The sequence below is a fragment of the Eretmochelys imbricata genome, chromosome 3, assembly GCF_965152235.1.
Source record: "Eretmochelys imbricata isolate rEreImb1 chromosome 3, rEreImb1.hap1, whole genome shotgun sequence".
NCBI lineage: Eukaryota > Metazoa > Chordata > Testudines > Cheloniidae > Eretmochelys > Eretmochelys imbricata.
Window position 1 is genome coordinate 148,589,945 of NC_135574.1, and position 69,514 is coordinate 148,659,458.

Consider the following 69,514-nt stretch of genomic DNA (forward strand, 5'->3'; position numbering starts at 1 on the left):
GAGCTGGGAGCTGGACCTCAGGCACCACTGGGGGTGGGAGGCTCTGCCCAGCCTTAATTATGACCCTTTCCCCCTGGTTAGTGTGCTGACAGGGCTGTAGGAAGGCCAGGCAGGCCTGGGGCCACACATGTTCCAGGCCCCCAAACCATCCTCCTCTCTGCCTCCAGGATAGACTCGGGCTCGCCCACCCAGAACCCAGCCTGGGCTCCTGGTTGCCACACCCTGAGTCCTGCCCACCCTGTCTGAGCTGCTGCCTGCTGCTGCACTCAAGCCCACTCCACCGGTTAGCTCCCACAGGGCCTTTTGCCCGAGAGAAGACAGGTGTGGGGTGGCATTTGCCCCTCCTCCCCCCCGGTGGCAGAGGCTGGAAGCAGTCCTTGTAAGGTTCAGCAGCCCCAAGGTGGGGCCTGAAGCGAGAGCCCCTTGGCGGCCACGTGTGGAAGGGGGTCCTCGCTTTCTGCCTGAGCAGTGGGTTTAGGGGGGGCTTGCTGGTGGGGTAACAGTCCAATAACCAGTGGTGTGGGGGCACTTCCCAGCCTCAGCTCCTAGGCCTCCCCTGCTATCTACGGGCTGGCTCCAATATCTCACCCTTTCTTGTAGGGAGACAGAAGGGAACTGAGGCCTCTGGGGAATGTGGTGTGCATGGCTGGTGTCTGTGTTACCCACTCTGTGTGTGTGCTCTCAGCAGCCCAGTGTCCCCTCTCTGGCTATAGAGAAAGGGTGGCTATTGTTGCTTTTCTGTGCTCCCTCAGCCCCCTGCCCAGTACCGGTGCTGCCCCTTAGGCTTGACAGCACCTGGCCCAGCTTCTGCATGCACATGCCAGGTGTCTGGCAAGGGGGAGTGGGTCTTCTTGCAACCCACCACACAGTCCCACCTGGCAGGCAGGGCCCAGCTGAAGCTTCCTTATCTCTAGGAATATTTGAATCATACACCAACCCCCACCCATCCCCTCCGCTCTTCAGTTTCACCTCGCTGAATCCCCTGACACTTCCCCTCCCTGCGTTGCCCAAAGGACCCCCAGGCCCACGGCTGCATGCTCCCACTGGCAACTCTTGGCACTTCCAGACCACATCACCAGTTCAAAGTGCTGCCAATGCCTGGGGAGCAGCCCCTCATGGCTAAAGCGGTTGGGAGCCTGAGGTGCTGCAGCAAAGCAATAGTGTGTTCAGCAGAGAAATCAGCTGGTGTGGGGGTCCCACTGTGTCTGGGTGAGCTGTAGTTCCCTCTCTGTGCCCGGGACAGATTATCGCTCTTTTACAGCAGCGGGTCCCAGCCTCTGCTTTGTACAGAGCTGTCAGGTCACTTGGGGGCTAGCACCTCCTTGTCTCCAGCTGGTTCTACCGATCTCCAGACTCTTCATTGCAAAGGAAACCATGTCAAAGCAGATGGAAAGAACAAGGAGCCAGTCTGGCTGCCTCTTCAGGGCCTGCTGCTACCCAGGAAAGAGGTGCCCCTCCCAGGGACCAGAGCCACCAGGAGGAGAGCACTGAGAGCACTCAGGGGAGAAGAGGGTGATGCAGCTGGGCTGCATGGCGTGGAGAAGAGGAGTCTGGCGGGGCAGCCCTTTCAGGTGAGTAGGAGAGAAGGGAGCCAAGCCCCAGGGAGGCACATGCCAGGGAGAGGGGGGCCAGCACAGATGTAGGGGAGGAAATGAAGAGCAAAGAGAAGCAGGGTAAGGTTTGTTTTCAGAACCCCGATTGCATGATAGACCATTAAAGAGCAGCAGCCCCTTCTTGATGGCACATATCCCAGGGAGCTTAGTGACTCCAGGGATGCAATGCAGAGGTTGGAAGTGAGCTGCATCCTGGGTGATGGTGACTGGCAGGGCATGAGCACAAATGGGGTGGAGGGGCCCACAAAACATTTTTCTATCGACATATGGCCCATGCTGTGAATACGCTTGGGCAGCCCTGGACTCCTGGGGCAGGGACAGTCACACATGGGGCACGAGCCAAGGCTCCTTGGCAGGCCCTGAGGAGGGCTGGGTTCAGCAATGCCAGCTCCTGGCAGCAGAGGGTGCTCACGGAGCAATCACGGGGTGGCTTGCTCTAGCTATGTCAATGGCAGATGGAAGGGTCCTGGCCCCCCTTTGCTGGGGGCTGCCTGGCTGCTTTGCTCCAGCCAAGCAGCCTGGGCAGGACTCAGCCACTCCTGGCAAATGTCCCTCCAGGGCAGGAGGGATCCAGGCCCTGCTCTGGGTGTGGCGCCAGCCAGGCGTAGCTGAGGCCTGACTCACACAGAGGGCTTTGGCTCTGGAGAAAAAGCAGCTGAGTGTCACTAGAATAAGAGGAGGAGAGGGCTGGGCTCTTAAAGGCTCTTAAAGGAACAGGGGCCATTCTGTCTCTGCTTGGGTCATGAGGCACCGTTCTGCCAGGGCAGGCCCGCTCACCAGCTGCACCTCTCCACTGAGGTGCTGGGCCCATTCCTGCTCCTCTAGAATTAGTGCCCAGACTGTCATTGACTTCAGCAGGAGCCGGAGCAGCTCCTCTGGGAAGGAGGGTTTGTGGCCCAGGGGGATACCCAAGGCAGGGAGCTCAAAGCAAAGTCCCTAGTAGCTGTAGATTAACAGGGGAAACACTAGCCCCAGAAAGGAGTTGACAGGGCAGCCCCAGAGGGGCAGGGAGACTGGGGGCAAGGGGTGTAGATTTCTCCAGCATCCCCTGTAAGTCACTGACTATACCCCCTACTCACTGCTTGTTCCCACTTGAAATGGTCCCCTTGTGTCCCCCATTGGAGCCCTTGTTGCTCCCACCTCCTGGTCTGAGATGAGGCAGGGCCTAGAGCTAATGGACAATTCAGCAAACCCTGAAACTTGGGAAGCGCTTTTCCATACTGGAAACAGAATGAATGAGCCCATCGCCCAGCTCCTGGGGTGCCTTTGAGCTCTTCACCATGCCTGGGGCCTTGATGGGCTCACTGAGCAGCTCCACCCACCCAGAGGCTACCCGACACATGCAATAAATGCACAGTTCTCGAAGGCTGCCTTTGCGTCTCTTCTCAGGGTCAGAGGTCCCAACACCCCTGCCTCCCTCCTACAAGGGCTCAGTAACTCATCTCGTGCCATCTGGGCCGTGCCCGCTGTCTCTGCAGCTGAGCTACTCCATGTCTGTCCCCTGGCTAGTAAAAAGGGCTGAAAGGGTAGGCCACTAGCTCTTTCCCTCAGCCAGGGTGGCTCTTCCCTCGGACCTGGCAGCACTGCCTCCAGCAGAACCGGGAGTGGTTCTGCGGATCCATTCAGCTTGCCTTGTTCTTTCCTAGCTTTGTCTGTTTGACCCAGTCCACGGGGCAAAGGCCCTTGTTCTCTGGTTCCTAGCTTCTTGTGAATCCCACAAAAGGCTGCTGGGTATTTTGGAGCTAGTCCTGGACCAGTGGGTGACACCTAGAACAGAAGGGGTCCCAGCAGGGTGTTCTATTAATGCAGCCATCTGGCTGGGGATTCTTAGGGGCTGTGACCCCAATCCTGCTCCCTTGGAGCTAATCGCAAAATCTCCCACTGACTTCAGTGGAAGTAGGCTGAGGCTGGAAGGGGTGAAAGCAAAGATCCTCAGCCAAACCTAACCTGCTCTAAGTATGCAATGTCACTGGGGTTGGGACTCCTTTACAGCAGGGCTGTATCCTCCTGTTCTTAACTCTCTCTCACACATAGCCCCTGGGGCATTTTCCTTCCTGCAGCTAGTTCTAATTAGTACCTGGCCACCACTGCCTGCTTTAGCCTGTCAGCCACAGGATTATGCTCTGGTCAAACCACCAAGGCAAACCTGTCCTCCAGGGGAAACCTGCTCCCTCTCTCCCATCCCCACCCTCACTGGCTCCTGCCTCTCCTGTGCCTTGGAAAAATAAACAAACAGGAGGCTCAGGCGGCTCAGGTGAGCTTAAAGCAGACACTGAGCCAGAGCTTTTTTTGCCAGGACTCACCCAGCCATGTTCGCTGCACAGCACCCAGTGCAGCGCGCACAACACCCCCTTGTTGTGCAATGCCCTTCCCAGTGCTCCAGGGAGGGGATGCTGGCTGGATCACTGCCCTTCATGCAGCAGGTCCGGGGCAGGGGCAGGTGCCCTTCCACCCCCCACCCCTCCAGTCCATAAATTTGCCCTGCGCAGACAGTGCCATGCAGTGTCCTACACGCTCCCTCAGCACTTTTGCCCTGCATGTGTAAAGGCCTCCCCCTCCCCCTCCGTGCTTGTGTGCCTGCTCATGGCACAAGACGGACGTGCAGTCCCTTGCACTCACCTGTATACCCACATGTTCCTGTAAAGCTATACATACAGCATACACCTGTATAGCCAAACTCATTGTACAGACCCCCACGTGTGCAATGACACACACACCTCCAGGCCCCTCCCACAGGCTGTATTACCAGGGGTGAGGGGAACGACACCACCGTGCCTTGTCCATCCTTTCAGAGGTGTCTTGAGGGAGAGGCTGTTGTCAGACACCGCCGGTGTAGTGCTCCGCTCTATCCAATGTTGATAACAGTCGGCTGCGTGCGTGTTCCCTCTGTGCGCTGCCCTGGCTCTGCGCAGATAGCGGACACAGGAGACCCCGAGAGAACTCCCAATGACCACAGACTCCGATAAGGTACGAAGGCACCCGGCCAGGTTTATTGTCAAATGAAACAGTCTCTAGCTCCCCGGATCAGATGTCTACAGTTCTGCTAGTACATATGTGCTCCCTGACAATGGACACAGCTCAGTCAGCGGTGGGACACTCCACTGCCCCTAGGCCGGACAGAGAGACCGCCCCAGGGATGCATTCTTATACACAGGTACAAACAAGTTACACATCACTCCTGACGTATTGAGGTGCAACCCCTCTACGTAACAAGGTACAACCCCTTTAGGTAGCCAGGTGCCGCCTCTCTCCTTGTACATGTTGGTTTGAACAAAACAACTCTATCCATCATATTACTCTTTTGACCATCTTTGGGATGCGTCAGCCTGTTGCTTGTTATGCGTGTGGAATGTGCAAGTATCGGAGTGTTCTGATAGCTAGTGGTCCAGTACCTTTTAGATATATATATATATATATATTTTTTTTTTTTTGCAACGTCAGTCCTTTCCTTGCCAGCTTCTGTGAGCAGGGCCTGCCTCTTGCTCACAGCTTCACTTTGTTTTATGTTAGCAAAGTCTTGACCGTTACTTTAGTTCAGGCTTTAGGCCTCATACCGGGCCTCTGATATAAGGATTTATGTTTCAGGGCCTCATCTTACTACAAAGGCTATCAGGTATTTCATTTCAGTGCATTAACTCCTAGTCTGCCCTGCAGGGGATCTGGTCCCTTTGAGGGGCATTAAGCGCTGTGGGTGGGCTGCTATCTGAGGTGGGGGATCCTCTGACCCTGGAGACATGGGCAATGCCCTTCCCAGTGCTCCCAGTGATCACTGCCCTTCATGCAGCAGGTCCAGGGCAGTTCTCAGAAAAGTGCCTGGAGCTGCTGGAGTTGTCCTGTGAACAGCTGGGAAGGATCCAGTTGGCTCTTGGTGTTGGGGAAGCAAGGTCCAGCCCCGGGACGTCCCAGGCTGTGTGAGAGGAGTGGCCTGCCATTGGAGAATGAGCAAAACACACAGCCTGGCTGTAAGAGGCATAAGTGATGGTGGTGAGAGAGACCTCCTCATCGGGAAGGAAAAGGGCAGCAAATTCCAGTGGCCTGCACATGTGAGTGGGAGCCAGGAAGGCTAGGCTTATATTTCTGATGCTACTATGGATGTTTGTCACCTGCCTCAGTTTCCCCATCTGGAACATGGGAGGATGATCCTGAGCGCTCTAATGTGGGGAGGGTATGAGGTTAATTAATGTCTGCAAAGTGCGTGTGGTTGGCATGCAGGCTAGGAAAGCTGGGCAGTGTTTTGTATGCCCTCTTCTAGATGGAATCAGAACTACTCAAGTGTGTGTCATAGACTCTATACTATTAATGGAGGTTCTCCTTCACTCAGGGGTTAGATCCTCTGCGTTTGGATCCAGGACTGTCGGAGCCTCTGCTTCAGCCCGTGGTGGGAGCCAGGCTCAGAGTCTTCTGCTGACCCCAGGGCCAGCCCCTCTGGATCCATCACTGGTGCAGGCGCCTTGCTTTTGGAGTGAGGATCCCTTTGGCAGGCGTCTCAGAGAGCTGAGGCTTTTCGTTCAGTCTCCTCACCCCTTGTAACGTGCCCTGACGCAGCCGAAGGGCGGTGCAGGATCTGCAGCCTGGCACACAGGGCTGGGCAAACACCAGTCGGGGGGGAAATCCTGAAGTGGGGCGGGGAAGGGGAGGCCTGGGCTTCTCCAGGGAGCAGCTCCAGGGCAGGGAGTCAGACAGCAGCTGCTGTGCCTTTAATTTCTCTGCCCGTACCGCCCGCCCCCCCCCCACTCAATCTAAGCTGCATGCTCCGCACATCCTGCCACCAGGCCAAACCCCACCTATCCTCTGTGCAGAGCCAGCAGCCGAGCTAGCGCCTCTGCTGCAGCGAGCCGGGGCGAGGGAGGCTCCCAGCACCCGCGCGGGGCCAGGGCAGGAGAAGAGAGGGAAGGGCCCCCCCGGGAGCAGCCCACACAGTAAGTCTCTCTGCTCTTCTCAGCCCCTCCGGCCATGCTGGGAGCCGATTAACAGCTCAGCTCTAGAGGCTGCTAATTTCAGGGCCTGCCTGGGAGGGAGGGGCTGGTGGCAGGGACCCTCCCTGGCTTGGGCACTCGCTCCTCTTGGCTGTGGCAGCTGCTTCAGGGAAATGATCAGGTGAGTCAGGGCGGTGGCACCGGCCTATGGCACAGGTCTCTCCCCCTAGAGCTCTGAAGATGGGGAGGGGCTCGCAGGGTTCTGGCTAGAAGTCTGTGCTCCAGGCCTGGGGGTCCCCTCCCTCAGCACGAGTGGGGGGAAGGGGACCCCCCCCTTTTGCACCTGGGAGGGCAGCAGTGGCATTTTCTCTTTGCCCCCCGCCCTGCAAGTGTCTATGGTATGTGCAAGGGGAAGCTGCTCTGGGCTGAAGCCAGCTGCTGTGTTGCACCCAGTGGCTGTGAGCCAGGCAGGGACTGCAGAGGATATGGGTGTTCAGCCTCAGACCTGCCTTGGGTCCTGGGCTGGGGGTGGCTTGTTAACCGGATCGTTGTTCCAGCTCTGGAGTTTCCCCCTCCTCCGCCCCCCAGCCTTTCCCCAGTGCTGCACAGCGATGCCCTGGGAGCGCCCGCCCTGTGCATTGCAGGGCTGCCCTGCTGGGAGTGCCAGCCTAGGGGAAATCCTAGGCGGGTCTTTCTTCCACCCCTCACCCACGCTTCCTAACTGGCAGTACTGCAGTTCCCCAATGCACCCTGTCTGGAGAGGAGCCTCTCGGTGGGGGCGGGACAGGCCGACCTGGGGAGGATCCTGCCATTCTGAAGGGAGAGGTTGCTGAGAAATGAGCTCCCTGGCTCTGGCAGCAGATGTGTTGCAGCAGTGGGGGCCCTGTGAGTGCCTCAATAGAGGAGACTGCAGCCCATGGTCCCTGTGGAGCTTGGGGTCTACAGTTGATCGGGGTGGGGGCTATGTGAGAGCTGGGGGAGGCTATGCGTGAGGGAGGCTATTGCGGTCTGTTTGCTTCTTGGCTCCCATTCCCAGCTGTTTGCAGGAAATAGCTTTCCTGCTCCAAGCCTCTGTACTGGGCCCAGCACCCTTTTGGAACAATCTCCTGCAGCTCAAGCACCTCTCAAGACAGCGTCTTTCCATTTGCTCAGCTGAGGTGTAAGACTGGCCCTGGCGGCTTTGTGGTTACTAAAGATCCCAGGGCGTGTTTCCATGGAACTGATGTGAACTCCCTTGGCCTGGCCAGATCCCAGCCTGGGTAACTGCACTGTGCCTTCCATTAGTCCTGTTGTTTCATGTGGGTGCCTGCCTTGAGCTCTTGTGTGTAGTGTTGCTGTCTGGTGTGTTCCACCCCAGAAGTGGCTGCACTTTGGTGCTGGGTGACCAAGTGTGTATTATATGTAGTTTGGGATTGGGGTGTGGCATTCCTTGGACTGGTTGGAGAGAACGTGCCATGAAAGCCTTGGTAACTCTTTTTATGTTTTGCTGGATGTGGTGGCCAGGTGCGTCCAGGCCTGGTTTGAATTAGACACAGTTCCTGGGCTCTTCTGTGCTGTCTGAGCAGCCATCCCTGGGTGCTGGATTCCTCATGGAGTGAGGAGAGCTCGGCCACACACAGCAGTAAATCCAGCCCTGGGACTGCTTGTCCTGTTTCCTTTAACTTTCTAGTCCCTGGAGTTACCCCCTTCTCCATTGGATGTCATTACTGCAGAGACTTGGTGCCCTCCCAGCTCAGGCAGGGATGGTAAGCAGGGTGCTTGTTGTGTTGCAGCAGGCCCTTGATGCAAATCTCTCGGGTTGACACGGAGGCAGGCCTGTCCTAGATACTTAGTACATGCTCTACTGCATCAAGTGCTAACCACCTCCAGCCAGCCGTGGGAGGCTGTTGCAGGAAATGAGGCCTGCATCCACTCCACACCTGGTGGGCAGCACCCTCCAAGCCCAACGGCTTCAGTTCTGGCTGACCTGGTCAGCTCCGCAAGGAGCCTCCCTCAAATGCCTGGGGACCAGCAGTGGTGGGAACAGCTGGACTCTCAACTGTGTGTATAGGCAAAAAGAAAAGGAGTACTTGTGGCACCTTAGCGACTAACCAATTTATTTGAGCATGAGCTACAGCTCACCTCATCGGATGTAGCTCACAAAAGCTCATGCTCAAATAAATTGGTTAGTCTCTAAGGTGCCACAAGTACTCCTTTTCTTTTTGTGGATACAGACTAACACGGCTGCTACTCTGTAACCTGTGTGTATAGGGGCGCCCCTGTGATCACAGGCCAAAAACAAAGGGACCTGGACTTCCCCCCGGAACAGTCACCTGGGTTCTGTACAGAGCTGAACTCCTCCTGTGCACTTGAATAAGGGTCTGCCTGCTGGGTCACCCTGCTGTTGGGTGTCAGCGTCACACTGGGGATCCCAGTGCACTGTTCTGCAACGCTTTGAGTTCTGTTCCCACCTGAGGGGATTGGCACATCTGAAAGAGCTGTCCCCAGAGTGGTGGCTGGGATGGTGGCAACCTGACTGGTAGGAACTGTTGGTGATCCAAGGTCTAGCTGGGGGCCAGTCTCCCCTGGTGCAGGGAGACTGGAGAAGCCAAGTCCCAACACAAAGGTGGAGGGGGAATTGGTGAGACAAACCCTACTGTGCAGCCGGGGAAACCCAATCGCCTGCCTGTGGGTGCACAGTGAGTCAGTGGCAGAGCTGGGATTTGAACCCAGGAGTCCAGTGCTCCTTCCCTGATCAATAATGGTTGCAGCCACCAGCTAGTAGGGCTCAGTCTGGGCATGACGTCGCTGGAGGCTGAGTGAAGACAGAACTGATGTACAGGAACGGATATGGGTTGGGGGGGGGCAAGTTGGGGCCCCTCCCTACTCCACGCCTTCCGCCTGCAGTCACCCCGCGCTCCTGCCAGGGAAATGAGGCTGTGGCCTGGGGGCTTGCCCTGCTCTGCCCACCCAGTGCTCCAGCAAGCCCTTGTGCCCTGATCCCGCTCCCCAGCAGGAGCACTGGGAGCACCCTTTTTTCCAAGGCCCTTGGGCACAGGCCCCATTGGCCCAATGGCTAATCCTCCACTCCTGGTGTAGGGTTTGTTTAGCTGCTGGAGGGAGGCCTTTGGGGACTGGAAGGGCCAGTTGGTTTGTGTCGGAAGGAACAGGGAAGGCGTCTTCCAAACCAAACAAACAGGGCAGTTGTGCTTCCCCTCGAAAACCTCACTGTGCTGCCAGCGTATGCTGGAACAAGCCGAGGTCGCCGGTTCTGAGGGGGGTAGCAAGCTGTCCTAGTCATGCGTTGCTCCGGAGCTCCCGACTGCTCGGATGGTTGGCACCGTGCAGGGCTTGGGGAAGGGAGTGACGCCAGGGGAGGACTTTGAAAGGGAGCTCAGGGATTCCCAGGGTGAGAGTCAGCCCTGGCGTCACTGACTTGTTACACTGAGGAGAAGGCACTGCATGGAGGGATGGGGAAACCTATTGCTATAGCTGGGCTGGGGAGCAAGCTGTGTGGCTGAAGCAGTATTTCAGGTAGCAGTGTGTTTCTGGGGGCCTATTTTCCAGGAGTCTGTGGAGCCAGAATTGCCCCGTGGCATCAAAAAGATGGATGCTGCTGGAGGGGGCCTGCCAGGTACAGAGATGGCTTTGGGCACTCCCTGGACAACGGTTGGCTTGTGCCTCTCTGAAGCATCATCCAGAAATGTGCACCCTATATACCCACCCAGGGGACGCATTGGCTCCATCAGCACCAGCCTGCAGGGAGACCTCTGTCTGCTCCTGCTCAGCTGGCATCCAGACTGGTTCCCCATGTGTCTGAAATGCTCTTCACTCCCTCTGCACTCAGGAGGACTCCAGCATCAGCTTCTGGTTACCTCCTTTGTGAGCACAGCAGCCATCAGGGCCTTCCAAAATACACTGAATAACAAGGCTAATAATAACCTATGCTGTGGCTGTGCCTTCTGGGCAAGGCTCAGCTTATCCACAGGGGGCTGCTGCAGAGCTGGGAGGAGCTATAAATGTTTGAAGAGGAAGCAGGGGTGCAGGAACTCTACAAAAGAGGCTGCTAGTTTTAGGCCCCTGGGGATGAAGAAAAGCATGTAAACGTTCCCAGAGTGTCACTAGTGCAGGGAAGTCTGCCTGAGTCTGCAGACAGCCTGAAACCATCGCTCTGTGAGGGTGACTGCCCCCTGGGGGTGAGGAGGGGCTGTTCACTCAGCTGATGATGGAAATGTCAGCATTAACCACTTTACTGCTGATCACCACATGGTTGGAGAGGGAGGGTTGGTCTATAAAGATCTATGCAGCGTGACTGGGAATGGCAGCTCATTTTGGGGTCACAAGTGGGTGGCACTTAAGAGATGACCCCCAATTATTTTTTCCCATCTGGTTCCTGGAGCCAATCAGCCAGAAGGGAGGATCAGAGAGCTCCACCCACGGGGAGCTAAACCCCAGGAGCAGAGTGGGGCTTTTCACACAATGCTTAGCCTGGCACCATTGTTTTGCAGGGCAACAGTCAGTCGGGGTCTGAGTCACTTGGGCAAGCCGTTGCTGGCATGAGGATGTGCAGTAGGGAGGGGGCATGTAGCGCTGTCAGTGCAGCAGGTGAGGGGCTGGTGCTGCCGCTGGGGAATGCTCTTTCCCTGGAGTGGCACTGCCATGGCTAGAGCATGCTCACACCCATATCAGCGCTGCACAGGCCTGCCGGGGAGGTAGGAAAGGGCCAGGCACAGCATGAGGAGGCTCGAGGCAGGGGAAACCACAAGCCAGGAAACAAAGGCAGCACGGATGACTGTGCCTAGTGGTGTTCCTTGCCCTGCCCTGCCCTGCCAGTCAGAGACAGGAGGAGCTAGCCCAGGGGCTTCCTGGATGGGAAGGTACTTGACTGGTACACCGAGATGGTGTCGCTGTGAGGTTCTTGGGCACACAGAGGTGCTAGTGCTGTGGACCCTGGGGTGGGGAGTTGGCACTGGGAACTGCGTGGGAGTGGCACCAGGTGCAAGGACGAAAAAGGGGATTCATATCGTGGCAAGGAGGGGCACAGGGGTGGGGAGAGGAGCAGAATTGGTACTGCCTGGGGAAAGGGGTACTGGACACGCAGGCGGGAGTTCATAATGTCAGAGGAGCAGGCACCAGGGGCATGAAGGGTGGTTGGGGCTGCGGGGGGAGGGTGTATTCTCTCCCTCCCCACCTCAATGGGCATTGGAACAGATACAGCCAGTGCCGCCATAGGGCAGCTCTGTGGGGCAAGAGCCACATGCACCTTGTGTTCAATGCCCAGTCTCTTGCCCATCCCAAGGAAGCCAGCAGAAGTATAGCATGGGATCTGCCAAGAGCTGTCCCAGCCAATGCCATCCATTCCCCCCTGGTAACAGCAGGAACCCCCAGGATCGAGGGAGACCTCCTCGTGGCCCGGCTCCGTCCACGCTGTCTTGTGCTGAGGGTTGTGGGGTGTCTCTCAGCACTGGGCTGGTAGGTGCCTGGTCCCCTGCCATTCTGGGGGGCTCTGGCAGGGGTGGAATGGAGAGGATCGTGGCTGGCAGCAGGGAGGCTGTGGGGAAAGTGTTAAGGGGCCCCAGGGCAGGATTTCTGGCAGCAGAAAATGGAGCCCAGCTTGGCCGTTGCCGTGAGATGTCCTGGGGGTAGCTTGGGGTGATTGTCTGAGCTGGGGAAGAGTGGGGGTGGGAAGGGTCTGCTCTGCTGCTGTGTGCAAGGAGACTTCTTGTGTGTTTCCAGCGCTAGTCCTCCCAAGTGTCGCTCCCTGTAAGATGAGGACAGGCCAGCATTTCTGAGGGGGATTCCAGCAGGTCCTCGGGGTGATGTTTTACCTGCGGCCTCCCCTTCCGCGGGCCCTAGTGCCAGTCCTCAAAGCGAGGCCTCGGGTGTGCCAGCCAGTGCCCACCGCCTCATGCTCAGTAGTGCTCCTCTGTGCTGCCACGGACCTTGCGCTGGCTGCACTCCCAGCGCAGGCTCTGGAGCAGCGGCGAGGTGGGTCAGAGCTGACCTTGCTGGATGGGGTGGCACAGCGCACTGGGGCCTGGTGCTCAGGGGAGCCCAAACCCACAGGCCCCAGGTGCTGATTAAATCCTTCGGAGGCAGGGACTTTGCAGGCCTTTACCTGGTTTGTGGTGGGCTCCCCACCTCCGCCCATCCGTCATTCACCCAAGAGGGGGATGGGTCGCAGTCCCAGCAAGGGAGGTTGGGGTTTGGCCCAGGTGATGCTGGCTGTGGGGCCCACCCCCATATTTTGGGACGGGAAGCTGGTGACTGGTGGGGGGAGGGCCAGCCGTGTCCCTGGCACTAGTGGGAGTTGGGTAGTTGCACACACCCCGACCAGGACAGAGCTGTGGTCCTGCTGGTCTGGCATCCAGTCTCCAGCAGGGACTGATGGCTGAGCACTCTGGAGTCCCCCTGCACCCGTATACCCCTCTTCCTCCTGAACACCATTGTGGATGGAAATGTGGCCTGTCAGGCTGGAAGCCACGGCCCAGTTCTGCACAGAAACGACAGTGTCTGTGGTATGGATTGGGGTGTGGGAATGGCCCCTGACTGTGGGAGGCCGCCCCAGGGGTCCTTTCTGCACTGCCAACTGGCCCCGGCTTGGTCACTTGGTTTCTGAGTAGCACCCCGTAGAGGGAGGCAAAAAAAACCGAGGAGTCCTTGTGGCACCTTAGAGACTAACAAATTTATTTGGGCATAAGCTTTCGTGGGCTAGAACCCACTTCATCAGATGTATGAAGTAAAAGATACAGGAGCAGGTATAAATACATGAAAGGACGTGGGTTGCTTTGCCACGTGTTAAGTCAGTCTAACAAGATAAATCAATTAAGAGCAAGATATCAAGGGTGGAGAAGTAACTTTTGAAGTGGTAAGAGAGTGGGCCATTACAGACAAAAAAAACCGAGGAGTACTTGTGGCACCTTAGAGATGCCCAAATAAATTTGTTAGTCTCTAAGGTGCCACAAGTACTCCTCTGTTTTTTTTGCTGATACAGACTAACATGGCTACCACTCTGAAACCTGTCACCATTACAAACAGTTGACAAGAAGGTGTGAGTAACAGTAGGGAGGGGCTCTCCTGGAGCCAATGGTACTTTCCCAGCAGAGGCAATGCATGGGAGGGCATGCAGGGTCACATGCCCCCTGAGATTGCTCGGTCACATGGTGCGGCCAGGCCCCCTCTGTGCAAGGTGGGTCAGCCGGTGAGCTGCACAAGGCAAGGAGAGGCAGAGGCAGGAGGAATAGCTGGGAGCTGCAGGGAGGGGCCACTGCTTTCCAGGAAGGGGCGGGCATTGCTTTTTTGGGGGAAGGGGCTGCGTGGGGGGGCAGGACTCAAGCTGTTCTGGGGTTGTGCCACCCCCCACCCCACCCCACCATCATCAGGCATGGGTCATCTCTGTTTCTCGGAATCATGCATCCTGTCGGCTCTGAGCTTGGTTTGAGTCACACTCTCCTGCTGGAGGAGGGCTGCCCCAGATCCTCCCTCTTTTCCACCTTTCCAGACTCCTGTAACTCCTCCAGGAGTTTGAAGTCCAAGTCCCACTGCCCAGGGCTGAAGCATATAATTTAGCTTCACAAGGTCCCCTGTGGTGTGGGGCCCTGGGCAATTGCCCTGCTTGCCACCCCTTAATGCCCACCCTGAACTTGCTACCTCCTTAAACCTGTTCTGCAACCCCCCTGGGGGTCGGTTAAGAGAGAACCACTGCTCCAGCCCACTGAGCATTGCTGGCTCTGGCCTGCAGCCTTGCAGAGATGTCACCACTTGCTAATGGGCCCTCCAAATGTGTTGACTCAATGCACGCTCGGCCAAGGGCATCTCCAGAAGGAAGGGACTAGTGCAGGCAAAATCTACAATGCTGCAGGGCCCATCCCTGGGAGGGGGAGCCTGAGGAGCAGCCACTTCCAAACCCCCCTCCCTTCCCCCCTGAGGAGTTCCCACCTTCCCACTGTGGCCAGTCTCTTTCCCCTCCACCTCATGGTTTGTCTCTGAGAACAATATCACCCACATCTTCCCCCCACCAACCAGCAGGGATAGCTAGAAGTGGGTCTAGGGTTTTCAAACTTTCTTTCTGGCAACCCAGTTGAAGAAGATTGTTGATGCCTGCGACCCAATGGAGCTGGGGCAGAGGGATTTGGGGTGTGGGAGGGGGCTCAGGGCTGGGGCAGAGGGTTGGCGTATGGGGGTGAGGGCTGTGGGATGGAGTCAGGAATGAGGGGTTCAGGGTGTGGGAGGGGGCTCTGGGCTGGGGCAGGAGGTTGGGGTGCAGGAGGGGGCTCTGGGTTTGGGGGACTCAGGGCTGGGATGCGGGAGGGGATGAGGGCTCTGGGCTGAGGGTGCAGGCTCTGGGGTGGGGCCGGGGATGAGGGGGTTGGAGTGCAGGAAGGGGATCTGGGTTTGGGGGGGCTCAGGGCTGAGGCAGGGGATTAGGGCGTGGGCCTACCTCCAGTGGCTGCCGGTCAGCGGTGCAGGCGGGGTGCAGAGGCAGGCTTCCCGCCTGTCCTGGCACCGCGGACCATGCTACACTCTGGAAGCAGCCAGCAGGTCCGGCTCCTAGGTGGAGGTGCAAGGGCTCCACGACCCGCAGCTCCTCGGCCAATGGGAGTGTGGAGCTGGTTCTCGGGGCGGGGGCAGCACACAGAGCCCCATGGCCACTATGGGCTGGACCTGCTGCTGGCCGCTTCCGGGTAGGGACTACTAGTTTTACTACTAGTTTTTACTGCCCACCAGGGTCTCTGGGTGCTGAGCAAGGCAACCCAGGGCCTTGTATTCTGCATCCCAGTACAGGGTTGCGACCCAAACTTTGAAAAACAGTGGTCTGGGAGAGTCCCAGCATCCCCAGTCCCAGTCTCCCCCAGCAGGAGGCACCGTAAGGAGAATGTTGGTTCTGGGGGCAGCTCCCAGCCATTCCAGTCCCAGCCACCCCCAGGAGGCACTATGGGGAATGGGGCAGGAGTGTTGGGTCTGGCAGGGCTCCCATCTATTCCAGTCGCAGCCTGCTTCCACAGGAGGCACTGTAAGCAGCAAGAACAGAGCGTTGGAGTGAAAAGTTCGTCGCCCTGAAGTCCTGGTGGGCAGTGATGAACAGTGGGTGCATTGCCTTTGGTGTGGGGAATGGGGGCTGAGGCGGCCAGGATTCCTGCATGCTTGGCCCCTTTCCAGACAAGTCCAAAATCGCTGTTTGTAGCTCTGTGCAGAGTTTCAGCAGCGGAGCCGCTCCCTACCCCCATCTGCTCCCAGCTGGGGTCCAGGGCAGCTCTGTTTGTTCGGCTTAACACTATTGTGGATAGAAATGTGGCCTGTCAGGCTGAACGCCACGGCCCAGTTCTACACAGAAGCGACAGTGTCTGTGGTATGGATTGGGGTGTGGGAATGGCCCCTGACTGTGGGAGGCCACCCCAGGGGTCCTTTCTGCACTGCCAACTGGCCTGCCACGCTCGGTCACTTTGGTTTCTGGGCTCCCTCACAACAGTCTGTCAAAAGGAAGATGAGGAGTACTTGTGGCACCTTAGAGACTAACCAATTTATTTGAGACGAACTTTCCATCCTGTTAAAGTAGTAGCTGGAAGTACTAGTCAGAGTCCAGCATACAGCTGTGCAAGCTTCTCCAAAAGGCTCCACTATTGCACCTCAAACCAGACCAGCCCTGGGCTCCCCACACACAGCTGCCAGTGTCCCTCACCCCTGACCTGCAGTCCCCCCCACCCCCCCGCTATCCCAGCCCTGGGCTCCCCACACACAGCTCTGCCGATGCCCCTCACCCCTGACCTGCAGCCCCCCTCCTATCCCATCCCTGGGTTCCCCACACACAGCTCTGCCCATGACCCTCACTCCCAACCTGTCTCTTCTCTGCCTAGCCCAGATTCCTCTTGCAAACTCTGTTCCCTTGGGGGAGTCCTGTCCCCAGCCATCCCTGAATCTCCTCTTCCCCACCTCCCACTGCCCCACACACACTGCTGTGCCATGTCTCATCTCCTAGTGCCTTTTTCATCACAGGGGGAGGTTCTGAAGCTAGCGCTGCCTGTGCCTGGCCAGCTGCACCATGATGCCCTTCGGGGGAATTGCCTCCCGGCTGCAGAGAGACCGGTTGCGAGCGGAGGGGGTGGGTGAGCACAGCAATGCTGTCAAGTACCTGAACCAGGACTACGACACCCTGAAGCAGGAGTGCCTGGAGCGCGGCAGTCTCTTCGAGGACCCCCAGTTCCCAGCTGTCCCCTCCGCCCTTGGCTTCAAGGAGCTGGGGCCAAACTCTGGCAAGACCCAGGGGGTACGCTGGAAGCGCCCATCGGTAAGTGCCTGGCTCTCTCCTCTGTGGGGCCTGCAACATCCATCTGGATCCACTCAGCCAGGAGGCCCTGGACTGTGAGAGCTGCTCTGCCATGGTGACCCAGGCTGTCGCCCTGTCCCTTACACACTGTATCACTTTGCCTGCCCTGAACCCTGGTCCACAATCTGCCAAGCACTCCAAACCCCTCTGCCTGCCCCAGGCCTCATCTCCTTCAGACACTCTCCTTCCCCACAGGTGCCCAGAGCCACGGGTGCCAAGGGAGTTCTGTCTGTTGCACCCCCCCGAACCGGTTGCCTTCTGTAGTGAGTTCCTTTTCCCTTGGTTAGATCCGGGCGTTGAAATGTGGGGGTTGGTCTCTGTCTCACCCCTGCCCTTTCTGGATGGAATCGGACCTGTGCAGGTGTGTGAGCCCATTGCCTTGAGTGACTGGGGCCCCTCAATGTAAGCCCTCATACCATTGCCACTAACGAGGTTTGGGGCCTGTGGCTCTGCAGCAGCAGGTCTCAAAATGTTTTCCCACTGATCCCTTTGGAGTGGTTACAGTCAAGGCCCTTACCCACTGCTGGTGGCAGTTGGCACCCCTCTCTCCTAAGGGTGCTGTCAGACACTGCCACTCGTGGTCACCCCTGCTCCCTGAACCAGAGCTCAGCTGATACCTGCTGTGTAGAGATCAGAAAGCGGATCCTGCTGAGATCTGGCACCAGTATTTGAGTGTCTCTGCCCCTCTGCAGGAAATCGTGGGGGACCCTCAGTTTATTGTTGGAGGCGCCACGAGGACAGACATCTGCCAGGGGGCTTTGGGTAAGTACTGTCCCTCCAATCCCTGCACAGCGGCACCTGGGGTTTGGTACAGAGTGGGGAGGAGGTGTTTGTGTGAGGAGTGTTTGAATGGATTGAAATTGTGGGGCCCTCTCAAGTGCAAAGAGAGGATCCTGGTGGCAGGGGCCAGGGTTTTGTAAGAGTCGATTTCCAGCATTCTCTTCAGGAGTTGGGGGATTGACCCCAGTGCCCCTGCTGAATCAACTCTGCTATTACTTCTGTTCTTCCCCCATAATCCCACCCAGCCCTGCAGCTCTGGTTCCATTCTGGGATCTCCCTCCCATCTTGCCAGGATCTAAGAAGGACTTCCCTCCCGTTTAGCACTATGCAAAGGGCAAGGGCTCACAACCCCTTCGTCACTACTGTGTGTGACTGACTGTTGGTTACAGTAGTCCGTGGACATCCCAGCCAGGAATCCAGGCTCCGCTGTGCCAGGCACTATGCCTACATGTCCGTAATAAGCCAGTTCCTGCTCCAAAGAGCGTTCAACCTTGGCAGGTGATGAGAGACAACAGTAAACGAACGTGGTACAGGGCAAAGTAACGGTGCTCTGACTGTGATGGGTGGTGGTGGCTGCTCACTTGCATAGTGTTTTGTGGGCAGCATGGTGGAGGTGAATTGGAAGGACCATGCAGTGGCTCTGCTGATTTTCACAGGGAGTGCCTTCCAGGCAGGCGAGGGGAAAAGCACAAAGGTGACCAGTGGTCAGCAAAGGCTGGCAGAGGTAGATGTCTGGATAATATATTCGAGTTGTTAGGTAGGTGGGGCTAAACTGTGATTAAAAAACAGTAGCTTGTGTTTGATGCCTTGGAGAAGGGGGCGGGGCAGTGGAGGGACCCAAAGAGGAAGGTGACACAGAGTGATCTTAGCTGGCAAGGTGACCTTAGCAGCAGCATTTTGAATAGGCTCAATTGGAGCAAGATGGCATGGAATCATAGACATGTAGGGCTGGAAGGGACCCTGAGAGTTCATCTAGTCCAGCCCCCCCGTACTGAAGCAGGACCAAGGAAACCTAGACTGTCCCTGAGAGATATTAATCTAACCTGTTTTTAAAAACCTCCAGTGATTCCACAGCCTCCCGAGGTAATCTATTCCAGCGCTGAGCTATCCTTACAATTCCAAAGCTTTCCTGATGGCTAACCCAAATCTCCCTGGCTGCAGATTAAGCCAATTACTTCTTGTTCTACCCTGAGAAAACACAGAGAACAATTGGTCGCTGTCCTCTTTACAACAGCCCTTCACATATTTGAAGACTGTTATCAGGTCCCCCCTCAATCTTCTTTTCTCAAGATTAAACCCTCCCTCCCCCGTTTTGGTTTGTTTTTTTTTTACCTTTCCTCATAGATCATATTTGCTAAACTTCTTATGTTTGTTGCTCCCCTCTGGCCTCTCTCCAGTTTGTCCACATCTTCCCTAAAGTGTGTCACTCCGAATTGGATGCAGTACTCCAGCTTGAAACTCACCGGTACCCGAGCAGGGCAGGACAGTTACCTCCTGTGTCTTCCATACAACACTCCTATAAACACACCCCAGACCTACAACACCCCTGTGAACTTGGACACTTCCAAGCATTTGTCAAGGAGCAGTGATGATGGGAGATGATGATGGTTTTGATAGTGTAGCCAGATTTTTTTAAATGCTGCGTAGGAGGAAGTGGCAGGATTTAGATACAGTCTGAACACATGGATCTCGAGAGCAGGGTCTCCTAAAATACTGTGTGCTGATGTGTGTTAAACAGCTGCTATGTTCCACCCCCGAGATGGCTGCATTTCAATGTCTGGGGAAGTGATTACTGTGTCTAGTTTGTTGCACCCCTTGGGGGCTCTGGGAATGTCGAAGCTGCCATGGCACAGCAGCATGACCTGCATGGGGAGCCACAGAGCCTGGCTGGGTACAGTCTCTGGAAAGAGAGTAGCAGGATCCCCAACTCCCTTACAGCAGCCAAAACTAGGCCCAAAATTGCAGTTAGTACATGAGAGTCTGTCCAGGAAAGAGCCATGGCCAGAGTAGAGGTGGGAGGCTGCAGGCCAGGATCAAGAGGCATAGGCAGAGCTGGGTGAATGGGCCAAGACTGGAATGGTAAGATGGGGAGGGCTGTGGGTCAGGAATGAGGGGCATTGGTGGAGCTGGGGGTGGGGCCACAGGACTGGACAAGCAGGGGGAGTTGGTAGCCAGGATTGCGGGGCATTGGCCCAGCGGGGGTGAGGTTGGGCCACTCTGTGGTGTCCCCATGGCAGGCACTGCTGCCTCCACCCGGCTGGGATTCGTGAGTGGAGCGGGTGGTGGGTGCTCTGGGCCTGGCCACGCCCGGGCAGGAAGTTGCTAGGGAGCTGAGTCACAAGGGGCGGGCAGCCAGTGGCTTGAGGGTTGCTGTGGTGATGGTGTGTGAGTTGGTGCCGTGGCTATATTTAGAATTCCCAAAGGGATATCAAAACCAGGCCCTGCTCCTGAGTCCGGTCCAGGGCATGCCCCCCACCACCAAGTCCAGTCCAGGGTCCCCGAGTCCAGGCCTGGTTCTTCTCCTGCTGGGAGCTTTCCTGTTCTGCCTCATGGGCACTCCCTCTGCATCCCATTAATTGATCTTTAAATATTCATGGTAAATAGGCCCAATGGCCTGTGATGGGATGTTAGATGGGGTGGGATCTGAGTTTCTGCAGAAAATTCTTTCCTGGGTATCTGGCTGGTGAATCTTGCCCATGTGCTCAGGGTTTAGCTGATCGCCATATTTGGGGTTGGCAAGGAATTTTCCTCCAGGGCAGATTGGAAGAGGCCCTGGAGGTTTTTCGCCTTCCTCTGTAGCATGGGGCACAGGTCACTTGCTGGAGGATTCTCTGCTCCTTGAAGTCTTTAAACCACGATTTGAGGGCTTCGGTAGCTTGGACATAGGTGAGAGGTTTTTTGCAGGACTGGGTGGGTGAAATTCTTTGGTCTGCGTTGTGCAGGAGGTCAGACTAGATGATCATAATGGTCCCTTCGGACCTTAATATCTATGAATCCCCACTCCTGCCAGCCTGTGCCCACTCTCTGCTGCTCCCCCGCCCCTCCCAGCTTGTGCCATTTCCCTGTTGGATTTGCCAGTTGCCAGAAAAATAATTTAATCTGCCAGGTTTTTTCTTTTTTACATGGATATTATATACTAGATATAGATGCTTTAAGTGGCAGTTGGGGGAGGGGGAGCTGCAGAGTTGCCTTGTGGTTGGGGGTTGGGCTTGCCTCGTGGGGGAGGGGATGCCAGTTTTTTGGCATTTTGGAGGTGGTAACCCTATCTGTCTCCCTTGGCGCCCAGTCGTCTCCGCCCTCAGCTGCTTGTCACTCACGGCCTGGTTCCCGCCTGCAGCAGAGCAGCCTGGCTTGCTCCCTTCTGACTGACAGGAGCAGCTGGGGGTGAGGCACAAGCTGGCTGGCCTCCCAGCAGTTCCTGCCCTCCCCCATTATTCCCGGATGCTCTGGGGAGGAGTGTGAACCCTTGGACACAGTGCCCAATGCCTGGCTTGGATCTTGGGGCAGCATGTGCGTGGGGCTGTGTTTCCATCTCCCTCAGTCAGTGCTACCTCACCAGGCCCTTGGTCCCTTCCTGCAGAGCACATGGGAGGATGGCGGGTGCCGGGGGGGGCACATCCTTCTGCCTCCACATGGCTAATCAGGGGTGTTGTGGGGGTGGAGCATCCCTGGGAGGAAGTTGCTGTAACTCCCCTCACACACTCCCCTGTTAACTCCTTCAGTGGGTTCTGTGGGTCCAGGGGATGCAACTGGCGCTTGTATCATAATGGGCAGCAGGCTGGAGGATCCCATGTGGCGCTGCCCAGGGCAGGAGGGGGGTGAGGTAGAAGTGGGGAGGGTTACAATCTCTGGTCTCAGTGACTCAGCAGGGAAGCTGTAGGAAGGGAGAGGCTGGGGGCAGGTCTGGTGGCTGATCCCAGATCCCTGCTCTCCAGGTGACTGCTGGCTGTTGGCTGCCATTGGTTCCCTCACCCTCAACGAGGATCTCCTGCACCGCGTGGTGCCCCATGGACAGAGCTTCCAGGAGGACTATGCTGGAATCTTCCACTTCCAGGTAAGGCCCAGGGCAGGGCAGTTCCCCACCCCACAACAGGTGCTGCAGAGCCCCTCGAGGTAGGTCCAGGCCTCGGAGTGGAATCCAAGCCTCCCCCATGGCCCTGGCCTAGGACCATCTACACTGAGTAACTCCTGGGCCCTATCATGGCCCCTCTCTTCCCCAAGCTCTGCAGCTGTCCCTGTCCACGGGAGTCTGGTCCTGTCCCGCTCACCCCAGACTCTCCTTCCTCCCCAGATCTGGCAGTTCGGCGAGTGGGTGGACGTGGTGGTTGACGACCGGTTACCGACCAAGGACGGGGAGCTGGTGTTTGTGCACTCGGCAGAGTGCTCCGAGTTCTGGAGTGCCCTGCTGGAGAAGGCCTATGCCAAGTGAGTGTCACCCTGCTGGGCCTGGGGCCAGTGGGGTCCGAGAGGGCGAGGGACTGAGCGGAGAGCACATCTCTGGGGATCTTGTCCTGGGGGTGTCTCCTCCAGTGGGCTTGCTCCCCTGATCTGGGGAGCAGCTGCTGAGTCCCACTGCTGTCTGCCCTGGCGTCCCGCTCATCCTCTGGCTCTGTCTGGTGTGCAGGCTGAACGGCTCCTATGAGGCCCTGTCAGGGGGTAGCACCACGGAGGGCTTTGAGGACTTCACTGGCGGCGTGTCAGAAATGTACGACCTCAAGCGGCCACCCCGCAACCTATCCAGGATCATCCACAAGGCGCTCGATAGAGGATCCCTGCTTGGCTGCTCCATCGACGTAAGGGGTGCTCCTCTTTCCTGCCCTTCCCCAAGGGGTTGTGGGGGGCTTGGGGCCCCTTCTCCTTCCACCTCAGGCTCTGAGGCCAGAATGCTCCCTGCGTCCCCCTCCATGCCCAGCTGCCAAGGGGGTAGGTGTAAAATCCTCCTTAACTGTGTCACAAGGCCCTTGATAGAGCGGGTAGCTCCCAACTGGTATCTTCCCACCATCTCAGCAGGGCTGGCCGTAGCTTGAGGGGTGCCCCACCCAGATCACCCCCACCTGAGGACAGCATGGCCCCCTGCTGAGCCCCAGAAGCAAGGGCTGGGGAGCAGAGCTCGTTCACAGTCTCTGTAGGTACCTCAGGCAGGGGATCTGGATGGGACCAGTCTTGCTGGCGGGGGAGGCTCATGGGTGCAGAGAGATCATTCATGCCGCTCTGCCCCATTGGAGGGTTTTGGAGCAGGCATGTGCCCCCTTGTGGTGAAATTTTGAATCAGCACGCACCGATCTGCCATTTCCAAGCGGGTATGTGGGGGCCATAAAACCAAAATCCCCAAAACAACTGCGGGGGCAGGTCAATCCAAACCTCTGAGGAGAGGAGCCAGAGAGTGGGGGCTTCAGCATTAGCCCCCAGCCTGAAGGGTCCCAGGGGATGTACTGTGAAGTAGAGGGATTCTTTCCTCCTCCCCCAGCCTCTGCTTACAGGCATCCACAAAGTGGGCAGTATCCATTCATCTCCCCCTGCCCCCTCAACCCCTCCTAATGTGTCGCATTGCAGCTATCCCTCCAGCAGAGCCCTTGTTGCAACTGCTGCAGTGAGAGGGAGCAGGGGCTGGGTGGGTGGCTGTCGCGGGGAGTTGAATAGATTGGCCCACATCACCAGCCCTGATCCTCTGGTTGATGGTGCCCTGCCCCTCCCCGGGGCTGGAGCAGCTTGGGATGGGGGTTCTCTGTGGGAAGGCAGCATGTGTCAGTGTCTCCTTAGCTAGAGGAGGAGGTGCTGGCTCTGGACAGGGGGAGATGCACCAATTCCTTGTCCTCTCCCCTCAGATCACAAGTGCCTTTGATATGGAAGCAGTGACCTTCAAGAAGCTGGTGAAGGGGCATGCCTACTCTGTCACAGGCTTCACTGAGGTGAGTGGCTGCCTGGGACCAAGAGAAATTACATGGCTCAGCCAGTGGCATCAGTTTAACCTTTGACCTCTGAATTTTGCCAGGTGGAGTACCGGGGTCGCCAGGAACAGCTCATTCGCATCAGAAATCCCTGGGGTCAGGTGGAGTGGACCGGAGCCTGGTGCGACGGGTGGGTGAGAAACGGGTGCCATGCTGGTATTGTATGGTCCTGCTGGGAGGCAAGTCTTGTAGTGTGCAGTCCAGGTGCTGTTTGCATGGCACTGCTAAGAGAGAGCTTGCAGCGCGTGATGCGCCTGCGGCAGATAAAGGTGCAGCTCCAGGGTGGGCTCCGAAGTGTCTGGCACTGGGGCGTGTCGGGGAGGGTGGCACAGTTCAGTATTAGTGTCCCCTATCTAACCACCTCTCTCCTGCCATCCCAGCTCTTCTGAGTGGGACAACGTGGACCCCACCCAGAGGGAGGAGCTGCAGCTGAAAATGGAGGATGGTGAGTTCTGGTGAGTATCTGCAGAGACAGATGGTGCCACTCTCCAGCAGGCGGGGCAGCCTGCACCTGTTCCAGACGGGGGATGGGGCCATAAGGTTCTGATCCTCGGGGAATCACATGCTTTGTCCTAATGGGCTGAATTCCTACCGAATCAGGAGCCTAGGAAAGTGTCTTCATCTCCCCAGTTAATAACTCTGCTCCTCTGCGGCCCTTCCACCCAGCCAGACGCTATGGAGCTAGCCAGCCCTCCAGGCATGCGAGCGGGGCCTGTTGTAGCACGTCCGCACGCCACGTCCTGTCGCCCCTGTCCCAGTTGCAGGCTGTTGCCGTGGTGGTCCTGTTGTGCCTTTCCCCCTCCCCAGCGCGCCATTGAGAGCACCTGCTTCTTGGCCCAGAGTTAGGGCAAGGGAGTCCGGTGGGGTTTGTTGCCCCGAAGATGGAAGTAGAGCTGGAGGATTGGCAGAGGGCTTCACGGCGCGCAGCTCTGCTAAGGGACCCTATGCTCAGGGCGGGACCCAGCCAGGCTGATGATACGAAGGACCCCAGCTGGGCTGCATGGGGCTTGGGCCAGCAGGAGGGACACTTATTCCAGGCTGCCGTCAATGAACCCAGATGAGCCCCCCTCTGCACTCAGCCTTGTTGGGGTGGTGATAGCAAATAGGGCTGGGACAGGAATGTGAGGGAATAACCTTTGCTGGCCCCAAGCATTGCTGGCTCAGACAATAGTGGGGGGTGGGCTGGATGGGACCGCCCGAGTGTGGCCCCTGTAACTCTTCCCTGTCAGAGAGCTCCTGAGCAGTGGGGCACAGGAAGGGGGTTAGAGCCAAGAAAGCGAGGGCCCCGTGGATGGGAAACTGGGAGCCCCCCCGCCACCCCAGCACTGCTGAAGAAACCCCCTGGTGGAGAGACCTGAGCTGGGTGGAGTCTCAGTCTTTTGTCTGCCTCCCCTCCCCCATGTTCAGGATGGCTTTCAAGGATTTCATGAGGGAGTTCTCCAGGTTAGAGATCTGTAATCTGACCCCTGATGCCCTGGACAAGGACGGCCTGAGCAAGTGGCACACGACCCTGTTCGAGGGTTCCTGGCGCCGAGGCAGCACAGCAGGGGGCTGCAGGAACCACGCAGGTACCACCCACCACCAGCCTGTTCCTTAAGGGTATGTCTACACTGCAGTGTAAGCCTAGGGTTTGAATTCAGACTCAGGCCTAATCCCCTTTCCGTCCACACACAAATCACACAAACCCAGGGCTCAAACCCAAGACCCCAGAGGGGTGGGGGATCCAAGCCTGAGTCAATCCAGGACCCAGGGTTCAAGTCCTGTTGCTCTGCAGTGTAGATGCAGCCCCACTGGACTCATGCTCTGGGAGTCTGCCAAAAGTATCCCACGAGCCAAATTCCATTGTCCTCTGGACAGCCAGGTTTGGTGGGCAGTCAGGTTTTCCCACACTGCACCACAAACAAAGGGCTAAAGCAGCCACGTTTTTGGAAGGGCACTAGGAAATCTGGGGTATAGATAGCTGGACTTGTGCCCACCTAATGGAGACCCAGGTTGGGGCCCAGGGTTCAACAGTTTGGGGTTACAAATGAGTGTAGACGCTCAAGCCCTAGGTTCACAAACTCAAGTTCTACTAACCCTGGGCTTACATTGCAGGGTAGACATACCCTAAGACTCCAGTTTTCATGTGTGTGTGATCAGGGAGCACAGTGATGCTCTGGGAGTGGGTCTGCCATGGGGTGGGGGTTGTGGGGCCTGTCCCTGCTCTGGCAGGGGGCAGCCCCTGGGCAAGGTACAAACTATGTAGCCCAGCGAATCTGAGCCCTTTGATAAGGAGGGAGTGGCTGGTGATCAGAGACACTGGGGGGGATGTAGGAGCCTACCCCTTGTGTACTGTTCGCTGTGGAGAAGTGGGTGCAATGGGGGAGGAGGCTGTGGGGCCTGCTCACCCAATGCATTATCCCGCCTCCTCTTTCCTGCAGCCACGTTCTGGATTAACCCCCAGTTCAAGATCAAGCTCCTGGAGGAGGACGATGACCCCGAGGACGATGAGGTGGCCTGCAGTTTCCTGGTGGCCTTGATGCAGAAGCACCGGCGGAAGGAGCGGAAGGTGGGGGGCGACATGCACACCATCGGCTTTGCGGTCTACGAGGTAAGCCTCTGGGTGTTGCTCAGTACTCCCTAGGGGTGGGGAGTCCCCCATCCCAACCCACATGTGGGCAGCACTGCTGAGCTCCAGAGAGAGCCAGTGAAGGGATTCCACAAGCCCTGTTAGTGGGGTGACTTTCCTCACTCGCCCCCCATTCAGCACTGAGCGCAAGAGGCATCAGGCAGGGGCTCCGCTCCCCACAAACAGGTCCTGATCTCTCTCTCCTCCTTTCCACAGGTCCCAGAGGAGGTATGTCCTGAGCTGCCAAACCCCACCGCTGGAGTGTGAGAGAAGAGGAGTGCTAGGGCTGGCAGGAAGGGGTTAATTCAGAGCCTGGGCTCCTGAGGTCCATCAGCCCTGGGGATTTCCCACCTCAGCCTTTCATCAGTTCCATCAGCCTGCTAGGGCGACCCCTGGCCAAGCCTTCCCGAGGCTGGCAGTAGAAAGCATGCCAACATGTGCTTAGCAAGGGAATACCAGGAGGAGCTGGCTGATGCTCGGCCTGGCTAGCATCACAGGGGCTCGGCACGCTCAGGTTTGAGCAGGAAGATCCCCACCGCCTGGAGTAGCTCCGGAGCCACATGCGGCTCTTCAGAAGTTAATACGCGGCTCCTGGTATAGGCACCGACTCCGGGGCTGGAGTTACAGGCACCAACTTGCCAATGTGCCGGGGGGTGCTCACTGCTCAACCCCTGGCTCTGCCACAGACCCTGTATCCACTCCACCCCTTCCCACCCCCTCCCCTGAGCCTGCCGTGTCCTCACTCCTCCCTCTCCCCTCCCAGAGCCTCCTGCAGGCCACAAAACAGCTGATCTGGAGGTGCAGGGAGGGAGGGGGAGGCGCTGATTGGCAGGGCTGCTGGTGGGTGGGAGATGCTGGGAGCAGGTGGGGGGAGCTGCTGGGGGATTGCTGATGTATTACTGTGGCTCTTTGGTAAATTCTGGCTCCTTCTCCGGCTCAGGAGTCCCCTGCCCTGGAGTAATCGCTCACTGCAGTGTGTGCGTGCGAACATGGAGCAGGGGCTATCTCCTTGCCTCCAGAAGCTGCTGCATTGGTCAGTGGTGAGAGACGAGACACTGGATTAGCTGGGCCGGGCTAGTCTAACAACTTCCTGGAGATGGTCTGTCCTGGGTGGGTAGGTTTGATGGGTACCCTCCACCCGAGAGCCATGAGTCCGCAGCTGTGCTGATAATCTAATGTGTCTGGTGCCTCGTGCCCTGGGCAAGTCCTCCCTGCCCGTGGCTGGGCTGTTACCCATGGGTGTGTCTGGTCCCCAGGCCCGGGGCTGCCAGAACGTGCACCTGAAGAAGGAGTTCTTCCTGCGGAACCAGTCCCGGGCACGCTCAGAGACCTTCATCAACCTCCGGGAGGTTAGCAACAAGATCCGGCTGCCCCCGGGCGAGTACCTCATCGTGCCCTCCACCTTCGAGCCGCACAAGGAGTCCGACTTTGTCCTGCGCGTCTTCACTGAAAAGCAGTCAGACACAGAGTGAGTCCATATGTGAGATAAGCGGCCGAGTCTCAGCTCAGGCTGTGGGGACACGATAGCCCAGCTCATGCCTGGCATGGCTTGGGTGGTCCCTTGGCAGATCTGGCTGAGTGGGAGGCTTCTCCAGAACATAGTGACATAGGGGTGGGGGAAGGCAGTCCCCCCCCAGGTTTGGGCATTGGGATCGAAGCCCTATACAGCTGCAGGGGAGAGGCCTGACCCTTCCCTGCCCATCACTCCATGTCTGTGTTGCCAGGTGTCTCAGTGCTTTGTATCCCCTGGGTGTCTGTTTCCCCCCAGATCAGGGGTAGGACAGGGGTAGGTCCCCAGGTCATGTTTCTTGGGCCCTTCTCTCCAGGGGTCTCAGAACTAGGGTTTCTCTCCCCAACCCTCCTGGCCCGTCTGATCTAGCCATGCTAGGGGGTACGCCATGCTCACCGCCCCCACAGCTCTCCACGCCTATCAGGACTCTGCTCCCCTCCCAGCTGGCATGCTGCCCCCTCCGTCACTGTGTCTCCCTTTGTGTCCCCAGGGAGCTAGATGAGGAGATCACTGCGGATCTGCCGGATGAGGTAAGAGGCCACCAAACCCAAGCTAGTGACACCACCCCTGCTCAGCCTGCTGAGCCTGTGCGGGTGCAGGGCAGCACAGTGCGGCATGGGGGGAAAGAGTTCCAGCTGGGGGCTGGCTGCATTCATGTGCCCAGTGCTAGTTTGAAATGGCCCCTCGGCCAGAGGACCAACTGGGCTGAGGGGCAGAGAAGGGGGCGCGATTGAGGGAGGAGGGCAGGTGACAGTAGAGAATGGGTGGGGAGCTGAAGGGCAGCTGGAGGAGGGGTGCAGAGAGCTCCCCCTGCTGGTCCTTTTCAGTAGGAGCCTAGGTGCGATGGCAGCTCAGCTTTAGTGGGAGGGGAAACTCCAGAGCTTGTTGAATAACCTGCCCCTGGTTTGCGTCGCCCCAGGAAGAGATCTCGGAGGACGACGTGGACAGCTCTTTCAGGAACATGTTCCAGCAGCTTGCAGGAGAGGTGGGTGCTGCCGCTTTGAGCTCTGTTCATGCCCCCACCCCCCACCCTCCTCCGGTGCCCTTTGCGCCAGCAGCAGGCTGGGAGCGTTCTGTGAATCAGAAATGGGGGGCTGGCCGTTGTTGTCTATCCTCGTCAGGATCAGGCCCTGTGGTGCTGGGCGCTGAGCGCGCACGGCTGAGACGCTCCCTGCCCTGAACAGCCCCCAGGCTCCGCAGCAGGGGTGTGGACGTCAATCTCAGGGGTGTAAGAGGCGCGACCCTCACTGCAGCAAGGCTGGGACGCTCTGTACCCAGCTGGGGGACCCATCACTAAGTGGCTCAGTCCCTCCTGCCCTCTGGGTGTCGGGCGCAACCCAGCTCCATAAGGACTGGGCCTGAGCGTTTATGCCCCACTTTATTAGAGGGCAAGAGCCTGCCCCCATACCCACTGCAGCTTCCCATGGAGGCCCCACAGGCTGTGGGTAGGGAAGTCCTGCTTACCAATGCTCCTAAGTCTTTTCCTGCTCCCACTTCGTACCTCCTGCTGCCTCAGTGGAGCTGGGGCGGGGTTCCTGGCCGCAAGACTGGCTCTGACCTATAACCTGGTTTCCTTGGCCAGCAGTGAGGTGCTGCAAACCAGCAGGTCTCCTTCACTGACAGCATAGAGCAGACACGGGCCATCACGCAGCACTTCGGGGGAGGGAGAAAATCCCTGCTTGACGGTGATGTGACAGGGTCAGAGAGGGGCCCAGGTGCTGCCTGAACCACGCCTGGCACCAGGGAAACCCACCACCCTGGTGTCTTGTGAGAGAGTCTGGGGCAGGTGCCCAGCTGAGTGTAGTGAATGGGTCACCGCTAATCCTCTGCCCTCCCACCAGGACATGGAAATCAGCGTCTTCGAGCTCAAGACTATTCTGAACAGAGTCGTCACCAGACGTAAGTGCTGCCCCCGGTCTCTTCCCCCATCCCGGACGCTCTCGCTCACTCGCTCCCCTGCTCTGTGACTCATTTTCCCAATAACAGCGTCTCCTTCCCCCACCCCCAGACAAAGACCTGAAGACGGACGGGTTCAGTATGGAGTCCTGCCGCAACATGATCAACCTGATGGATGTATCCTGCTGCGTGCTGGGGGGAGGGGGAGCCTCTCCTATGGGGACCCACCCTTCTGGCAGAGACCCCTTTTCCCGAGGTGGGGGTGGCGGGTGGGTTTGGTAGTTTCAATAGAGGCCCAGCCCAGCATGGCTCCCCAGATGTCTACTCTGTACCCCTCGCCCATGCTCATTTCTTGGGGGGAAGTTAGATCCCGGCTGCAGCAGCACTGTGGGCCCCTGCTCCAATGCCTCTGACCCCCGTTGGCCAGGGTGCAGCCTGGAGCAGCAGGCTTTCTGGAACAAGCTTTCACTTCCTCTCCATGCCCGCTGCCCAGGGAGCTATGCCTGCTTCAGCCCAGAGCCTGGCCACACCCTTAGTTTCTCTTCTGCCTCCCCCTTTGCGAGAGGAAGCGTCCCACCGCTCAGTTCCCTCTATTAGTACATCTCACGCACCAGGCTTGGGACCATTTGCTGCCCAGCAGTGACCTGCTCCATCTCTGGGCTAGGGGCAGACTTCAGGGAGATCCCTGTCCCCAAGGGGTACTGAGTGAGGGTATACCAGGTTCTCACCCAGACACCTTCAGTGGAGCAGAGCATTCCCCCCTCCCCCTTGTTTTGTCTGACTGCTGGGGTTGGAGGTGGGAATCGACAGCCACTGGTCTGTGCTCCCGGCTCACACTGAGAGTCACTAGGGCAGTGCCAGGGAGTCATGGTCACTGGGGAGCAAGAATTAAACACCACCACAGCCCCACATCCACTGCACCCCAAGATGGATGGGAGCACATGCCAGCCCAGCTCTTAAAGCCACTCTGATCCCAGAGCGCTTCACAAATTGCGTGTACACAGTGTCACAGAAACACAGCCACCTCTGGGGTGGGGCACAACAGCTGTTTAATTGCTGCACAGCATAGCAGCGTGAGGGGATCCTGTGCCCAGTTCATGCAGCAGGGGAGGGAGAGGAGCCAAATGGAACTGAGCAGGTTAGAATTTGGCCTGGCTAAAAGCCCTGTTCTTGCCAAAAGTTTCCTGGGATCTTGAATGAACACAAGTGGCCAGGGCCTCTGCCCTTCCCAACCTCTTCCTGCCCCTCCCTGCACTCAGGGTTACAGACCCTTGGCTGGTCACTTTCTCCTTGACTCTGCTTCCCAGAAAGATGGCAGCGCCCGCCTTGGCCTTGTGGAATTCCAGATCCTGTGGAACAAGATCCGAAGCTGGCTGGTAAGGAGGTGACTTTTGGAGCGCTGGAGCGAGACACACTCCTCCATGCTGGGGTATGGGGTCGGGGGAAGGAAGTGCCAGCCTGGTCTTCACTTCCCCATTGTGTCATTGCAGACAATCTTCCGCAACCATGACCTGGACTCGTCAGGCACCATGAGCTCCTATGAGATGCGCATGGCTCTGGAATCAGCTGGTAAATCAGGAGGGGATGGGGGAAGGTCCCTGGGTAGGGGTAGGCGGATATGTTGATCTTGGACCCTGGATGAAAGTCCCTTGCAGCTGGATCAAGCCCGATACCCCCCTGGTGCCATCAGCTCAGAGTCCGCCAGTCATGGCATTAGGGTCACACCTGAGATCTGTTCTGGCTTCCTGTACCCAGTACCCAGAGTCTGCTGACTGCTCTGCACTGGGGGTACTGTCCGTAATCGTGTGGTCACAGCAGTGTTAGTCTGAGTGCCTTGAGAACAGATGAGTCTGGGATCCAGGCAGGGCTGGCCCAACCTCCAGCCACTCCATTGTGGGGCTGGCTTCCTGGCAGAAGGGAATCCAGGGGATCAAGTGGACTAAGTGTCCTGGCTACAGATTGGGGGAGAGAGCTGTAAACAGAGGGCTAGTGTCCCCCAGCCCATCAGCCTCTTATTCCAGGATGGGCTGGATTCTGTTTCCAACTCCCAGCTGTTGCTGAAACCCAAAGGGTATGGCGCCCTCTTTTTATAGCCCATCCCTCGCTCTCCTGGGGACTAACGGCTTCCCCCATCTCCACCCTCCAGGCTTCAAGCTGAATAACAAGCTGCACCAGGTTGTGGTAGCACGCTATGCCGATGCAGATCTGGGCGTGGACTTCGATAACTTCGTCTGCTGCCTGGTCAAGCTGGAGGCCATGTTCAGTAAGTGCCATCTGTAGGGCGCAGCTGCACCCAGCACCCACCACGCAGGAGGTGCAGAGGAAATCCTGCCTGCAACCGAAACTGGTAGATCAGGGAAGCCAAGTGGCATTGCCTGGGCTGTGGGTGGGTTAACACCCCTGTTCACACTGGAGCCTGGAGGAAAACCTTGATTTTAAGCTTCATCTGAAAGAAAGCATTTCCCCTAGTGGGGCTGATGGAGTCAGAGCGCCCCCTAGTGAGTCACTGACATCACCCCCAGCAGCAGAGCCCCGCTGAGGATGCTACTAGGCATTAGGACTGACTTGCTGTCACGGATCCGCAGGACTGATGCTACACCACCAACTTTGGAACAGTCTCTAGGAGGAGCCCCTTCAGCGTGCCCGGCCCCCCAGGGGTCTCACTCTTCCTCCCCGGGGAAGCCATGGGGCCTCACTGCCTCCTTAGACTGGACCTCTGGGTCTTCAGCACTCCTGCTTCACCCAGTGATCTCTGATCAGCAAGTCCAGCAGTGATAGACTCCTGGCACAGACTTGTACACTTGTCAGGGTTGAGTGCACCCCACCAAGCATTTGGATTGACACACAGACAGCATGGTCAAAACAGTTTTAGTCCACAGGAGCACGAGCAGAGGAAGTCCTGGGGGTAGCCTAGAGAGCTGAGGGTTAAAGCATAGTCCATTCTGGTTAGCCCAGCCAAGCTGGAGTGAACCCCTTTGTTCAAGCTCTGTCCAGGTGAGAGCTCTGACTCCTTCCAGCAGCCAACTCTTATCCTCCCATCTCTCCAGTCCTGCTCTGGTGGGGGGGAACACACTTCCTCCCTCCCTCTGGGTGGTTGGCTGATAGATGTCAATGTCCCAGTGAGTGGATTTGCCATTGTCTTCTCAGATGCTCTATTGACCTGGGAACTAATCCCCGTCACTTAAGCACTACAGCTATGCCAATGCAGCATTTTAAGTGTAGACCTGCTCTTAGCCTGCTCTGAGAGTCCTTTTTGCACCCACTGGGTTACAGTGCAGCATAAAGGGGAAACTGAGGCATAAACAAGACTCATAAAAATATTCCCACTTTGTCACAAAGTGCACCCTGGGTTTTCAGGGAAGTCTCCCATCCAATTCCTGATTCAGCCTGACCCTGATTAGCTTGCAGAGCTGGGCTGGGCTGGTATCAAGTATGGGCTGGCTGTCAGTATTGAGGTGCAGCTGTGACATACTGAAATTGCCCATAATCAATGGCTCCCACACCATACCATGTGACTGCACAGCTGTTGACCCAGGGGCTGGGCATTCAGGGGAGGATTCGTGGCTGAGAAGCTTGTGGCAGCTGCCCCCTGAGCAGCTCTCGCTCCTTCTGCCCCCTGCAGGATTCTTCCGCAGCATGGACGCCGAAGGCACCGGCACAGCAGTGATGAACCTGACCGAGGTGAGAGCCAGCCCTGGGCAGCCAGAGGGCAAAGGGAGCTCTCCGGTGGAGCTGGGGAAGCTGGCTGGATCCTGGGGCGTAAGGGGGATCTGGGTTAGAGAAGGGGGAGCCCTCCAGACTGCTGGGGTAGGGGAGGGAACGAAAGTCCTCACCCAAAAAATGGAAGGGAGGGGAATGGCAGACCCCTCCTGTCCACATCCTCCCTCAGCCAGCTCTCTGCAGCTGCGCTGGCTGCTGGGCAGCATTCCCAGCTCAGTGAAATCCCCAAGAGGAACAGATCCTGCCTAGGGCCTGGTTTCCTCACCACCCCCATCCTCTGTATCTAGGGATGTGCCCAGCCCTGGTGACCATCTGATCCCCTGAAACAGAACAACCAAGGCTTTAACTCTGACTGAGTTGTGGACCAAGCTAGTGGGCTGGGGGAGGATCATTACTGTAACCCCTGCCCCTCCAACCCTAGCCCCAGTGTTCATTCACTGTCCCCCTACTGGTGGCTCAGTCCAGGTGGAAGCCCAGGCTTTGGACCCCCCTCTGTTGCAGTCTGGTGGGGCAGCGGTTTGTGGCTCCCTTTCCCCACCAGCCCGTTCACTCTTTCCTCTCCCCACAGTGGTTGCTGCTGACGATGTGTGGCTAGGAGCAGAGACAGACCCATGCTGGCTGAAACACCCCGATGGGCTGGGACACCCCATAGTGCCTCCCCCTCGGATTTACAGACACACAACGTCCCGTCATCACCCCTGCTCCTTGCCTCTCTATCCCTCTCCCTCACCATCCCACACTGAGCCCATGGCCCTCACCCCACCTCCCAGCAGGACGCACTCCAGAGTCATGTTGCCCCTTTTCAATCCAAGCAGCTAGTCAAAGTTTGGGGCCCTGTGGGTGTTCCAGCTGGGAGTAGAAATTGGTGATAGGCTGATCTCTTTGATGTAGTTTTGTTTATTTACAAAGAACGTACAAAGTCCTGTGTCTGTGAAGGCAGAGTGAATTGACTAGCAGGAACCAGTTTCTTTGGTTCACAGCACCAAGATTTATCTTTTCACCTGCACCCCAACCCAAAAACCTCTCCCCCGGTTTCTTCCGGGGTCAGCCACCGTGCTTTTCCTTCTGCCTGTCTCTCTCATTCAGAGTCTGCCACACAGTTTGTGTTATTCCCCCATACACACACGTGCACACCTGCTGACCATACCCAGTCGTACCATCTGCCCACTAGGTGCTAGTTTCTGGGCAGATTATTAGGTTTTGTTTCAGGTGTGACCCCTTAGCTGTCTCTTATGATGGACTTAATTGAGGGACTTATTCACACATCAGTTAGAAGTTTTAACTCCACCCATAACAAGTTCACTGTTTCAATTTGTAACAGACCCAGTAGCCAAGCCTCTCTAGCTCATTCCTGATTGTGGGTATGGCTTGTACTCTGCAATAGGAGGAGGTGGGGGAGGGCATAATGGGGTATGCTGCATGTTGAGTCATTGCACATGGTCTTCAGACCAGCAACTCTAGCTGCATGTAGCGAGGCGCCAGTAAGGGATGGAACTTGACTGCAGGGTGCAGAGTACCTGGCCCCCATGGGGAGGGTGTGGGATCTATGTCACTTCCTGGGGGGCTGCTCTGGCCCACGCTGGCGTTGGTGCCAGTTTGACTTTGTGAGTGAATCCCCCCAGGTCTCAGCACTGGGAATCGCAACCCTGCGTCTTTGCTAGGGGCTGGGCTGGGCGGCAGCCAGCGTGGGGGTTGCCTCTGGTTAAAACCAAGAAGGGGCACTTGAGAGGAGGGGAGAGATCTAGTGGTTCAGAACCAGGCAGTAGGACTCCTGGGTCCTGTTCCTGGCTCTGGGAGTGGAGTTTGATTTAGGGGTTGGAGGAAGGAGCTGGGAGTCAGGACTCCTGGCAGCCGAGCTGTTCTAAGCACTTACATGCTTATCACCATTGTGCCTGGGCACCTTCTAAACATGGCCATGACCATGACCAAAGTATAAAGCCCCCTTGTGGGTCAGGACTTCTGGGTCCTAGCCCACCTGTCACTGACTCGTGTGGCCTTGGGCGAGTCTCTTCAGCTGGTCTGAGCCTTAGATCATGTCTACACTAGAGAGCTTCCAGCAGCACCGCTGTAAGATCTCTCGTGTAGCCGCTCTATGCCGACAGGAGAGAGCTCTCCCGTCCGCATAATAAAACCACCCCCGCGAGCGCCAGTAGCTATGGCAGCAGGAGAAGCTGTCCTGCCAACACAGCGCTGTGCACACCGGCACTTCTGCTGGTGTAACGTATGTCGTGTAGGAGTGTGTGGGTTTTTCTTCACACCCCTGAATGACGTACGTTCCACCGACAAAAGTGGAAGTGTAGACAAGCCCTCGCTCTTCAACCCAGGGTTGCTGAGTGCAAGAAGATTGTGGTGAATGTCACTCCTCTGCCCGCTGCTGTTATTTAAGGGGGCAGCACACCCTATATCTGCCCTAGAGAGAAGTTTAGGGTTTTCTCTCCCCTGTACCACCCCCCACGTGTCTCGACAGGAACAGGGCTGTGATTCCCTCCCCCAGGGGTGAGTTCCTTTCTTGCCCCCTTACTTCATGGCCCCTGTGCTGCTACTGCAGTGGGGTGGCCCTCGGCGGGGCTCTGTCCAAAGCCCCTGCCCTGAGGCAGGAGTGTGGGCAGCAGCACGAGCGCTTGGCCCTCCACCCCACCCCTTGCCTATGCATCTCTGCAGGATGTGGCTGTGGAAATAACCACTTCTGCTTGGCTGGCAGAGCTGCCTCCCCAGCCCCTGCTTACCACGTAGCCTGGATAATAAATAGAGATCTGTACAAACGCAGCCTCTGCCGTGTGTGATTGGGGGCATAAATCTCTCGCAGGGGCACGGATCTACAGCCAGGCCCTGTGCACAGCCTGGGCTGCTGGGTCGAGTAGGGGAGTAGCCCCCGTCTGCACTGGAGCAGAGCAAAGAGTCTGTCCCTCCCCAACAGTGTCTGGGGATAGAACATGGGAATTAGCCCTGGGACAGTAGGGTGGTGGCACTGCTCCCTCCCTGCCCATTGTGCCACAGCATAGTGGGTGCTGTCAGAAAGCGCCCCCGACCCATCTCTGCTGAACTGCAGTGGAGGCTGAACTAGGGTTTGGGGCAGGGGACTGGGCCAGTGGTGCAGTGTTCTGAGTGGGCCCAGCTGCTGCAGGGATGAGACACGCAGCTGTGTCAAGGAGAGGCTGAATGGAGTCTGAGTTGCAAGGGGATCCCTCTTTCCAGGGTGCGTGGGAAGGTACAGCTACCACCTCTTGGGCACACGCAAAGGGGCAGTGCTGTCTGTGGGAGTAACAGGAGGGAGCTGGGGCCTAAGGGGCCATTAGCCTTCTCTCCCCTGGCCCCAAACTGGGGGGCAGTCTTGTTCCCCCAGGAAGCTCTGTGGACCAAGGCAGGGCTGGGCTGGAAGGAATCCCCAAGCCCTGGCCACAGCTGCTGAGGGGAAACCCATCATCTGCCGTAGAGGGCTCTATTGGTGGAGACTAGGGCCACAGATGGCATTTCTGGGGGTGAAGTAACTCTACTGGGTTTCAGTTTTGTGCCCTTCTGTCCTCTGTGTGTGGGGGTGAGATGGGGTGAGGCTGTAGGCCTGCTGTTGCATTAGAAGGGTAGTTAGCTAAGTCCCTGCCCTGAAGCACTGCCTGCCCTATGCCCTGGGTATAATTTCCTGTGGTATTTCTGCCTGGCACTCACTAGGGGGAAGTACAGCTCCTCTGCACAGCCCACCTGGCAAAATCCTCAAAGTGCCAGGGGGCTGTGCTCCAGCTGAATGGTGCTGGTGGCTCCGGGCCTGGAAGGAGCCCGTGTTGTAGTCAGCAGAGGGGCTCTGGGTTTGGGAGACCGGGAAGCATCTGGCGAGTCAGGCTGGCTGGGCAGCACCACCCTTCTGTGCTGGGAGCCCAGCCCAGCCGCCATCCGGTGCAGTCATTTCTCACCTCCGGGAGTCACTGGAGGGGAAATGCAGCAGCTCTTGAGCGAGTGCCCTGGGGAGCCTGCTGAGTCGCTGCAGCATTTCTTCGGGGGGTTGGGAACCAAACCAAGCTTCCTACCCGGATAAGCCCACTGGGCCAACAGCCCATGAATTGAAAGCCAGGCTCCATGCATGTTTCCATTTAGATGTCTGGGTCAACGTCCCACCCCATCCTGGATGCTTGGGTGCAGTGCACTAATGTAGCAGCCATTCACCTCCAGGGAGCCAGCCTGCTGTGCCGTCAGTGTCTGGGTAACACGTGTTGGATTGTCCACCCCACAGAGACCTCAAGCAGGAATAATTGAGAGGGCTGCAGGCCAGGGGTGAGGGGTGTTGGCAGAACTGTGGGCGGGGGAGAGGTCCCAGGCTGGAATAGCAGGGGGCTGCAGAGCTGGCTAAGGGAACATAAAGCAGGATTCACCATTTCCCCTGAAGCAGCTGGCGCCCTGGACTAGGAAGAGGCTGGGCTGCGGGCCATTTCTGCATACTCTGTGTGTGTCAGTGTGGCGGTCACTGTTTATTCCTGAGAGACAAGGTAGGTGAGGTCATATCTTTTAGTGGAACAACGTCTGTTGGTGGAAGAGACAAGCATGTCTCTCTCAGCACCAGAAGTTGTTCCACTAAAAGCTATGACCTCACCCACCTTGTCTCGCTCCTATCCCGGGCCCAATACAGCTACAACAACTGTTTATTCCTGGCATTTCTCAGCACAAAAAAAGTCCGTGCTTGCCACGTGCAAGTCTGAGCCCGGGGGGGGAGGGCACATCCCTGGAGAGCTAATGTGGGCCAGGGTTGGCAATAGCCCCCTATTAAATAGACATTGCACAGCTTCTCTGGGTTCAAACAGCCTGGCCACCTGAAAAAGCCCTCATATAGCCCAGGGCTACCAGGCACATCACAGGGCACCCATATGTTTTGTGACAAGGGGCTGTTCCTTCAGCTTCTCTTGGCATTTCCATCCATTGTGCTTATGTGGGGGGGCAGAGGGGAATGCTCACACAGCATAGGGTTAAACGTGCAGAGGGAGGGAATGGAGTGGAGACAGGCCTGCAGCTCTGGGGCTCTGGCCCTGGAAAGGAGACCACACAAGGCACGGCACTTGACCCTAGGTAGGGATTTTGGGAGGCCAGAGAATGCTGCTACTTCCTTTGAGATGGCGCAGGTCACAGCTGGATGCAAAGAGCTTCCAGGCAATCCGCACAAAGGAAGGAGATGGGGAGGAGGTCCTTAGCCTGTATTGCTCAAAGCAGAGTCTGTGCTTGGCTTCTGCTGGTGGAATGGCTGCTCGTACCCAGATAGGGAGTCCTGGCCCAGCCCTCCTTGGAGCAACCCTCCCTGAGTGTGGGTGAGGTTAGCGCTTGGGAAAGGAGCTAAGAGCACTTGCAGGGGCTGCTGTCCCTTGGGCTCCCCACTCCCGATATTCAAGTTGTGCCGGAATAGTGCACATAGCTTCGTGGGGTCTGTTCACTGAGCGAGCTGCAGGCTCTTGTGTGCTGTGCTGGGAGGCACAGCCTGAGAAAAGTGTGTCCTGGCCACAGCTTCCTCCATCCCCCGCTCCTCTGCTCCCCGCCGCCTCCCACCCCCGCAGCTTTCCTCACCGCTTGGAGCTAAGCACCTCCAGGAAGGTTCCCTTTGCCTGCAGCAGCTGCCTGACTGGCTGAACTCCCTGTGCGTGTGTGTGTCACCGGAGTCCCTGGGCGATGCTCTGGAACTGCTCCCCATGAAGCCGGTCAGGACTCTGGTGAAGTCTCCTCTCTGGGAGCAGACTGTCTGAAGGGCAAAAAGCTCACACGGCTTCCACCTTCCTGGGTCTGACCTTGGAGCATTCAGCATCCTCTGCTCTCCGTGCGCTTCCCACAGCGAGTCTGCCCTGGCGGGGTCCTGGGGAAGCCAGAGGGTCCTGCACCCCAACTCCACAGTCAGAGGTGACTCTCAGCCAGCCAGTAAAACAGAAGGTTTATTAGATGACAGGAACATGGTCTAAAACAGAGCTTGTAGGTACAGAGAACAGGACCCCTAAGCCAGGTCCAATTTGAGGGGCAGTGAGCCAGACAACCACATCTGGACTTCACTCCTCATCCCCAGCCAGCTCCCAACTGACTCATCCTCCAGCCTCTCCTCCTCTGGGCTTTCCCCTTTCCCAAGCCAGGAGGTCACCTGATCCCTTTGTTCTCCAACCCTTTAGCTCTCACCTTGCAGAGGGGAAGGGCCAGGCCATCAGTTGCCAGGAAACAGGGTGTCGGCCATTCTCTGTGTCCAGACCCCTGCACACACCTGCCCTCTAGGGCTCTGCAATGATCATACACCCTTACCCCACCACCTAGATACTTAAGAACTGCATAGGGGAAACTGAGGCACCCCCACACTATTCAGAGGAAACATTAAGAACAGTCCCACTTCGTCACATCATGTAAGGGGCGGCACTGGCCTAGAACCCCCCAACCCCGCTGTGCAGATCATTGTCTCCGCATGCTGGCCATGCTGTCTCTGTACAAGGCTCAAAGGGGCCTCTCAGCTGGGCTCCATTGGCAAGCGGATGGGGGGGATGGGACAGTGGGGGCTGGGAGTTGAGCAACAGTGACCAGCTGACAAGCAGGAGAAAATCAGAAGCAGAAATGGCTTTTATTGCTCTCCCAGCTGTGGGGACTCATCACTGACACAAAGGGCCCAATTGTGGGGCACCCTCTGCCATTGGGCTGACAGGTGCCGCAGGCTTAGCCTCATTGACCAGGCCTTCTGGGCAGCAACTGGTGGATCATTCCCCATGTAGCAGCTAGCCAGGCTGGTGCGGGGGGTGAAGGGGCAGCCAGCTGACGTCTCACTACCTCAGAGGATGCTGCTTACCCAGCCCCTCATGTTCCAAGGGGGGCAACAGGGAGGCCCAGCTGGGCTGTGCACCCCACCCCATAGTAATTCCAGTGCATAGGGCCCAGGGTGTTAGCCAGCCCTTGATGGATTCAACCCACAGGCTCCCTTAGCTATCGCTAACACAGAGCCACCACTGCCAGCTAGAGGTGGCATTCACACTCCTGCCTCCCACTACACCTTGGGGACTGACGCGTGCAGGTGTAAGGCAGACAACTTGTGCCCAGCCTGCTCTGAGATCAGCCAGCAAGGGGCACTGTGGGGCAGCTGGGAGGTCAGAGCTGCTCAGCGGGCAAGGAGAGCGAGGTGTGGCAGAAGGTGATTGGAGCCACTGAGCGGACAGAGTGCAATGGGGTGTCTGGAGCTGCTCAGCAGACAGGGAGCACTGCAGCAGTAGGGGGCAGTGAGAGCTGCGTAGCAGGCAGGGGGTGCCATGGGGTGGCCTAGGGCAGTCAGTGGGCAGGGAGCACTAGGGGGGCGGTCAGTGTGGCCCTGCAGGAAGGTTGGTAGAGGTCAGAGCCACTCAGTGGGCAGAAAGCTGGGAACTGTGACCAATGGGAGCTGCAGAGGCAGCGCTTGTGGGGGCTGCATTGGCAGGTGCAGGCAGCACACGAAGCCCCCTGCCCCTCCCCAGGGCCACAGGGACATGCCAGCCGCTTCTGGGAGCGGCACAGGGCCAGGGCAGGCAGGGGGCCTGCCTTAGCCGTGACCCCGCTGGGAGCCCCCTCTCGCACCCAAGCTCCCTCCCAGAGCCTGCAACCTGCACCCCCTCCTGCATCCCAATCCCCTGCCCCAGGCTCAGCCCGCAGTCCCCTCCCACACTCTGAACCTCTCGGCCCCAGCCTCCAGCCCAGAGCCCACACCCCTCCCAAACCCCAGCCCCCTGCCCCAGCCTGGTGAAAGTCAGGGAGGGTGGGGGACAGAGAGCAACAGAAGGAAGGGGGGGGTGGATTGAGTGGGGCGGGGGCTCGGGGAAGGGGTGTGGTGGGGCAAAGGTGTTTGGATTTGTGTGATGAGACAGTTGGCAACCCTAATTACCGCCATTCCTAATCCTTCATCCTGCCATGAGTGCAGGGGGCTGGACTAGAGGACCTTGTGACGTCCCTTCCAGAACTATGATGCTATGATTTGGAAATGGCAGAAAAGGGGAGCTTACCTTCTGTGGCCTGAGGAAGGGGGTGCTCCCAGAGGCCAGGATTCCCCCAGATTGCAGGGGGGTGTTCCCATGGGCTGGGATTCCCCAGTCTACCCTGGGGAAGCTGTACTCACCAACAGTCTGCATTGGGATCAGATGGCAAAGGGGGACTCCACCCTCAGGTCAGGAGTCCTCTGGGGAGGGGGCTGTTTCTTAGCCATTCCCTCCTATGGTCCCCACTTCCCAGCCCCCTTGCCCCTCTGTCGGCTACCAGTGCCTCTCCTTGAGTGACTCCCTCCCTGGTCCCAGCTTGGCCCAGAGCCTAGCTCAGCTTTGGGCCCATCACTGGCAGCCGAGGCCTTCCCAGTCCTGTGAGCATTAAGCCTGCACAGTCGCTGTGCCACTTCCTCTGGCAGGGCCCTGGGGCCAGGAGCTGCCTGAGGATCTCTTCTCTTGAAGCCAGCAGCTTCAGAATCTGCCCTGCCCTTAGGGACGGGCCTCCCCATCAGGTCCCTAGCATTTGTTTTCAGTGCCAGCTGCTCCTGTCTGTCCTGCCCCCCTCCCCTTTGCCAGCCCATCGGGTGCCTCTGAGTGAGGGGAAGGCGTGGGGGATTCGCAATCCATGCCCACCTGGCCCTACCAGCTGCTGCTGCCCGTAGCAGGCAGGCTCTCTGGCCCGCTCTCCCCATCAGATGTGGGTTTCGCTCTCCTCCCAGGCCCGCGGCTGCAGGAATTCCAGACCCACTGGCACAAAGGGGCCTTTGTTGGGGGGAAGCACCCTGGATGCTGGCTGCTGCTTCTCAGAGCTCAGCCGCTGCTCCTGGCAATCATCTCACGACAGTCAGGCTGGGGAGAACTGCCTGGGGGGGCGGGTGGGGGCGACAGACTGGAGCCTGGGGGCCTCTGTATACCCAGAGCAGGCACAGCCTGGGCAGCAGCAGGACTCAAGCTTCGCTGCCACCCTGCAAATGTGCCTCAGCCCTGCCCTGGAGGGGAAGATGGGGGTTCAGTGTCTATGGTCCAGCCGGTCCTTGGCCTCTCTGCAGGGGCTGCCCATAAATGATAAGAATGGGGGGTTTTGGCATGGGGATCTCTGGTCTTCAAATATCCATCACATGCTACCAGCCTGGGGGGGGCCTTGGGCCTGGTGCTCTATATGGGAACGACTCAGTGTCCCAACCCCCTGAGCCTTCTGGTCCCCTCTCCACCCCCCTCCTGTTCCCAGAGCCTCGCCAGCCTGTGCCAGGGGATAGACCCATCGCTGGGACAGCAGCTCAATGAAAATACAAGAGCAGCCCCTCCTCCCCCCCACAGTCCCTTGGGAAACACCAGCAGCTCCTGGGGGGCCACCACATCCCTGGCACAGCTCAGAGCGGCACTGCTTGTCTTCTGTGGGCTAGGGGGCAGCAATGGGCCCAGGCCCCCCTGTGCGGAAGGGGAAGTCAATGGAGGGGCTGGCTGGGGGGATAGTCTGAGTACAGCATTTTGGGGGGATGTCTGGAGGGAGGGATGTGGTCCAAATGACAGGAGAAGAGGAGTTTGGCTGCAGCACTGGGGATGGACAGGAGGCAGGGTTTCTGGGAGGCAGCAGAGGAGGCTGCAGGCTGCAGGGATGGAGAGAAGAGCTCTGCTTTGGTGACCGCATCTGGAACGCAGGATGGCGGGCAGCTGTTGGACCCTGCCCACACCAAACAGCTGCCATCTCGGTACCAGCAAAACGGGGGGAACGGGCGGGGCCTGGCTCCCTCCAAGCCTCCCGACACACTCCATTATCCAACTATAGTCAGAAAACCCCCTCTCCGAGAATGACTATCCCACATTCTTCCTGCTCGGGGGCTGTGGACTCAGTTGTCACTGCCCCGCCTTTCCCCTCCCCTCCCAGCACAGCGCTGCTAAGGCCTGCCAGCAGCTGCTGCCCAGGAGAATTCTCCCTATCAGCTCTCAAGAAAGGCTTGGATCTCAAAGATCACATTCCTCTCCTCCCAGAGCCAGGACACAGAACCCCGGAGCTGGTCTGGGGAACTCTGCCAAGCTTCCCTGCTCGGGGACTGGCAGCACGGAGCTGAGCGAGCCCTGTGCCAGTCTCCAGCGGAGGTTGGGCTGGCTGGTGGAAATTCATCCTGCTGGATGTCTCTCCTGCACACCAAGGAGAACTCTGCTCGGGCCAGTCAACTGCCCGCAGGAACTGAGGACTGGAGCAGGCCCTTGCTCACCCCATGTCACAAATCCCAGAATTTCCCACTTGCCACGCCCTCAGCATCTCGCCTGCCGAGGTGCAGGGAGCAGAGCTGTATAGAGTCTTGCTACATGATTTCTGACACGCAAGGGCTGGGGCCACTGAAGAGCCAGCAGGTTCCCACTCCCCTGTACGCACGCTACCCTGGCCTTCCTTCCCCACCTCAAGACGCCACCTGCCATCCGCTTTGTGTCTAATCTCCTGAAGTGCCTCCTATCAGGGGCTGATGCAGACCATTCATCTTGTCGCTTTGTTGTTCCCTCCATAATGGCTTCTCCCTCCTGCTCTCTGTGTCTATCACCACTGTTTCTGCAAAGGCAATGCTATCAGGGGGAAAAGGTCAATGCTTTGGACTAGCCAGCCTCCTCCTCACCTTCCTTGCCTGATCCCTGAGTCCAGCTCCTGCTTTGTCTGTAGAGATTGTACTCACTTTATTTGCATGAATCTAGCCTGCTAGGCACAGTCCCAGCCAGAGAGGTTTCTTTGGGGGTTAGTGGCAGTCTGGTATCTGGAGTCAATGAGAGCAGCTGAAGCTACAATCTGTTCCCTTCCAATGTGCTGAATTCTGCAGCACTGGCCCTTTAAATGTGCCTTCTTAGGGGCCGCAGGCCAGGAACCTTCTCCCTGTCTCTAGAAAGGGGCCATGGAGCATTTCTCACTGACAGTGAGATGCTGGCAGGCTCTGTCCCTTGGGCCTGCTGTTTCTGCACATGGCTTGTGGGCTGTGACCTCACCCTTATCCGGCAGGAAGAGGGGTTGGGCCGCGGGCAGTCCAGTTCTCTTAGGGTTTGGGATTCTTTCTTGTGTTTGGGGTTACAGCTGTCTTGCCCCAGCCACCCTCACTCCCAAAGGAAGCTGCTCCCAGCAGCGGACATAGGAACGGGCACTTTGCTCTGAGGACAGCCATCTGCTCTGATGGACAAAGGGATGTTCTCTCCAGCCCTGTCGATGTGTCACTGCACAGGCATTCCCATCAGATCGGCCACAACATGTGCTGTGATATGGAGTGAGATACTCAGACTTCCATCTCTCGCTGGATCACTGCAGATTCACACCAGGGCCCTCCCTGACCTGTCCTAGCACCTTCCATCTGAGGCTGTCAAGGCACTTTGAAAACATGAGTGAATTTTGCCTCCCATTCTCCTGGAGGCAGTGAAATATCGTTCTCCGTATGGTACAGATGGGGAAACCGAGGCACAGAAAGGCCAGTGACTTGCTCAAGGTCACACAGTGAGTCAGTGACAAGCTGGGAACAGAACCCAGGACAGGAGTCCTAACCTGTAGCCCCTCTGCTCTAACCAGTAGATACCACTCCTCTACCAAAACGGGAACCCTGGAGTCCTGATTCCTACTCCTCTGCTCCATCCTCTAGCTCACGGGTGGGCAACCTATGGCACGCATGCCGAAAGCGGCACACGAGCTGAGTCAGTGGCATTCACGCTACCTGGGTCCTGGCCACCGGTCCGGGGGGCTCTGCATTTTAATTTAATTTTAAATGAAGCTTCTTAAACATTTTAAAAACCTTATTTACTTTACATACAACAATAATTTAGTTATATATTACAGACTTATAAAAAGAGACCTTCTAAAAACGTTTAAATGTATTACTGGCATGCAAAACCTTAAATTAGAGTGAATCAATGAAGACTCGGCAGACCACTTCTGAAAGGTTGCCGACCCCTGCTCTAGCTCATGCTCCCTTCTTCATCACATTCGTTTGCACTTGGGTGAATTTACCTCTCTGAATAGGAAAGGTCTGAACACCAGCCACACCAAACCCTGAGAAACAGCAAGAGCCCCAGGCCCTAAATACACCCCAAAGTGCGTGTGTAGGGAGATGCGGGACACCTGACACCTACACTCCTGCTACTCAGAATCCTCCATACATGACACTCCGACTGGCTGCAGTGGGGACAACTGTGCTGGGACCCATGGAGGATCCTGAGCTCAGGAGCGGAATTAACTGCAGGGGCAGCTGGTGGAACTCCAGCCTGCTTTCATGCCAGAGCCCCTGGTTCTGAAGAAGGAGGGGGGGGAAATACAGGCAGTGGCTGGTGCAGAAAGAGCATTGGCCCTCTGACAAGGATCCCTGCCTTTCACATAGCCTATGGCCCCTGCACTCCAGCATAGGTAGGGTTAATGTAACCCTGGGCAGGGATAGATCCACAGCGTGGCAGTGTGCACAGCACATCCCAGTAGGAGGCACTCACAACACCTAAGGCAGTGCCAAACCCTCCCCCAGCAGGGGCAACCTCGGGCAGCCTGTGCTTTTTGGTCTGTGCACAGAGAAGGGGTCATCCTTAGGCTGCACAGCCCTATTCTCCGGAGGTGAGGAAGGGGAGATGTCATCAAGCCGTGCAACTGGTTGGACTGAGGGAGCAATATAGATGTACGGAGTCAAATGGCAGGCCCATTAGGGCGGGGGTGTAGTCTAAGGGTTAGAGCAGGACGCTGGGAGTCAGGACTCCATTCCCAGCATGGCTGAGGAAAAGCAGGAGACCAGGAGGCAAGGGAGTTGTGTTCTGGTCCCAGCTCTGTCAATGGCTCACTGTGTGATCTTGAGCAATGCCCTTTCTCATTGTTTTCCCTCTTGTAAAAGGAGGGTAATGATCCTGACCTCCCTGATAGGGGAAGGGGGCTCAGAGGGTGGCTTGGCAAATGTTTGACTGCTCCGGATCCTTGGAGCAAAGCAGCTATAATCAGGCAAAGTGTTATTGGCATTATTACTAGTCCCAGCAGCTCAGCAAACAAACCCTGCCCTACTTCACCTGATCTCTGGTATTTGGCAAGCCCCTTTCACAGGGGTCTCTGAGCAACCTGGGCCTTCCACTGGAGCAAGGTACAAGCAAGTTATTTCTGCTGGTCCCTGCCCTTGTTACCTTTTGGGCTTGACACTCATAGCCTGACAATAAACAGGTTTCTACAAATTGTATTTGCGAAAGACCCTTTGTTCCACAGGGCCTCTCCCCGCTCTGTGTATATCTCTATAGGTTGGATAACCTGCATACACAATACAACTAGGAATGTACTGAAATATTTTTGCTCTTGGCTGGAGTCTCTCATTCTCCCATCATGACGTGGAAACCCTCAGCACAGCCATGCAGGGTGTTAGTTCACGCCCGCTCAGGCAGGGCTTGCAGTGTGCTGTGGCACAGGGAGGTGCAGACTCTCTAACAATCTGGCTGCTTCCATCCACGCAACACCTTGCATGGATTGGCATTGACAATCTTTTGCTCCTTCTGTAAGCGGTCCACCTTGGCCTGACGCTAATTGATGAAGCTGCAAAAGTGCTCTGTGTGATAGGGGAATATTCTTACTCACATTGTACTGATGGGGAAACTGAGGCACAGAGGGGCAGTGACTTGTTCAAGGTCAGCACTGTACATCAGTAATAGAACCCAGGAGTCCTGACTCCCAGGCAAGTGCTGTAACCACTGCCTCTCCCATACAAGGTAAAAATCTCCCAGCTGGGAGAGTATAAACCCTAAATGGCTTCATCTGCTGCATGTTCTGGGCTGAAGGTTGCTCCCACTACACTCATGCAACCCTGCTGACACCAGCGAGGAGGAGAGGTGGCGGTGGGCAAACACTAGCATTGGGGTGTACCACATGGCATGCCGGAGGGCAGCTGTGCGCCTTTGTATGTCAGAGCGTGTGCTCTGTGTGTGTGTGTGAGAGAGAGAGAGAGTGAGCAACTTCATTCCAGGCCTAGGACACAGGAAGCCTGGCAGGCCCAGGACGTCTAGTGGGCAAGTTCCAGGAGGGTTACATCACTGCTGACCCTTGCAGCTCTCATGCCTGTGACAGAGCTGTTGAATGACTGTTTCTGCTTTAGGAGCAGAATGTCTCCGTGCTGGGGCTGGGCCAGCCCCTTCATCCCAGTGTTCATCTCTAGCTCCCCGTGAGAAAGCTGCAGGGCTGGGAAAGGTCATGGCAGCTGAGCTCACTGCAGCGGCTTTCCGCTGGGATCGTCTGGGCAATGGATGGCCATGTCAGAATGGGGCCGGAAAGAAAGGCAAGGCATGCTTTTGGTCTCAGCAACCCTGGCCCCCTGCAGCGTTTTGAAATTAGCTGACAAGCTCCAATCTTTACACTGCCCATTCCCACCCGCTTCATGACTCCCCAGTCCAGTGCGTTCCCAGGCTCTGAGTATGTTAGCCCCACCCTGAGCACCTGGGCAGGCACCATGTGGCTCAGGACAGAGAGACAGATGGAGCCAGGGCATTCTTTCAGTGGAGGCAAGTGGGGGTGGGCTTGTCTGGGAGAAGGAGGCAATCTCAGTACTCTTGGCTAAATGGGGCTGTCCCCCAGGAGGAGTTGGGGAGAGGGCAGGGCTCAGCTGAGGGGATGAAGGTAAACGCGATCCTAGGCACAATGGGCAGAGGGACAGAGAAACAAGTGCTGGGAGTAAATAAGGCCCTAGTGAGACTCTACCTGGAATGCTGTGGGAGGGCTGGGTCCACCCCACCAAGGAGGATTACTCTGGAGAAGGGGCAGAGGAGGGCACCAAAGCTGATGCTGGCCCTGAGGGGTTTGGCGGAAAGGTTGGGGGGCTGCGGTTTGGGATTCTGCCTGGAGAGGAGATGATTGTTCAGGGAGATTTGAGGTTTGCACAGTTCTCAAAGGGATCGAGTGAGTCAGTTGAGAGAAACCATCCCCCAGGGGAGGGGATGTGACCTGAACCTGTCCAGTCACCGCCTCAAAGGGGAATGAGTAGACTGGGCCAGTTAGCAGGATAGGCAGTTGGAACAAGGTGTATGAAAGAGCGTGAGGCAGCTTGATCTGCATCCTGGACAGGCGGGACTGAATGGGGCAATGGAAGGTGGGATTCTGGTAAATGTGAAGAGTGGGACTGAACAGGCGCTAGTTAGGGGCTAGAACGAGGGGATCTAGTGCCAGAGAGAATGCCACTGAGACACAGGGCTCTTTTCGCCAGGCTCTATGGCTCCTGCTTTATTGTTCTCATCACCCCATGTGCAAATCTCTATGTATGTGTCAGTATGAAAGCTCAGCGACTATGGGGCTAGGACTTCTCAGAGCTTCTCCCTCAGTCCCTATATGGGTGTTTAGCTAGAACCTGACCCTTAGATTCACAGATTCCAAGCAGGGGTGCTGGAGCAATTTTTATAGTGGGGGTGCTGAGAGCCATTGAACCAAACTGTAAACCCTGTATGTGATGGAAACCACTGTATATGATGGCAGACAGGGCCCCTAGTTCCAGCACCTATGATTCCAAGGCCAGAAGGAACCATTGTGATCATCTGGCCTGACCTCCGCTTTAACACATTGAACTACCCCCAAAATAATTCTCAGAGCTGATCTTTAAGAGAAACATCCAATCTTGATTTAAAAATGGCCAGTGATGGAGAATCCATCCAATGGCTAATTACGCTCAGTGTCAAAAATTTACATCTTATTTCCAGTCTGAATTTGTCTAGCTTCAGGGTCCAGCCGTTGGATTGTGTTATAGCTTTCTCTGCTAGATTGAAGAGCCCAGTATTAACTATTTATTCCACATGTAGATGCTTATAGATTGTGATTGAGTCACTCCTTAACCTTCTTTTTGCTAAACTAAATGGAGTAAGCTTGTGGAGGCTATACTATATGGCATGTTTTGTAATCCTTTCATCATTCTCATGACTCTTCTCTGAACCCTCTCCAATTTATCAACATCCTTCTTGAACTGTAGGCATCAGAACTGGATGCAGTATTCAAGCAGTGGTTGCACAACTGCCAAATACAGAGGTAAAATAACCTCTCTACACCTATTCAAGATTCCTGTTTATGCATCCCAGGATTGCATTAGCTCTTTGGCACCAGCATCACATTGGGAGCGCCTGTTTAGCTAATTATCCACCACGATCCCCCAATCTTTTTCAGAGTCACTGGATAGAGCAGAGAGTCCTCCATCCTGTAAGTATGACCTACATTCTTTGTTCCCAGATGTATACATTTACATTTAACCATATTAAAATGCATATTGTTTGCTTGCGCTCAGTTTACCAAGTGATCTTGATCACTCTGTATCAGTGACCTGTCCTCTGCACCAATTACCACTGCCCCAATTTTTGTGTCATCTGCAAACATTATCAGTGATGATTTTATGTTTTCTTCCAGGTTATCGATAAAGACGTTAAATAGCATAGGACCAAGAACTGATCCCTGCAGGACTTGACTGGAAACAGACTTGCTTGATGACGATTCCCTGTTTACAGTTACATTTGATGACCCGCCAGTTTTTAATCTATTTAATATGTGCCATGCTAATTTTATATCATGATAGTTTTTTAATTAGCACGCCATGCGGCACCAAGTCAAACACTTTACCCAAGTCTACGTCTATTATGTCAGCACTATTACCTTTATGAACCAAACTTTTAATCTCAGCAAAAAAAGATATCAACTTAGTGTGACAGGATCTATTTTTCATAAATGCTTGTTGATTTGCTTTAATTACACTACTCTCATTAAGGTTGTTATTGATAGAGTCCCATATCAGCCACTCCATTATCTTGCTTGGGGTCAATGTAAGGCTGACAGATCAATAATTACTCAGGTCATCCCTGTGTACCCTTTTTAAAAATTGGCACATTAGCTTTCTTCCAGTCTTCTAGAACTTCCCCAGTGCTCCAAGACTTATTGAAAATCATCGTTAACAGTTCAGCAAGCTCCTCGGTCAGTTCTTTGAAAATCTCGGATGCAAGCTATCCAGCTGATTTCAAAATGTATAACTTTAATAGCTTCTGTTTAACATCCTCCAGAGATACAAGTGGAATGGAAAGAGTGTTGTCATCACCATATGATGAAACTGCATCACCTGTTTTTCCCCAATCATAGAACAGAAATATTTATTGAATACCTGTGCCTTTTCTGCATTATTTTTGATCTTTCTACCATTTCCATCTAGCAATGGACCCATACCATTGCCAGGATTCTTTTTGTTCCTAATATATTTAAAAACCATCTTCTTGTTGTCCTTAAGTCTGCTGGCCATAGAGTTCTCCTTGTATCCCTTGGCTTCCCTTATCAATTTTATACAATTCCTAACTTCTGATTTATATTCATTATATTGTGGCTTTTGGGGCATCTAGTAAGGTGTTCTTAAATGATTCCCAATTATTATTCATGTTTTGGAGACAGCAAGAAAGAAAACACCTCATGTTTCCACATAGCAATCTGCATGAGTGCAATAGTGTTCCTAACTGACACTAGAATGTAAGTGGCATCAATACCCAAAAGTAGCACTCCCCAGTACGATCTACATGGCACCAAAACCCATTGCTAGCATCCAAGTGGATGGAAATTGCTCAGGATCGCAGGTCCTGTGGCACATTTTGCATGAATGGGCAAGTCTGCAGAGGAAATACATTTGGAACACAGGTTCTGATCCTCAGCTTGGTCCTAACTCCCCTGGTTGATGGCAACATGGAGACTGAGGACCTTGAAATGCTTAAAAAGGACCCAATCTGGTCAGTGCTTAGAACAGGGTTGTTGGGCTGTAGCTCTCTTGGGCCAGAGTGAAAGGTTGGCTTTTTGAGGGGTAGGGTAATAACAAAGGGAGAACGGGAGAGCACAGAGCAAGGCCCCTTTCCTCCCAAAGTATAAATATCTCCCCTATTGCACAGCCAGCGGGAACCAAAATAAAGTAGGTAGCACTGGCTAAGGTTCCCAGAGTCTTCATGCAGGACTCCCTTAGGGTACAGCAGTGCTCACAAACAGCTGCCAGGTGGCCTTAGAAACTATAGTTACTGCACCCCAAAAGGCCAGCCTCATAGCCTCTGGAGCCCCCAGTGACACTAGATTACAGCGCCTCTTATGGGCTGTGGTCAACTTGCTCCTAACACCTCTACAGATTTCTTCTGCTGCTGAGTCCTCCATTCCCTCTGAGAGCTATGGAGCAGTCCTGAATGCCACTGGCTATGTGCCCCCATTCCCCATGCCCACTTTCTCCTAGGCTGAAGCACAAGTGCCTGTGTTGTTTGGATGTATTACTCTCCACAGGGGAAGCAGTAGACAGTGAGGAGCAGGGTGTGGGTGACAGGGCAGCAGTTGCTGTGGGGGATTGGCTGTATTTTTAACTCAGCCGCCTGTTTGGGGTTTCAATGGGGCCTTGTACTGAAACAGAACCCTGCGCTGCTGTTGCTGCCAAATTGTGTTACTGTGCAGGACAGATGTTGTTATTGCAATCCCCTCCTTCAGCCCCCAGCGCTAACCGCCTTGCATGTGCCGGGAGCCAGCACAACCATCCCCGACAGATGGGGTCACAGGGTCGAGCACTATCACTTACACTGAGCATGTGCCTTCCCCCCCTCCCCACCCCGAAGGGAGAGTTTAAAGGGGCAGCTGGTGAGGAGGGGAATTTTTGTTGTTTCTCATTGCTGGGGACATTATTTCTGTTTGTGCTGGAGACAGGTCAGGTTGTCAGGGGGAGCTGAGGCGGTGAAGACTCCTCTTTGGGGAAAGATTCAGGGTTGTTCCCTCAGCAATCCCGGAGAAGGAAGGATCCCAACAACTGTAAGAGCCACATGGGTTATATGGGTCCTCTCTTAGGGATGATTTCCATTTGGAATCTCAGTGCTGGGGCCCCAGAACTCAGGGGTGCATCCCAAGACAGGGTTAATCCATAGGGGCACCTTTCTCCCTCAGGAGAGCATTTGGCACCCTTGTTCCAAGGGACACTCAGAAGCTGCGGGCTAGGACTCTTTGTTTGGGGGGCGGGGTCACGTTTCTTTGCTACAATAACCTCGCTCTGGTCTAACCATGAAGAAGTGCTGTTTGGAGCTGGGCATTTTAATTGCTCTGAGAAGGGGGATGTGTGCAAGCAGACAGTGAGTGCCAGAGAGGGGGAGGACAAAGATGGGGTCAGGAGACAGTCAAGATCAAGACTGCTGGCAATGAGCTATTAAAGAAGCCATTGCTCTGTATAAAATTCAACCCTTGGACTGAATCCTTCTCTGGGCTACTCCATAGGCTGTGATAGGGCTACTCAAGATAGCAAAGTGTTTGCCGGAGCAGGCCCCAAATCTACCCATGGGGCACAGACCATACCTCCTTGTCTGCATAAAAGGAGGATTATTTTACCATGAGTATTTTTCTTGTCTTCCTAGATTTTTCCCAGGTACAGGCCATCTCGAGAGTGAGAGCTGCCCAAGGGGAAAACTGTTGCTGAGCTTGCGGTAAGAAGGCTGAGTGTAATATACACAGTCCAAGGTAGAGCTACGGTTAGCTGAGCTCCTCTTGCTGGTGGTGTAGGGTTGGATCCTCCAGCTTCTCTTGGGCAGGCACTACCATGTATCCCGATTCATAAATATAGAGGGTGCTTTACTAGGCTGGCATGTTCCCTGCTATGCATAACAGATAGTGAGACTTGCCCTAGGCTGTGCACCTCCAATATGCAGCTTTCAGTCACAGGCGACCACTTTTAAAGGCAGCCTCAGGGGCTGGGATACTGGCCAAGGACTAAGGAGACATAGGTTCAGTTCCCACAGACTTCCTGTGTGATCTTCAACCTTAGTCTCTCTGTCCCCCATTTATAATGTGGGGATGATAGCTCTGCCTCACAGGGTATTGTGAGGATCAATACACTACAGATTGTGAAGTGCTCAAATGCTATGGTGATGGAGGTCACAGAAATATGTCAGATGGATGGACAAAGATCCATTCCTACTAGGTAGCTTTTCCTAGTCCCCTGGGACAGATTTCCCTGTGCATTGTATTAGAAAATCTATGGTCACCACTGCCACTATGCTGCATGCTGGTGCCATGGGGAATTTCAGTGGGGCAGCAAGAATAGACCTCCCCTCCTCTTGCTGTGAGAGCCCAGGCACCTATCACTGGACCTAAAGATGTCCGGTGAGCGGCTGGCAGTATGGGGCCTATGACTCACAGCAGAACAGTTCCCAGTCCACCCCCTAGCTCTGGCTAGGCACTCAGGAGTTGTATACCCTATTATATAACCCAGGCAGCCGACCAGCCCATCCCCTGTGATCCTTGCTGACACCTGCGCCCCTGCAGGGGTGAGGCTGAGCCCCGCTGGGGTGCTGCCGCCGCCAAGGAGCCAGGCCCAGACTGCGGGAGGACAGCGGGCAGTTCGCGGGGGCAAGGCGCCGGGCTGGGGCAAGGGGCCAGCAGAGGCGATGGTCCCGGGCCTGCAGAGCGGACGGGAGCCCGAGGGCTGGCCCGGCGGCGCCCCCCCACCCCGTAGTGTTCCCCGTTGCCATGGCGCCCTGAGAAGTTTCCTTGCCGAGGGCGGCTCCGCCGCCCATCCCGGTGGAATTCAATTGCATCATCGCCTCCGGCGCTCGGTTGCCTGGGCAACGCCGGGCACATTCGGAGATGATGTGTGCCCCCACCCCCGCCCCGGGCCGCGCGCTGCGCCAGGGGGCAGCAGAGAGCCGCGGGGCAGGGCGGCGCGCGGGCCGCAGCTGGGATCCCGGCCCCCGCCGCGTGGCGGGCTGCTGTGCAGGGCAGCGCCCCGGGCCCCCGCCACAGTTCCGGGGAGCGGGGCTGGAAGTGAGCTCGGGAGCCGCATGACCTCATGCTCAGGAATTGCCTGCCGGACGGGCTGGGCCCGCGCGGGGGAGAGGGAGCCGGGCCGGGGGAGGGGGACGGATGCCGCGGGCAGGGCTGGAGAGGCGTGAGCCCCGCCGGCCCGGATCCCCGCAGCGGACGGTCGGGATGCACCGCCCGCCCGGGCTGCTGACCCCACTGTGCGTCTGCTCCGCAGAGCCCGGCCCGGCGCCCTGAGCGCAGCATGCCCGCCCCGCTGCTCCTGCTGCCGCTGCTGCGCACCCTCCTCGCCCGCCTGCTGCTCCTGGCTCGCAAGCGCCTCCTGCCGCTGCTCCGGCGCCTGGCGGCCCGCCTGGGCTCTCGGGAGTCCCGCGAGGCGGTGCTCACCTGCCTGCTCTGCATCCTCAACCTGCGCAAGAAGGCGGACGACTGAGACTTCGAGCCTCCCCCGGCGCTGGGGGGACAGCGCCGTGCACCCAGCCAGGGAGGGGGAGCGCAGCCTGCCAGCAGAGGAGAGCACTCTGCGTCTGCTCTGTCCAGTCCAGGGGAGGACACGGAGCCCACCGAGGGGGGAGGAGAGACCCCAGCAGCCAGCCTGGGAGTGGGGGAAGGTCTCTCAACACCCTGTGGGAACCAGGCCAGCACCCTGGGAGCAGACTCATCACTCCCTATCTCAGCTGTGCAGAGCTGCCCCGTTTTCAGCCTTTTCCTGGGAGGATCATTTTTGTCATCTTGGTCTGAAGATGGGATCCGTTCCCCCCCTCACCTCCCTTCTACTCTCCTGCTCTCCTGCTCCTGGTTTCTGACAGCCCCTCTGGAAGAGGATCCTTCCCTTTGCTCCCCTCCCCCCCAAGGGGCGTGCTATGGTTATTTTGTGACTTTTGCCCTTCGGAACGGTTGGAAGCCCCACATTCTGGGCCATTTCAAAGGAGGCTGGACAGAGGCCTGGGGAGTGATCTGGCCCAGGGCCCTGGGGGATGGACTAGACGGCACCAACTGGGGCTTCTCCATCTCTGTTTCTGGAGGCGGAGTTCAGCTGAAATCCTGTGTCGTTTCCTTGCCTCGAGGTTTGCAGGCTGCTGGCTGGATCCTTCTCTGCCTCGCCTCTCCTTTGGCAGCAGCTGGTGGGGAGTTCGGGGTTGTGATATTCCCCACAATCTCCTGGGGGCTCCACAAGGCCGATGTTTGGGGGAGGATGTCCGGCAGCACAGCGAGGAAGATCCAGCCGTTCACCATCAGCACCAAGCTCTCCCTGCCCAAGTGCACAGTGGACTTCCCTGGGGACTCTTGCCCTGACACCATGGCTGGCCTGGATAACCATGCCCTGCGCCAGAACCTCAATGAGTGTGTCCCCCTGTACTTGGCTCGGGCCCAGTCCAGCCCTCTGCCCGCTGGAGGCGGGTTCCAGAGCACCAGCCCAACTGAGGAGGGCATCACCGACGAGGACCAGCTCAACCGCAACTCACTAGCCCGCTCCATTAAGAAGATCACACTATCTAACTGGCACGGGGAGCCTGGCCCAGGCAAGGAAGGGGTGCCTGGGGTCCCGGTCCAGACCAGCTATGAGAGGAATCACAACAACAACAACAGCAGACCAGGGAAGGCTCAGTTCAAGGTAAGGACTCTTTGAACCCTGGCCCCAGGACCCTGCATAGACACGGTCCTTTGCTGTGCTCTGTTGCTCTACATTCTGCCCCTCTGTTACAGCTAGATCTGCCCCCCCACCCCCAATCCTCAGCTATGGGAGTCTCCATGTCTGCTGCTCTCTTTCCTTCCCAGTGAGAGGAGATAGCACAGGCAATGTATGGAGGGAGACAAACATGGGTCTCTCTCAGGGAAGGACGTCCCTTCTTGTAAAGGGCCGCTGGGAGCTCGGTTGCTTCTCTGTTTGTTTGAAGACCAGCAGGAGAACCAACCACATGAGCCCATAGAGGCAATATTACCACCACCCCCAGGGAGAAGAAACCCGTAGTGGGGGTGAGGGGGAGTCTGGAGACAAGAAGATGAGCATGCCTTTGGGGATACATCTGAATTCAAGCGCTCTTGAGGGCTCCTCTCTGATTCACTGTGGTAACCCCCACACCTCTCCCTTGGGGACCTCACAGCAATTTTAGGGTGGGGGGGCAGTATCATTATCCCCCTTTTACAGATGGGGAAGCTGAGGCTCAGAGGGGAAGGTCTCTTCCAGGGACCACACATTATGTCAGAGTCAGGAACAGAACCCAGGAGTCCTGACAGCCAGTCACCTGTGCTCTAGCCACTCGAACACACGCCTCTTATAATCAATCGCTTGATGCTTGAGCTCAGAAGACCCCCTTGGTGGAACTAAGGCTGGTATCGGGAGAAAGCAGCTGAGATCTCAAACAGAAACTCCCCATGATTTAACCCCAAAACAGCTGCTTGCACAGTGGGGCAAGACTGGGAAGAGAGCAGAGTACGTCATTGCCAAACCTCTGAGCTTCAGTGCTGGTAAAGGCCAGACAGCCTCACACAAGCCTCTGGTATGCTCAGCACACAGGCAGATCATTGCTAGGCAGCTTGACTGAGGAGTCCCCGGCTTGGGCAATGAAAGGGGGATTCTCATAGATCCTTTGCCTTAGCTTTTTTGGGTGGGGACGGGACATGTAATAATTGCTTTTTCCCCCATGTTGTTTGGGACTCGGGAGATTGAGTGAGTGGGTCAGCCCCAACAGAAGGGGGCTGGAAGGGAGGGAAGGCCTGCAGAATAGGGCTTTGTAAGAGAGGGAAGGACAGAGGGCTGATAGGGAGTCGGGACATGTTAGAAGGAGTACAGTGTGCTGGAGTGGAAGCTGGGTTAGAAGAGAAGGAACTATGATATCCAGACAGGGTGAGAGTGGGGTGGAAGAGAGAGAGAACAACATTAGTACACACTCATTCTTGGCCTGCAGCCCCCGCTGCTATCCCAGGTCTGGGCTCCCCATACACAGCTCTGTCCATGCCCCTTACTGCAGTCCTGACCTGCAGCCCCTCCTCCCTGCTATTCCAGTCCTGGGCTCCCCACACACAGCTCTGCTGATGCCCCTCACTCCTGTCCTGCAGCCCCCCGCTATTCCCATCCTGGACTTCCGACACACAATGCCCTTTGATCCTGAATTGTAGCCCCCGGCCCCTCCCTTCCTCTTCCCGCTGTTCCAGCCCTCATGAGTGCAAACTGGTATGCCAAATTAACATTGTGGTTTGTGATGCAGAGAAGCATCTTCTGGAGAGTAAACTGAGGCCACTAAGCTCATTTCACTTGTGAGTGAAATCAGGATTGATGTCCAGGTTCTCAGTGGTGACCCACGAACACATTACCTCACTGCACTATCTCATTAGACCCCAAGGAAGAGTCCTCTAAGATCACCCTGAATCCTCAGCCAAGAACATGTGCGTGCGTGCACACCCGTCTCCCTGGCATGGAGCCCTATGGGGGTCTGTGCTGGTTCCTCCTCTGGGTGGCTCTGGGCAGTGAAAGTCCCAGCCAGCCAGGGGCACCAGCCTCTCATTTGCAGCCTCCAATCCCCAAAGCAAGGCGAGGCCTAACTTAGTTCTTCATTTCACGTGCACTCTGGAGCTGTCTGCTGTAGGGGCTGGGAAAGGGTGCAGCAGTTTGGCAGGAAGGATGAGGTCATCTCATGCTGACAGCCCTGTTTTCCTGAAGCTGGTGGATTGCAAGGCACAGTGTGTATAAAGTGCCTGGGTCACCTGCAGGCTTGTCTCCCATTGCTGAGCGCTGGGTGGGGAAGGGCCGAACAGGCCACAATGGGTGTGGGGACAGGACTGCCCTTGAGTGGTTCCCAGGATACTGTGCCTGGCACAGCAGCAGCCGCTCAGTGTCTCTAACCACCTGCCATTCCCCAAACAGGATAGACGCTAATGTACATATGTGTCCGTCACCTCTGGCAGGGTTCAGACCTGTGGGCGCTGGCTGGGCAGGGAGAGCCCTGCTCCCTGTGAGATCTGCTCATCCTGCAGCTGCCAGGATGGTTCTGTCTGGGAACGTTCAGCTCAGTTAGACTCTTCTGCTGTGTCTGATCATCCATTGCCACCTCATGTCCCCTCTCCTGCTCAGGGTGGGCTGCCTCCTCCAGTGAAGATGAGGCAGATAGTGCTGTCGCAGGGCTGCGTGGGCCTGCCAGAGGCAGCACAGGGTGTGCGTGTAGCATAGGTGCCAGGGAAATGGTAGTGCGAGGGCTTCCCAGGGTGTGTCAGCTACAGAGGTTCCTGGGACGTCTGCAAATCTGCGGGTAGCTGCGTGATATCTGCAGACATCCGAATCTGCGCACGCAGATTTCCGTGGACCATGTTTGTGTCTGCACAGGTCTCTCTAGAGAGCCATCTTGAGAGGGCCAAGCTAGTGCGACTGCAGCAGTGGCTCTAAAGACTGGGGATGGGGTGGGTTCAGAGCCCGAGTGGGAATGTCTACACAGCTGTTTTTAGCTCTGTGAGCCTGAGTCTCTAGACTCGCTGCTATGGGGTTTGTTTTGAAGCATAGACATACCCATGGGGTCCAGACCTGCATGCCTCACTCCCGTGAGGAGCCTCATTGAAGCCTATACCTGTGAGGGAAGGTGGTGAGCAAGACTTGGCCTAGAATGGCTTTCGCAGGGAAAGGTATTGTCTATTGGTTAGAGCAGGTGTGACCAGGAATCCTGGGTTCTATTCCCAGCTCTGCCACAGATTTGTTGTGTACCCTGGGGCAAGTCGTTTATCTTCCCTGTGTGTCAAATGGGGCTAATGGTATTGACCCACCTCTGAGGGGGCTGTGTGAGGGGAGCTAATGTTTGCAGAGTGCTTTGAGCCCCTCAGGTGGCAGGAGCTCAGCATGTGGGCAGTGTTACGGTGCTGTGATTCCCGAAGGGACGATATGAAAGATAGGGAGTGATTAGCACATACCCCAAGGACTCTCTGTGCACAGTAAGCAAGCCCCTGTTACTGGCTTCCAGCTGTTGTCCCCTGTACTATAAGAGCAGAAGTGACTCCGGATGTTAAAGATGACCTGCCTCTCTGCCAGCACAGATGGGAGCTTTGCAAGCATCCAGTATCCTAGGAATCCTGGGTATAATTCCCAGCCTGCTCTGAAACACAGTCCACACACTGTGCAGAGTCCAACCAATCCCACACCCCTCTTTCTGGCTCTATTAACAGTAACAAGGTAACAACATACAGATCAGATCAGACTTTCTCCCCAAGCCTGACTGCTCCTAGGGTTTCTTCTCTGGGCCAGCTCAGCCCACACCCCAGATCTTCCCTCCCCAAACAGGTGGGGTGCTGAGCCACCTGCCTCAGAGAGGCAGCCAAACCCACTTAATCCTTTCCTAGCAGGATCAACAGCCACTAACAGGAGGGTGGTGGGGGTTCAGGCAAACACAGGCAGTATGTCACTATGACCTTCAGGGGTCTCCACCTGAGAGCCCCTATCTAAGGAACCCAGGCTTTGGCTGCTCGGTGAAGGGGTCTCCAGCCTCTCTTGGTGAGCGGGTGAGACTCAGCCCTTACAGACTGCTTCTTCTCCACCTCTAGGTCTTTCTCAGAAAGGAAGTGGATGTGGAGGAAGAAAAGCAGGAGGCCAGGAGCCTCCATGCTGGTGATTTCTGCTCTCCGGTGGACAAAGGTCCCCCCTTCCATATGGTACGTCCCTGGTTCTCTTGATTTATAAGGGTCTGTGTGGGTCTTGTACTGGGGTGGGATATTCTGGGTTGGTTTGGTGCTGTGTGAATGTGGTCTGCAGGGGACATTTCCTGAGCACAAGGGTAGCAGGGAAAAGTGAGATCCCTCCGCCCAGGCCTGCAGTTGTGATGAAAAGCCAGTGGAGCAGGGGCTAGTGGAGACTCTCATTTAGGGGCCTCATGGCAAACCTGGCCCAGTGGGGCAACATGCTACTTGCCAGCTCAGTAGTTTGAGGCTGAGTTTTGTGCATGGGCCAATCCCTATAACTGAGCGAGCTTGTCATGTCTGTAAAGCAGGCCCAGCGGACTCAACTGTGAGCTGCCTCCATCCAGGGCAGGGCAGGGCAGGGCAGGGCAGGGGGGTGCATCAGATCCTGCTCTGAAAAGTGCATGACTGGTGCAGACACATCCTGGGCTTCCAGCCATTTGAATGGCCTAGTGTGGGGAGGGCTGCAGCAGCAAAGGGAACAGGCTGAGCGTTTAAACAGGAAGGTGTGGGGGGCTGGAGAGTCCAGGGATGGATACCTGAAGGGAAGCAGCGTCCCACCCCTCCCTCCTCAGGCTTTCATTTCTCATCGGCCTCCCTGTGCCCTGCTTCTGGTCTCCTGGGGAAGCAGTAACAGTGTTAGCAGAGTCTATGCTGCCTGTAGACCTGTCGCTGAGCGTCCGTGCGCACAAGCGTTGCTGCTGCTTATTTAAGCAAAGCTGCATGAAGGTACCATGGGCCTGTGCCCAGGGCCCCGGCTCCTGGAGTCACATGACAGCATCAGAATCTCTCTTTCCAGGGTTTTTTAAAAACTATTTCTCTAGCCCTTGGGGTTGTGCAGAAAAGCTGGAAAAATGTGGCCCACATGTAACGAGCACAGTGCCATCTGCCAAGAGCCTGAAACGAGTGCTCTGAGGGGGGTACACTGCCCCACCTGTAGCCGGTAACTGCACTGCTCCAGGTGGTCCCCACTGTCTGATACCATCCCAGCAGAGGACTCTGTGTGTTGGGGAGACCCTCATTGCTAGGGTGGTGTTGCAAATCCCCTCTCCCTTGAGTCCTCTGCTACAGAACCTTGCATAATTAAAAGCTAACAACAATGGCATGTTTTCTCAAGACTGAACATTTGTTCCCTGTCCTTGTGACTCCTGTGCCCTGAAGACAGGGAGCAGTGATCCCACCAGCCCAGCCTATGGCTCTGGTACAAGTGACCCAAGTGGGGTTAGGGCAAGGTGCAGAGCCGTGCATGCCCATGGCAAGGTGACCCCCATAGGGGGTGTGTCTAGGGCCCTGGATTGCCTTAGTCCAACCCTGATGTAAGGGCAGGTTTGGTAAGAGGGCTGGGTGAGGGTCGCAGGTTTGCTGAAGGAGGCGGTGAGCAGAGTGCCTGCTGGCTTGGTTTGGGGTCGTATGCAGGAGGGGTTTGTCCACGCAATTCGGATCAAGCCTAGTTATCCAGCTGTTTTATTCTTTCCCCTGGGTCCTGTTGCTGGAGCTCTGAGCTTGAGTCTCCTGTGGACAGTGCAGCTGTCATACCACCCCTGCCTTCTCTCGCCAAAGTGCTGGGGTGATGGCCAGGATGTCTGGTCCCCCATTCAAACAGAATTCCAGCCCCCAGAGGCTGTTGGAGGCTTCCTGGGAGCAGATTGGGGCACCCCACAATCAGGCACAGAGAGGTACAGGAAAGCCCCTTGGAGCTAGCCATAGAGCAATAAAGTCCTGGGCCCAGTAAGGACTTGGGACATGGAAGTGTGGCCAGAGTTCTTCAGCCAGTGTGACCCACAGGCTGCGTGGTTGTTGCTGTGCTCTAGGGAGAGGCTGCTGCTGTAACCTGGCTGCGTCCTGGTTTGGCCTTGACCCCTAAGCAGCGGGAGCATGTCCTTCACGTGAACCAGTCTCCAGATTTTTCTTGCGTTCTGCAGCAGGGCTGGCTGGGCCTGGCTCAGCAAGCAGTCACGCTGGGGGTGGGGGAAATCATCCTGTAAGAATACAGCTCTGTTGACAAGAGATGACCCAACTCACCACCCACAGCGCGGCCTTTGTCCACCTCTCCCCACTCCGTGCCAAGTGCTGCGCCTTGATCTGCCCCCTCCCAACCTGATCCACCAGGCCCTACGTTCCCTCCTCAGGGTGTGCACAGAACCCTAACTATTAAAACCATGGCACATCACACTCTACTGACCGGCCACTGCCGGATCCCTGTCCTTGTGCCTCCTGTGCCCGGACTGCAAGCTCTGTGGGGCATGCCCATAGCTGGTGCAATGCCAGCCTTCTCTGTCTGCTCCGTCTCCCAGGAGAGGCTGGCACTGAGCTCCCTCCATGCAGCAGGACATGAGAGCCTCACAACCCCGGCCCTCCGCAGAGGTTTGTGCAGCTGGACCTCGGGCTGAGCTTGGAGAAAGGCCAGTTCCGTCGCTGGCTGACCTTAGCCGTCGCCCCCGTCGGAGCTGGATCCCGGACAAAACATTCCATCAGCACGGACCACGAAAGCGAAACCCCAGAGGAAATGCAGAGCTTCTCCCCCTTGATGAGTTACTTCAAATAAGAGTCTCCAGATGCCCCTGGAGTTGCTGTGGGCTGAGCTTCTGGTGAACGAAGAAGTGCCAAGTGGGGAGGGAGATAGACAGGCGGGAGAATTGCCCTTCTTTTTCAGTTGTTCTCTTGCTTCGGAGCTCTGCTCTTCACTAAAGGGCACTGGATGTTCGGGCGAGGAAAACCCTGTCCCCAGGGCCCTCAGAGTCTGGTGGGGGCAGGCATGCGTGTGGGATCAGGGCACTGTAGCTCCTTCCCCAAGAGGACAGACCTCCAGAACCATTTCTCTATTGGGTGAATTTTATTTCTTTTAGCAGGAGGCAGCTGAAAATGAGAGAACCAGGCAATACTCAGAGAGATGGCACTAAGCGAACTTCCTGCTGATGCAGGTCTGCTCATGCCTTTCATTGCTGGCCCTCCCCTCCACTATTCCTGTCCTGGGCTTTCCTCACACAGCTCTGCCAACGCTCCTCTCGCTTGACCTGCAAACCCCTGCTATTTCCAGTCCTTGATCAGAGAGCACAAAATCTGTCATATTGCAAAGTAGTTTAAACATGTGAAGAGAGATCCTTTGGGGGCAGGGGTGATCCCCACTCCTGACGTGCCCATGCTAGAGGGCAGTGCGCTCACAGGCTGCTCCACTCCATTTTCTGGCTGAGTGCAATTGACACAGTGCTGATGGCTCCCTGTGCTCTGTGGGAGGAGTAGAGGGAAATTTCCAAGATAACTCAGTGTGCTTTGATGTTGTGCTTGAGGGCTAGGGGTTGGGGCCAGGCTTGAGAAGGAGCAGGAGGCAGCTGGGGGGGGGGGGGCGGGAGGGGAGATGCAGAGAGAGTGCAACAAATGTCTGAGCTCCTCACAAAAATATGCAGTTTCACTAAAATCAGCTAATCAGAGGGCTGAAGAGCAGCACACATTGTCTCTGTCTCTAAATAGGAAGGAGGGTGATGCTGGGCATTACAGCCCGCCTATTGCCATCGCATGTGATAAACGAATTGAAATGATGATTAAAAGTAGGAATTATAAATCACATATCTAATCATGGGGACTAACCAGCGTGGCTGCTGCCGAGGAGAATCTGATCTATCAGAACTCTTTGAACACGTCAATAAAACAGTGGATAAAGGCAAAGTGGTTGACATAATTTATTTGGACTTCCAAAAAGCCTTGGATTAAGTCCCGCACAAGAGGCTATTAAGAAAACTATGGAGCCATGGGGTGAGAGGTAAAATATCATCATAGATCGCAGACTGGCAGAGACAGAAAACAGAGAGTCAGAATAACTGGTTGATTTTCAGCATGGCGAAGGTTAGCAGTGAGGTGAGCCAAGGCTCCAGACTGAGACCAGTGCTGTTTGACAGATGTATTCATCTGGAAAAGGGAGTGAGTCCTGAAGTGGGAACATTTGCAGCTAGCACAAAAGTATTTAAGGTAGTCAAGTCCAGAGAAGACTGTGAGGAACTTCAGAGGGATCTAACCACGCTAGGTAAATGGACAACATGATGGTGGGTGAGAGTGAGTGATGACAAATACAAAGTAATGCATGTTGGAAGGAATAGTTTGAACGACTCAAACACCTTACAGGGCATAGGTGCTGGAAGTAGGAGTGCGGGGGTGCTGCTGTACCCCCCGGCTTGAAACGGTTTCCATCATATACAGGGTTTACAGTTTGGTTTGATAGCTGTCAGTCCCCCCACTATAAAAATTGTTCTAGAACCCCTGTTACGGGGTTCTAAATTAACTGTGTCAGATCAGGAAAAAGACCTGAGCATCACGGAGGACAACTCAATAAAGACCTCTGCTCAGTAGGGAGCTGTTGTCCAAAAAGGGAACCAATGTTCAGATGCATGAGGAATGGGATGGAGAATGATACAGAAAATATAAAAATGTCATTGTACAAATATGTATTATGCCCATTCCACTCATCCATCTCACAAAGAAACTAGCTGAAATAAAGAGGACTCAGAGATGGACCATAAGATTGATTAGAGACCTGGAAACACTTCAGAGTGAAGAGAGATTGAAAAGATTGGCATTGTTTATTTCAAAGAGGAGATAAATAAGATGGGATGTGATCAAAGGATACACGCTAATGAAATGTAGAGAAAGTAGATCATTCTGTTCATAACACTAGAATAGGGAGCATCCAGTGAATTTTAAAGGTGGTATGTTTGAAACTAACCAAAATAAACACCTCTTCATGCAGTGCGCAATTGGGCTGTGGAACCCATTGCCACTAGATGCCATTGAAGTCCAAAGCCAAGAACTTAGCAGGATTCAACAAAGATTGGAGATTTATCTGGAGAATGAGAACGTCCAGAAATACAACGATAAGGATTTTTAAGAGAGAGAAATTTCTGGAAGGGTTGTGAACTCTTCTGCTTCTAGACATAAGCCAACCTCTAACTAATAGGTCTTTTCACGGGAGTAGGTTCTCTTACAAGTCCCTGCTGTAGGGTTTCTTTCACTTTCCTCTGAAGCATGGGCTACTGGCAACTGTCAGAGACCCTATCTGGATGTAGCTCTGGGCTGATCCAGTAAAGCAATTCCTGTGTAACATAAGGGAGAGGAAATGTACTGAACCAAGAGGAAGCAAATGGAGATGGTTGCATTTTACATTGTCTGTCTATTTAGATTGCAAACTTTTTGCAGCATGGATTGTCCCGAGGAGTAGCCGAGTGCAGAGACCCATGTGTGTTTGTGATGCCACGACAAATTCTGTGAAAGACAAGTGATTTCTGTCTCAGAAAAACACAGGACTAGAAACTCAGCTGGTGTAACTCATTGAAGTCAGTGAGCCAGATCCTCAGCTGGAGTGTCTTGGCACAGTGCTGTTGAAGCCAATGGATAGTATTTAATGTTTGTGGAAACAAACCAGGCTGCCATCCCCTTTCATGCGTGTGTTTGGGTTGGCTCGTGTGTCCACCCCCAGGTGAGCGTACTAAGTCTTTCCTCTCTTTGACTCCCTTAGGTTTCAGGATGCCATGCAGCAGCCCCCTGGAAGGAAAGTGTCAAGAACAAGGAGCCAAGTGGAGTGGCTGGGCTGAAAACTGGCATCCGAAGCAGTGCAGGGAAGGCAAACCTCCCTAACCAGAGCCCTCTCATAGTCCAGTTCAACCGAGAGATCATGCAGGTAGAGTCCGGGGTACCTTGTTCTGGGGATCCTTGGAGGAAGGTCTGGGAGCAGGGAGCTCAGTGGATGTCTGGTTAATGGAGCAATTGCCCAGGATGCTGACCACCACGATGTGCCTCTCTACTGGGGGTAGTGAGGTTGGTCCCTGCGGGGGGAGCAGTGATGGTAGGAGAGAACTCCTTCGTTCCAGCTCCAGTGGGGGAATGAAGCGGGGATGTGTCCATGGCCGGAAGCCTTTCATCTGAGCAGCAGGAGTGTGGGGGGAGTGAACGCTCAGCTCGGAGCGAAGCCGTTGTTGTGGCATAACGTCATATTTGGCTGCCTTTCTCCAGGCCGTCTGCCCCAGGGAGCGTGGGTCAGCCTGCACAGGGGCCCAGTTTCCTCCCCCCTCAGCAACAGAGGCAGCACAGGAAAAGGGGTCACGAAGAAGGGGTGTTGCTGTCTGCTCTGCAGGGGGGTGGGGGGTGGGGGGCAGCAGGGGAGAGAGAATGAAAGGAGAACAGACTCCTCGCATGGCGGGTAGAGAGATTGCCTGTGACGCCTGCCCGCCCGGCTCTGTCCTCTCCACTCAGCCTGCAAAGGGCTGCCAGGCATGGGGGACGTGGCTCAGCCAGAATGCAGGGCTCTCCAGAGGCAGCCAGAAATTCTGGGCTTTAGCATTTCAGTCTCCTTCTCCCAGGGGCTGTGCCCAGAGCCCCATTCCAGGGAACTCACAAGTGCAGTTAGTCTGTTCTCGTTCTGACAGATCAGGAGCTCCTGCGCCAGGTCAGCCCAATGGACCCATCTCCCCAGTATCCCCACCTCCACCACCTCAGACCAATGGGACATCTAGCCCAGTATCCCCTGCTGCCTGCTACCCCAGCTCACACCAATGGGCCCATCTCCCTGCCATGCTGGGTCATCCGACCAATGGCCCCATGTATCCCTCTCTGGGATGGGCCCATTTACCAGCCGTCATGCCAACTTCTGGAAGAAGTTGCTCATTGCTGTCCCCAGGCCTGTTTCAGTGGCATGCCCAGATCAGAGCTCCTCCCTGTGTTCCAGGCCGAGAGCTGGGTGCGAGGGAAGCTGCGGGACCTGAAGGATGGCTGCAATATTCAGGACTGGGAACGGGTGGCACAGACCCTGCAAAGAGACATGAAGGATTTTGAGAACACACTGATCAAACTGAACCAGGTATGGTGGGGGCTCCAGGACAGACCCACTCCTATTCCAGCCTCCTCCCCAGCAACCCCCTGGCATCCAGCCTGAATCCTGCTAGGACTGACCCGATTGGGTCTGTGCTGTCCTCTCCAGCACCCAGGCAGTGCCTAGCTATCCCTGTGTCATTGTCCCCCTCCATGCCCAGTCAGCACCCCAGCAAGCCAGTGGATTCAAGGCTTAGGTTCTCTGAGCTGCTTCCCTTCCTCTCCCCAGATGGGTGAGCAGCTCATGAGCCGGCCCAGCCCCAGTGGGGAGACCGTCAGGAGGCAGCTGCTGGCCCTGAAGGAGCAGTGGCAGCTGCTGAAGCAGACAGCCGGGAATCAGAGCAAAGCGCTGGGTGGGCTGCGGAACCTGCAGGAGTTCAACAGGAGAGCGGAGCGGCTGGAGGCTTGGATCAGGCAGAAGGTATGGGGAGTGGGAGAACAGGCTGGATGGGACCTCATCAGCCTTCTCCCGGCTGCCTGGTGATGCATTAGGAATGTGCCTCACCCCCTGCAATGTCCAAGGGACCCTGCCCCTCCAGCGGGGTCTCTGAGCCTTGCCACTGACTCTGCCAAAGGTTTGGCCCTTGAGCAGAGACCTGCCACTTGGAAAGGGCAGGGCAGCAGCCTGGGGCCCAGGATGGCACTGTAGGACTTGGGGAGGTGGGGCCAGGGCCCTAACAGGGAAATGCCACTTGATTAAAAATGGTATCTTCATACTCTCAGGCTATAGGCAAATTGCATTTGCCATGGCAACCAGGACCTAGCTGCCTGTGTAACGTAGAGGGGAGCTGAGATCACCCATGGACAGGGTGATGGTGCTCCAGGGCATTTCTCCCAGTTACAGAAGAGGAAACTGGGGCGGGGAGGGGAAGGGACTTGCCCAAGTTCACAGAGTGAGCTGGGTGTGGAACCCAGGAGTGCTGACTCCCAGTTGCTCTGCCCTCGCCCTAGACCTCCTGCTTCAGGTTCAGTCTGGGGCAGTTTCTCTGTAGATCTCTTGACTTCCTCTGCCCCCTCTATGTCCTAACCCCCATCTGTCCCAGGAAGAGAAGCCTGTGCTGACTGCCCTCCTGCAAGAGAGCATGGACAAGATCCAGCTCACCCGCCGCATCCTTGACTTAAAACAGGTGAGTGTCTCTCCCGTGGCCTGGCTCGGGCTTGGTCCCTGTCACCCCACCCCCAGGGGATGTCTTGCGTTTCTCAGCTGTAGCTCGGCCCCCAGGGGACACCTCAGACTTCCCAGCCAGCAATCCATCTCAGCTCCTCACTGGCTTGGTGTTATAGCCAGAGCAATGACTGATTGATCCGGGGTGAACCGGGAACATCTCAGTAACACCCAGCTATCCTTTGGGGAGGCCTCTGCATGTTCACACTGTTGAGCCTAGCGCCCCCTGGTGCCACAAGCATCAGAATGCTCTTCGAAGCCGTGCCTTTCAGCCACAGAGTCCCGTGTGCTGGGGGCCCCAGACCCAGCTGGGCAGTGGCTCCTGCCCAAGTCTCTCAGCAGCCAGTGCTGGAGCATCTGAAATGGAGCTCATAGTCTTTAAGGCCTGAAGGGACCATCATGATCACCTAGTCTGAGCTCCTGCACCCTACAGGCCACAGAACCATTCCCACCCACTCCTATAACAGACTCATAACCTCTGGGTGAGTTACTGAAGCCCTCAAATCATGGTTTATAGACTTCAAGTTACAGAGAACCCACCATTTCCACTAGTTTAAACCTGCAAGTGACCTATGCCCCCTGCTGCAGAGGAAGGCAAAAAAAAATCCCAGGGTCTCTGCCAATCTGACCCAGAGGAAAATTCCTTCCTGACCCCAAAATGGTGATCAGTTAAACCCTGAGCATGTGAATAAGACCCCCAGCCAGACATCTGGGAAAGAATTCTCTGTAGTAACTCAGAGCCCTCCCCAGCTAGTGTCCCATCACCAGCAATTGGAGATATTTGCTGCTAGCAGTCACCGATCAGCTACACGCCATTATAGGCAGTCCCATCATACCATCCCCGCCATAAACTTATCAAGCTCAGCCTTGAAGCCAGTTAGTTTTTTTCCCCCCACTGCTCCCCTCGGAAGGCGGTTCCAGAGCTTCACTCCTCTGATGGGTAGAAACCTTTGCCTAATTTCAACCCTAAACTTGTTGTTGGCCAGTTTATATCTATTTGTTCTTGTGTCCACATTGGCGCTTAACTGGAGCTGGAGCCAGGAGCTGATTTCTCCCTGGGGGACTGGCTCGTTGTGCTGGGCCAGGGGAGTTGGTGGAATTTCTCTTTTTCTCTGTCTGAGCGCAGGAGGAGCAGCAATTCCAGGGCCTGCATGAAGAGATGAACAGCCTGGCCCAGAAACTGGAGAAGCCTGGCAAGAGTGAGAGCAGGAGCATCTCTGCACGGCGCAAGCACCTCAATAAAATGTGAGTGGGGAGGAGTCACAGCTACCTGGGGGCTGCAGAGCCAGGCAGGCTGGGCACAGGGAGGTCTTGGCCTGTGAGTCACGTGACTGTGGGAATGGCTGAGGAGGCTGGGGGAGGCTGCACTGGGCAGCACGATCTGCAATAACCTCCTCCTGCTTTCTCCGCCCAGGTGGCTGCGGCTCCAGGGGACCCTGAAGGAACAGCATGAGACCCTGCAGCTGGCCCTCGAGGCAGCTGCCTTCCTCCAGCAAGCGGACACGCTCCTCAGAGCCATCCGCGCCAAGGTACCGCTGAGGGCTCAGAGCAGGATCAGCTCCGGCCCCATCGATGGTTTGAGGGGCGCGGGTGCAAGGATGGGAAATTCTCATGCCGGGCTATAGGGACCTCCCAAAGCAAGGGCAGTTTGGAGAAGAGCCCACTCTTCTCTCAGCCCCTGACACCTGGGCTAGCACAGGGCTGGGGAGGGTGTGGAAGGAGTATTCTCCCCACCAGGGGGCCAGGGAGAAAGCTCTACAGCTCCCCCTTCACCCCCCCGCCCCGCCACGATTGGCTTGATGAGCTGTTTCTGCTCCTCCTTGGCCACCAGCTCGGCAGCAGCAGTACAGAATATCAAGGGAG

General features: G+C 56.2%; 1 protein-coding gene across 1 annotated transcript; it reads left to right on the forward strand.

Annotated features, from left to right (window-relative positions):
- The first annotated feature begins 6,394 nt into the window (after nucleotides 1–6,394).
- CAPN11 (calpain 11) lies at nucleotides 6,395–36,044 on the forward strand. The gene is made up of 22 exons (XM_077813583.1): nucleotides 6,395–6,532; nucleotides 16,502–16,793; nucleotides 17,525–17,594; nucleotides 21,548–21,666; nucleotides 21,904–22,037; nucleotides 22,237–22,405; nucleotides 23,438–23,521; nucleotides 23,605–23,690; nucleotides 23,941–24,015; nucleotides 24,968–25,128; nucleotides 25,981–26,150; nucleotides 26,385–26,396; nucleotides 27,425–27,636; nucleotides 28,169–28,208; nucleotides 28,598–28,663; nucleotides 29,520–29,577; nucleotides 29,687–29,751; nucleotides 30,882–30,950; nucleotides 31,065–31,143; nucleotides 31,721–31,837; nucleotides 33,197–33,255; nucleotides 33,863–36,044. Exons 2-22 carry the CDS (start codon nucleotides 16,548–16,550, stop codon nucleotides 33,887–33,889), a joined length of 2,118 nt encoding a protein of 705 aa, XP_077669709.1. The 5' UTR covers nucleotides 6,395–6,532; nucleotides 16,502–16,547; the 3' UTR covers nucleotides 33,890–36,044.
- Nucleotides 36,045–69,514: the final 33,470 nt, after the last annotated feature.

Coding starts and splice junctions, on each gene's coding strand:
- CAPN11 (XM_077813583.1), top strand. CDS start 16,548: ATGATGCCCTTCGGGGGAATTGCCTCCCGGCTGCAGAGAGACCGGTTG. Junction 22,038..22,236: donor CTGGAGAAGGCCTATGCCAA/GTGAGTGTCACC, acceptor TCTGGTGTGCAG/GCTGAACGGCTCCTATGAGG. Junction 22,406..23,437: donor TGCTTGGCTGCTCCATCGAC/GTAAGGGGTGCT, acceptor CTCTCCCCTCAG/ATCACAAGTGCCTTTGATAT.